General features: G+C 38.0%; 4 protein-coding genes across 4 annotated transcripts; 2 read left to right on the forward strand and 2 right to left on the reverse strand.

Moving 5' to 3' along the window:
* Positions 1,012-1,577, reverse strand: LOC109224570 (ethylene-responsive transcription factor ERF021). The gene has a single exon (XM_019389128.1). It carries the CDS (start codon positions 1,575-1,577, stop codon positions 1,035-1,037), a length of 543 nt encoding a protein of 180 aa, XP_019244673.1. The 3' UTR covers positions 1,012-1,034.
* LOC109223444 (40S ribosomal protein S5) lies at positions 45,067-47,836 on the forward strand. The gene is made up of 4 exons (XM_019387755.1): positions 45,067-45,278; positions 46,711-46,982; positions 47,199-47,402; positions 47,496-47,836. The coding sequence occupies exons 1-4, from the start codon at positions 45,180-45,182 to the stop codon at positions 47,548-47,550; spliced, it is 630 nt and encodes a 209-aa protein (XP_019243300.1). The 5' UTR covers positions 45,067-45,179; the 3' UTR covers positions 47,551-47,836.
* LOC109223445 lies at positions 48,927-54,019 on the forward strand. Its single transcript, XM_019387756.1, has 5 exons — positions 48,927-49,429; positions 51,966-52,080; positions 52,182-52,263; positions 53,124-53,175; positions 53,743-54,019. Exons 1-5 carry the CDS (start codon positions 49,082-49,084, stop codon positions 53,803-53,805), a joined length of 660 nt encoding a protein of 219 aa, XP_019243301.1. The 5' UTR covers positions 48,927-49,081; the 3' UTR covers positions 53,806-54,019.
* On the reverse strand, positions 56,062-60,424 carry LOC109223446 (protein SRG1-like). Its single transcript, XM_019387757.1, has 4 exons — positions 60,136-60,424; positions 59,803-60,059; positions 57,238-57,565; positions 56,062-56,467 (listed from the first exon to the last, which is right to left on the reverse strand). Exons 1-4 carry the CDS (start codon positions 60,352-60,354, stop codon positions 56,198-56,200), a joined length of 1,074 nt encoding a protein of 357 aa, XP_019243302.1. The 5' UTR covers positions 60,355-60,424; the 3' UTR covers positions 56,062-56,197.

A 68,486-nucleotide genomic window follows, 5' to 3' on the forward strand; every position in this document is an offset into this window, starting at 1 on the left:
TAACACAAATTTTAGAATGGTAAAATTCAAATTAAACGGGACAAGAGTAACTATATGATACAGTAGGAAGTGACCGAAGTATGAGTTTATACACTTGCGAACTAAGATGAGATAATCAAATTACAAAATTACTTAAGACATTTTTACCTCTCCTAAGGGTTTCGCCTAAGGCTCAAGTGTGAGGACTATTCTCGTGCAACTTTCAATTTGATTCTCCGTGAATTTGACTAAAACATTTTTTTAATACTAAAACGTTTAACTTTACTAATTTGAGATATATGCACAATTCTTTTCTCCATTTAATGATCGAGACCACGAATTAGCAACATAATAAGTTGCTGCTCTTAATAATTCCAAGTAAATTTAATAAATCTTGTCAGTACTAAGTGTTGGTATTAGTATAGCCCGAAAGAGCCTAATTGGACTAAGCTCTTAACTAAATGCGAAAAGAAAAAGAAAAATTGCAAATTAAAGGAGAAAACAGAGTAAAACCAAAGGTTAGAATATTCTCCTTTACAGGTTCTTAGATACTTGTCAATGTTGTATTAAAATATATAGCAAATGAATCTTGTGTCCTTTATCCGAGAATCTTGTTTTAGTCAGAAATTCTTTTTATAAATAGAATGGTCCTGTAGTGGATACTGAAATAAATAAATAAAAGATAATCATACAAAAAATATACATCACACAAATAATATCCAGTTAATATTTTATTAGGGCAAATCAAGTATGTATTACAGTACAGTAGAAGAAGCTTCCTTCACTCACTACAATATTTGTGAAGCAACACAAAAAGAGATGTCAAAAAACCAACCCATTTTGATGCTCCGCGACGACCTTAAAGAACAAAGCCAATTAAGCATTTGTTCATCTCTATTGACACCAGTCAATAAGAAAGTTAATTAAGTGGCACACCATGGAAATTAATTAGTACAAACATCACACTCTCAATGTTTGTTAAATAAAATAGCACACGTTATATTAAGATAAAACGTAATCCTCATTGGCGAATTCAGAATCTATAATCAGTTTGTTCAGGAATCCCATAGGCAATCATCCATTTCTTCATAATCACTCATTTCATAATCGTTGCAAGTAAACATTGTCTCTTCTCCAACATATTCTCTAGTGACATCACTCCACATTTTTGGTGAATCCATAGGGAAGTCATTAATAGCTTGAATTTGACTTGGAGATAGTCCTATGGTTACTGGTGCTAAATTATTAGTTGCACTAGAACTTGCCATCTCCTGAGAATTTCTCTTGACTTTTAATGCAGCTTCTTGAGCTGCAAAACGTATATCGTCAGGGCTACAACTTGTTGGTTTAGGGAGAAACTCGACCAACTCTGGAAAATTTAGCTTTGCTGCATGCCCTTTGAGGTGCAATGCAGCTGAATCATAGGCAGCGGCCGCCATCTCTGGTGTGTCAAAACTCCCTAGCCATATTCTTGTTTTCTTCCCTGGCTCACGAATTTCGGACACCCATTTTCCCCATTTCCTTTTTCTAACACCTCTATAAGGTGATGTAACACCAGCCCTTCTACTAGGCTTGCTAGTATTATTGTTCTCTTCCATACAGCTAAATTAAATGTGTTAATAATGCTAATAGATTTAGCTTGTCTTAAGTGTGATCAAGTTAAGTGTATATATAGACATGTATTGGAGTAATTAAAAGTCAGAACAAGCATCATTTCTAATGTGTTATAGAACTATAAGTTGGAGGGAGCTTCCATGCTGTTTCAGAGGGTTTGAAATGAAATATTTGGGTGTAGGACAAAGTAGATAAAAATTAGTGTTCGGATAAAAGTTTATTTTGTTATTTTATATTTTTATCATCAAGTGTAATGCATCAAGCTAGCAGCAACCACTGGGGATTCAGCACGTTTGGACGTTCATGTGGTATAAATTAATGTATTCAACTGTCGGTTTGTAAAGTGTGAAATTTTTTGAGTCGTAGGTCTAAGAGATATTGTCGCAAACTTAGTAACAGAAGAGGACAGTGGATGATGTTGTTGTTAGGTGATATTTCCTGTTGTACCACGCGGTTTGTACGTACTGAGGTGCCAAGTTTTCAGTCTAAAGTTTAAGAAATGTTAATTAAAATTATAAGGCACATCCCCCTTAAACAACAGATTTGAAAACCAGGGGCAGATATAGCCTTTCAGACAGAGGCGGGACCAGGATTTGAAGTTTTTGTGTTCGAGATTCTAGTTCATTTATATTAGTGCGCTCTAAATTAAGAATTTATACATATTCAATGAAATTTTTTAAGACAAATATAGGGTTTAGACCAAAGTTACTGTGTTCGGCCGAATCTGCAAGTCCTATGCTAGCTCCGCCCCTGCTTTCAGCTACGAGCTGAACCTATAATTTTTGACATAGAGTATGGATTTATACGTAAAAGAAAACTATTAAAATCTTGACAAATATTAAATTTTAACAGCACAATAAATTTAATACTAAAATTTTAAAAGTTGAACTCATTAATTTAAATCTTGAATCCGCCTCCAAAGACCACACACCTGAATGTTAAAAAACTTTGGTGTTTCTTTTTTTGTCAACAAGAGAACTTTAAGACTACTCTTTTCAAGTGTTGACTATTGAGTATTGAATAATGGGCTTAAACATCTTTGGAATTTGGTCGCTTCAACCTTTTAAAAAATTCTTTTCGTATTTTTGAACATCTTTTATCTTAATATACGTAGTTTCCTTTCCTTATTTTTCGAGGAACACTCTGTCTCTGTTTAGAGAAAAGCCTGGTAAGAATTATATTGGAAATCCTGTGACAGAATATTGAGTTATTATGAGCTCATTTAGCTTAGTTGCTTAAAAGTATATCTGATAAATATTTTCAGCACTTTTAATTATTAAAGTTGGCTTGATAAATAATCAATAACTCCTACGGGCTTGGATAGATCATAGAAGTGATGAGTTAGTAATAACCAGTTGATATTTTTGGTAAAAAAAGAGCTAATAATCACCTTTTTATTAGAATGATTTATGTGCCCTTTTAGATATATATATTACAAAAAAAGTACAATTTTAAAAGTATTTTTACATAAAGGATATTCCAGATATTACAAAAAGAAAGTTAAGAATAACCTAAAAAGATTCTTGTGAAACCAAAACTTATAAGCTCATGAGTGGCCAACTTATATATGGCTTTTGTTTATTTCTCCTTAACTAGAATTAGAACTAGAATCTAATAGGATTTGACGTCACATTATTATTTATAACGTACTTTTTAATGTAGATATTTTCTACTTAATAATCGTCCAATGAGTTCAAATATATTCATCTTACCATTATAGAAGGCAATAGCACTGTTTCATCAAAGATCCAAATTTCAACCGTGTTTACCTCGAAAAATATAAGTAACAATTAAATGTGATTTGTGGTTTCAAAGATATGTGATTTATTCTAATATTAGTGAATATGCAAGTTATATTAAGTTAAAATAGGAAGAATTGACGAAGCAAACCAAGGTTGTTAGAGCAATGGGGACCTCGAGCTCGGTTATCTCGGGGACCTCGAGGTGAGCTAAAAGCCAATGAAGTATGAACAATAAAGTAAAAAACAATAAAGCCGAAGAATAATTTTTTGGAGCACAGTAAACGAGAAAAGCATAGTAAAATATTCTATTGCAGTGAATCATCTGTCTTTTACAAAGATTGGGGGTCCCCTTTATATAGAAGGGGAAAACCCTAATATGGTACGTTTCCAATTATGGCAAAGAATTCTATTGGTACAGCTCTATAACAACCTAGTACGGACTTGTACTATTTCGTACAAATCTTATCCCTTATTTCATACTCTGACCCACATGTCCTTGAGAAATTTCCGCTCTTTCTTGAGTGTCATCGAAATTGTACTGCCCTCGAGGAAAATGACGCTGGGTCCTCGATTCTCTCGAGGTACGCATTTTCCAGTCAGCTCTGGTCTTTACTTCGTGCTGCCCGAGCTCGAGTCCCGGGGTTCCATTGAGTCTTCGAAATCGAGTTCTCCGATTTCAACCGCATACAGATAGTCCCCGCGTTTCTTAGAATGAAATGATTTGAAACGGTTTGAATTCCCGAAGTCCTTTATGATGTCATCATTTTTATGACGTAAGCGTTGAAATGACCGAAGCGTCCCGTCGGTTCTCTTCCCCAAAAGCATTAAATACGCGTCAGAGCCGGTTGGCCATCAATATTAATGAAATGTCGTCACCTTCCTCTATATATACTCGTTTTCTCTTCTCATTAAGGACTTTTCCGTCTTGTAGCACCTAATCTCTTCTATACGTTTCCTTTTCTACTTCCCGTTCCTCCTCCGCATCGGCTCAAAACCTCGCCATCTTATTCATTTCTATCTTCTTCTTCTAAAGAACCGATGGCAAAAACTTTCAAATCCATTCCTCAGACAGAGGGAAACCCCACTTCCACTTCCCGTCCGGCCGGTGGTAAGTCGTGGGCGCTTCACGAGCTCGTACCGAGCAGATTTTCTTTACAAAAGGACTTATAGTTGAGAACCCTCCCGACGTCCCCGGCCGTCGAGAGCATGCATCGAGTTACATAATGTCAATTGAGGAAGGACACCTCGATGCTGTGAGGAAAGAGTGTAATTGGGAAGCGAAGGTCGTTCTGCAAATACCTTCTCGTGGGGAGGACATCACGACTTACGTAGAGGGGTTCCTGAGTGTGTATACATACCCCTTTACGTTGGGTCCCCTCGACCCCCTCGTGCTTGAATTTTTTCGAAGATATAAAGTGACCCTGGGCCAGATTCATCCGTCCTTTTGGCACATCGTAATAATGATGAGGTTCTTCGCCGAAAAAGGCGGGCTCGAGTTCACCCTCAGGCACCTCATCCGATTATATCGGCCTCAACATTTCCGGGGTTTAATCAAACTTCAACGCCGATCGATCTAGTCCTTCTTCGCCAGTAACGACGAAGGGAAGGATCGAGGTTGGATGAGCCGGTTCATCCGGGTGAGGACCGTCGATATTATTCCCGATTAGTTCCTGCCGTTCCCCGAGGAATGGAATTTCGAACGTGAGTGGGATTCTTTTAGTTCTTTTCCATAGATTTTTGCTAATCTTCGCGTACTTACTCCTTTCCCTTCTCTGCAGTGGTTCCGTGGATGCCTAATGCGATCCTCGACCTTGAGTACTGGGTTCGCAAACTAGCTGCTACTTCTCCATATGGCAAACGCAAATGGCGGGAATTGTCGAAGGGCAAGTGGGAAGCGAAACACCACGGTACGTGTCATAATGTTTCTTTCTTTATTAGGAATGTCTTTCTTCATGTGACGCGATTCCTTTGTTGCAGGTATTGGTGAGTTCTTCGAAAGGAGGCCGCCCCCTTCCGGGGAGGAAGCAGGGCCTTCGGCTTCAAAGCCAAAGGACGATAACAAGAGAAAGAGGTCCTCGAAGAGAGAGGACACTAAAAGCCAAACAGAGCCCGCTCGGAGGTGTGCGAAAAACATCGTTATCAATGTGGATGTTGACTCGGCCTACCAGTTCACGGACGATGACAGTAACGAGATGGATGGCTCGACACTGGTAACTCGAACTAGAAAATCTTCCGAGGCTGTCAAGCCTGCTGAGATCGGGGCCCCTAGCCCCGAAGAAGGAACCTTAAAAGAAAAGGGGGATGAAGGCCCCGCATCATCTGACGTGGCCACTGCTTCTCAAACTTCTGGAAATGCTCCAACGGGAGCGAGCTTCGAAGCTCCTCTGCCTGAATAGAGCGCCTCGGGTGATCTCCCCGAGGCCATGACAGTAGGTCTGCCTTCGTCGTTTCCGGTCTTTTCCAAGGGTACCATCAGGGATGCTCAGAATGTGAAGGCGTCCGAGCTCGGCGGAGTCCCGAGTGAAAACGACCCCTTCCAGGGTTACTTTGTCGGGGTTGATGAGGCCGACCCCGTGGATACGAGCTCAATATTCGAGGAGGCTCAGTGTCTCTGCTTAATTGTAAGTCTTTAGTGGCACTAATATTTCTCCAATGCCATACTTTTCTTCCTTTGTCTAATTGATTATTCTTTTCCTTTGTGTAGTCCTTCGACAAATTGAAGACCGAATTGCGTCACTATGAAGTTGAATTACGTAGGGCTTCAAATGAGGAGAAGACCCTTAAGCTTCTTCTTGACAAAAAGGAGGAAGAACTGAAGCATCTTCGATCAGAGTTGACCGAAGCTCGGGAATACGAGAGCGAGTTAGAAAAGTAGGTAACCTCTGTTCTGAAAAAATACAGGATACCTCTCCCGTCTTCGGAGGCTAATACTTTAATGTCTCAGCTGCAGCAAAAGCTAGACATAATTGGGCAGCTCCGGGGTGAGGTCGATCAAGTACGAGCCGAGTGCAATGAATGGAAGGCGAAGATGGACGCCCTCATTACGGAAAAAGATGATGCACTGGCGAAGGTATCAGCCCTTGAGGTTCAACTTCGGAATGCTCAAGGGAGCAACTTGGTTCAAGTTGGCAGAATAGCCGAGCTCGAGGCTGGTTTTGCGAAGGCCAAGGCCGAAGTTGTGGAAGTCAGGGCCGAGGCCAGCGTAATACAAGCCAAGGCCGACAGGATGGTGGCCATCTATTTGAAGGATGCTGCCGATGCTCAGATGGAGTTGAGGGAGGCTTCTGATCTAGAGAAAAGAAGCAATGAATATGTCCGACACCGATCCCAAAGGGAGACCCTCAAAGAGATTCATGCTAAGGGCTTTGATCTTTCCGAGGAGATAAAGAAGGCTAAGGCAGATGAGGCCGATGCCAAATTTGTCCTTTCCTCTAACGATGATGATGACGCCGAAGGTGATGAAGAGGAGGGGGCTGCCGAAGAAGTTACTCCCGGGGAAGAGGCTGGTTCCGGGGAAGCGACAGTTCGGGGNATGCCCATCTGGAGTAGGTAGAATTTTTTCTATCTTTTTGTAATTTTTGTTCTGTAGGACTCCCATGTAATATATTTTTGCATATATAAAAAGGAGTTTCTTTGATCGTTTTCCCTCAATTTTTCTTCCGCGTTTGTTTAATTTTTGATGTTCTATCCTCTGAGCGTTGAATCAAATTCGGGGTAGAGTAGACCCTCAAATTTTGTATTTTGATCGACGATCGAAAATAAGTTACCACTTAAAGTTCGATCTTCGAGCTAAGTTTTAGCTCGGGACTTTTGAGTCTGAGCTGGGTAAGGTCTTTGAGCATGGTGTGCTTCAGCCTTAAAGCTCTTTAAATATTGGCCCTTAGTCTCTTTTAGCTTGGACCTTAGGCTCTTTAGGTGGGGCCAACTCGGCCACTGAAATGGCTATAAACTTTTCCCTATTTTCGGCTAAAAGACTTAGTGAAATTTTTTTATGCCTTAGCATGTGTTTTTTGTACCCGTTTGGTTTTTTCGAAGGTTCGATTGATTGGAACCTCATTTGTAATTTGGTATGCAACGTTAATTGAATAACTCTTGAGGTTTTTTCGAAGGCTGATGTTAACGAAGCCTTCGCATTATTCGAGGGCTGATTATATCGAAGCCCCTTATAATTTGCTTTTGCCGAGGGTAGCCTGATTTAACCGGTTTTTTCGAAGTATATGAAGGCCTTTTAGTTTTATAGTGGAAGTCGGATGTCTCCGAGTCGCATTATTTCGGCCTTAGCCTTTTGTATGACCATAGTCTTTTATATGGCCGTAGCCTTTTATATGGCCGTAGCCTTTAATTCCCGAGTGTGATGGCCTTGGCCTTAATATCGGGTGGATGCCTCTTTGAGGTCTTGTGAGCTCGAATGTGCCTCTTTGAGGTCTTATAAGTTCGAGTGTTTTATAACTCGATGTGTCTATTGTCGATAACAGTCCCCGACTATTCGGGTGCATTCGGGGTTATGGCCCTTGAGCCATTAAATGTGAAAACAGTAGACTTCTTTGAGGCACAAAGTGTTTTGATATATTTCAAATACTTGATACACGTGTACATGTTTTTCCACAGGGGGATCGACTATTCTATATGGACACGGTTCATTTGACCGTTTGGCCCATTACAACATTCCCCTATCGGGGCCTCCCTTGGCATGAATTGTTTTTTTCGAAAATGCGTCCTCCGAGGGTGATGCCCCCCAGTGTTCGAGGTTGATTGAAAAGAAACCTTGAATACTTGTTGAATATTCCTTAGGTAGCATATAGGTGTTGCCTCGTTATAAACCTTGCCGGTAAAACCCATTTGGGATAAAACCCGATCTAAGGGAAAAAGAGTACAACACATGCTTTGAAACCCAAGATCTTCGAGTTGAAAGGTTCCTCGATGTTTCCAATCGAATGCCTTAGCAGTAATAGTGTTTGAGCGACGATACATTCCAATTGTTTGGTAGTTGCTCGACTTCCATTGTGCTAAGTTTGTAGGATCCTTTCCCTACGACTCCGAGGACACGGTACGGTCCTTCCCAATTAGGGCCTAGTTTCCCTTCGTTTGGATCTCGAGTGTTGAGAGTGACTTTCCTCAAGACTAAGTCCCCGACTCTAAAATGTCGAAGGTTCGTCCTTCTGTTATAATAACTTTCGATCCTTTGTATTTGTGCGGCCATTCGAATTAATGCGGCCTTACGTTTTTCATCTAGTAATTCGAGAGAAGTGTTTATGGCTTCGTGATTTGAGTCTTCGGTGGCATGCCGAAACCTGACGCTAGGTTCCCCAACTTCGACTAGGATCAACGCTTCGAACCCGTACACCAAAGAAAATGGTGTCTCCCCCGTGCTCGACTTTGACGTCGTTCGATATGCCTGTATGTGGTAAAATCGGAGGGTCCAATTTTTGGCCATTACAAACGCCCCGTAAGCAAACTTCCCAGAGGCTCGAGACTACCGTCGAGATTTATCCCGATGGTCATCGGTGTCCAACCTCGAGGCATCACAAATCGACGGTTACGGTTATGGTAGAAAAGTGGGAAGTTCCCTAGGCGCACGATTTGGGCTGACAAAGTCTAGAGGTCTAGCTCTGACCCGTATCAGGGCATTAGGTGGCTATACATGCCCCATATCTTTGTAATTAATGCATTTTGTACTATCTTCCCCCTCATATAGAAAGGGGGAATCCTTGTCATTTGAGGGGATCTGATGCTCAATACTAAATACACAAGAACATTCTCTCTGATCTCTAACATATTCTCTTAAGCTTTTACTTCTATTTATTGCTCACATTCATTGTGTTCTATTTATTGTTCTTCATTTACTGCTTATCATTCGTCATAAAGAGTCATCATCATAGCTCTCGTAAGGTGTTAACCCTCCTTCAATCGCCCTAAGTCGATCGTCCAGCTCGACCTCAAGGCCCCAAATAATCAAGCTCGAGGCCCCGATCCCCAACTGTTCGGTTCAATTATCATACCGCATCTAAGCTGCAATCTTGATTTCTAATCTTTTACTTAGCATCCACCGCTTAACAACCATCATAAAAATAGATCACGTATTTTTAGAACCACAAAATCAAATTTAATTGTAATTACCATTTTCACGGTAAACAGTTTGGCGCCCACCATGGGGCTAAAAATAATTCTTGCTGGTTTAACTACGTAACGCAAGTTATCTTTCGCACTCTTTCTTGTCCAAGATCTTTGATTTCAGGTCAAAATGTCTAACTCAGTAAACACACGTGAAAACATCAATCTTGAAGACCATGGAGAAAATGGTGTTGACGTCCTAGGTGTTGGTATACCACCACGAAACCCTGAGAATGTACCGGAACCAATTCCCCTGGACGCGGTTTCACACGACGCTCAACACGTCGAAATAAGCTCCCACACCAACAGGAGCATACACCAAGGAGAACAACAAGAAGCTCAGAAAACCCCAGCTAGGGAAGAACGGGAGGTTAGCCTTCACGTTATTTTTGAAATGTTACAGGCACAACAGCTGGCGATCGCTCAGCTGCAAAGTCATCAGAAAACTCCAGCACGGTAGCACCGGGGACGGCTCCCCTAGCCGAGCAGGTACCTGAGAGGTCAAGCAACATTGGGTCGGCAGTCGACCCCACCATCGTAAAGATGCTCGAGGACCTAACAAAGAGGATCGAGTCGTGCGAGAAGAAGATAGAAGCCAACGACAAAAAGGTCGAGACCTACAATTCCAGGGTTGATCAGATCCCGGGCGCATCCCCGATCCTGAAAGGTGTGGATTCAAAGAAGTTCGTGCAAAAGCCGTACCCACAGGAAGCAGCTTTGAAACCCATTCCGAAGAAGTTCAGAATGCCAGACCTTCCGAAGCACAACGGAACCTCAGACCTCAATGAGCATGTTACTGCTTACACTTGTGCAGTGAAGGGCAACGACCTAAAGGACGACGAGATCGAGTCCGTCCTACTGAAGAAGTTCAGAGAAACGCTTTCTAAAGGGGCAATGATGTGGTATCATAACCTGGCCCCAAACACGATAGATTCGTTTGCCATGCTGGCGGATTCTTTCATAAAGGCACATGCTGGTGCCATCAAAGTAGCAACAAGGAAATCTGACGTCTTCAAGATCAAGCAGAGTGAGAATTAAATGCTGCGAGAGTTCGTATCTCGCTTTCAAATGGAATGGATGGAACTACCACCGGTCTCCGACGACTGGGCAGTGCAGGCCTTCACTCAAGGTCTGAATGAATGAAGTTCGGTAGCGTCAAAACAGCAGAAATAGAACCTAGTCGAATACCCGGCCGTGACTTGGTCGGACGTCCACAACCGATACCAATCAAAGATCAGGGTCGAAGACGACCAACTAGGAGCCCCCTCGGGCTCGGTATATCAAAGCAGGCTTCTGGCGAAGGAGCCAAAGCCAAACAATGAAAGGTACCAGCCATATACCGAAGACAGGAGAAACGCCCCGAGGCGCGACATACCTCAGAATGATCAAAGAACGGGCCGAGGGCAGAACCCTCGGGGACTCATCAATAGAGCCGGGTTCGATAGGCGCACAGGGCCGGCGGACGCACCCCGCTTATCAGAATACAACTTCAACGTCGATGTTTCAGACATCGTATTCGCCATCAGTAAAATCAGAGACACCAGGTGGCCAAGGCCTGTGCAATCAGATCCTTCACAAAGCAATCGTAACTTAGTGTGTGAATTTCACAACATGCAGGGCTACAAGACTGAGGATTGCCATCAGATCTGAGAAGAAGTAGCCCGGCTACTCAGCAAAGGTCACCTCCGAGAATTCCTCAGCGACCGGGCCAAAAATCAGTTTCTGGAAAGAGAGGCGACCAAGAAGAACGAAACAAGCGAGCCACAGCATGTCATCCACATGATCCTAGGAGGCATCGATAAACCGCAGGAACCCATGGTCAGAAGAACAAAAATATCCATCACCAGAGAAAAGCGCACTCGGGGTTACATACCCGAGGATGCTCTCACATTCAGCGACGAGGACACCGAGACCCTGTCTCAACCTCATAAAGACGCACTGGTAATCTCTTTCCTTGTAAATAAATTTCAAAATAAACGTGTACTTGTGGATCCAGGTACCTCGGCCAACATTATCAGATCAAGGGTGGTGGAGCAGCTCGGGATGCTTGGCCTAATCGTGCCCACCTCTCGAGTCCTCAACGGATTCAACATGGCGAGCGAAACAACAAAAAGGGAAATCGCCCTCCCAGTCAACGTGGTCGGCACAACCCAAAATGCCAAATTCCATGTCATCGAAGGAGACATGAGATACAACGCCTTGCTCGGAAGGCCATGGATACACTGCATGAGAGCAGTACCATCAACCCTTCATCAAATGATGAAGTTCCCGACAAAGGATGGGATAAAAACCGTCTACGGAGAACAGCATGCGGCAAGAGAAATGTTTGCGGTACACGACGTGGCGCCGATACCAGTACCTCCACCTTCGAAAGAGCCAAAGGATAAGCAAACAGTAAAATAGCAAAAACAAGCTACACCCTCGGCTAAATTCGACCGAACAAAGCAAAGGACCGTACCGCGTCCTCGTAAAAAATGATCGAAGCACATCGGGGGCCGAAGCGCCGTCAGCACTAAGGTATGATCACCTCCCTTTGTCAATTACATCTCACACTGACCTAAGTGCAGGTATCCGATCGAAACAGCTGAAGCACCTCCCAACTCGAAGGCCTTAGATTTCAAAAGCATGCGTTGCACTCTTTTCCTTCGATTGGGTTTTCATCCCAAGAAGGGTTTTACCGGCAAGGTTTTTAACGAGGCAACATCTATATGCTACCTAAGGGAAACTCAACAAGTACTCAGGGTTTCTTTGCAATCAACCTCGAATACTGGGGGCCATCCCCCTGGAAGGTCACTTACTCGGAGAAGCTAAGATGCGCTGAAGAGGGTCTCGATAGGTAAATAATGTACCGGGCCAAACGGTCGAACGAACCGTGCCCGCATAGAATTACTGAGCCCTCAACAGCAAAGACATGTATACTTGTACCTAGTAATCAAAGAATACTTTCAAAAAAGCATTTTGCACTTCAAAGAAGCTCGGTATTTTTGCAAAAAATTGCTCCAGAGCCAAAAACGTCCCGAACACTCGGGGACTGGCATCAACGGCTCGAAGCAATACAACCCCTGGGTCGGAGCTTCAAACTCGTAAGCCCTCAATGAGGCAATAACAAGATCAAAAAACAGCTCCAGAGCCAAAACGTCCCGAACACTCGGGGACTGGCGTCGAAAACTCAAGACAACATGACCTCCGGGTCGGAAACTCCGGAATCGTAAGCCCTCAATGAGGCAATACCAAGTTTACAAAAAAGGCTCCCGAGCCGAGAAATCCTCGATGACTCGGGGACTACCGTCAATCGCCATCTCCATCGACTTTATCAAAAATCCGAGGCCATAAGACCCCAAACAGGCAGACTCGGTCTCGTAAGACTTATATAAGGCAATTACAATATCTGTAAGACCTCAAGAAAGGCATGAACCATACTTGTACCAAGTAGCCAAAACTGTAAGACCTCAAAGGCACGTAAAACTTGTCAGACCTTACTAAAGGCATAAACCCGATCTTAAAGTTAAGGCTATATATCGAACTTGTAAGACCCCTAAAAAGGCATATCCTCGATATAGACGCCAAAACTACTTCACTCGGGGACTGAAAGGCTCCGGCCAAACACAATGACTACGGGCACTAGGCTGTACCAGCCAAACTAACGTGACTCGGGGACGCCTGACCGTTGCTATAAAATCACAGGCCTTCAATTACTTCGAATAAATATCGAAAAGTACCGGTTAAACAGGCTACCCTCGACATAGACAAAAGAGCTTCGACCACGTCACCTCCTAATCGTAGGCTTCGAGATAACTCAGCCACCGAGCCAAACCTCCCGAGGTGCTCGATCATCACCATATAAACGACTCACAATCGAGGTTTTTATCAAATCGTCGAAGAGTCAGGCAATCACAATTCCAAAAATTCTTAAGGAGGGAAAAATAAAGCCTATATAAAAGGTCGCATCGACCCAAAGCGTAAGAGCCACTGTCGCCAGCCCATACTAGAGGTTGCATCGACCCAAAGCGTAAGATCCACTGTCGCCAACTCACATAAAAGGTCGTACCGACCTAAAGCGTAAGAGCCATTGTCGCCAGCTTTAAATTCTAAAACTTGAGGGTCAAATGAGCTTGAGTCGAACCCGACTCGGGGACTGAACCCAAAACAATTAACTAAATATGCCTAAGGGCAAAAGCATAAGATCTCAAACGCCAGCTTATATTAAAAGGTCGTGCCGACCAAAGCGCGTAAGAGCCTACGGGCCAGCCCAATAAGCCCCAAGGCCTTACCATGGATCTAAGGATTCCTTTTAAACCAAAAAACTATTCACCCGGCCAACAACCGGCAAATATCAAGGCAAAAGAAATGGGTGAAACGCAAGAATACGAGGGTTCCTTTTATACATGTATGCGAGGGAATACCAGCTGCATTAACAAATTTCCCTGAGAACGCTACATACAAAAGCAGAAAAGGAAAGGCCTAATCTAGCCCTCTCGAGAACTACGGCCCGTCGGCTTGCTTCTCGCCATCCTCGGCATCGGACAGAAGGGACTTAGCGTCATGTTCATCCGCCTCTGCCTGTTTCACCTTTTCTGAGAGGTCAAACCCCTAACATTGATCTCCTCGAGGGTTTCCCTTCGAGATTTACATCGGGTGTACTCCAAGTTCCTGCTCTCGCGGTCGATAACCCTTCAACTCATCGTACTCACGTCTGGCTTGACCAACTTCACTCCTAACGCATTCCAGCTCTCCAGTCTTCTTCTACAGCTAAAATACACAAAACGTCAGCCCCAGGAATAGAAAAGGGAACACGCGCCCCGTCTAGAGCAGTAAGTACATGTTCCTCAAGGTAGGCTTCGTAGTTCAGGCTTCGACTCGCCTCGCACCGCAAGTGCGCCAACTCGTCTTCTCTCTCATTGCAAAGAAGCCTGAGGGACTTCTCCTCTTCCACGGCTTTTCGGAGCATGGCCTCATGACGAAGCAGCACGGACTTGAGCTTATCAAAAGCCTATGAAAGGGAAACTCGACAAGAGAATAAAAACGGCAAGGCTATAAAATCAACACGGACGGCAAAAAACTCACCTCGGAATAAAGCCGCTGAGCTTCCTCGAAAGTTAAGCGCAAATCTACTAATCCGGCTCCATCTATCCTGAAAGAATCCCACCCGATGGGTACATGATCGCTCGGCATATACGGCTGCTAGTTTTGAGCATCCCTCGAAGTGCCTTCGAGGGGGGAAGACACATTCACGCCGAGCCCCCGGCATGGACTCGTCTTGCTGGAAGCACCGTCACCCTGTGAAAGCCCCTTTTGCTTATTATTATGGCGATCCTTCTCCCCCTCCAAGAGGGCACGGTCTCCCCCCGAAGGGTTCCTCGATGCCCACGGTGATGAGGTTAGTACGCGTAAAAAGAAAGTACCCTTAAAAGAGCAAATCACGCAGCGCGTACCATGGTGTTTGGCCTCCCATCTGCCCTTTAACAAAACTCGCCACTTACGCTCGTTGTAAGTCGAGCAAGTCGCCAGCTTCTGAGCCCAGTCCGTCAGGTCGGGAACCTCGCACGGCGTCCATGAAATTGCTACAAAAGGGAAAGGAAGCATGTCTGTGCCACATGCAAAACTACAAAGACGCGAGTATACCACTTACGTGTAAGATTCCATTCCTCAGGGAATGGCAGAAACTCCACAGGGATAATGTCAACGGTCCGTGCTCGGACGAATCGGCTCATCCACCCCGATCTACATCTTCTTCATCATCAGCAACGAAAGGTGTGGTGGACTGGCATCATAAAGTTAGCAGACCTCGATGATGAAAGGGCCGGTACAGCCTGATAAGATGACTGAGCGTGAATTCAAGCCCTGCTTTCTCCGCAAAGAACCTCATAATCAATACCACCCGCCAAAACGACGGGTGAATCTACGCCAAGGTGACCCGGTATTTCTGACAGAAATCAAGCACAACTCTATCAAGGGGGCCTAGTGTGAAGCAGTACGTGTATACGTTCTAAAACCCCTCAACGTGATCCATAATGCTCTCTCTCGTGGAAAGTACCCGCAGTACTACCTTCTCCCCCCATCCATAGTCCCTACTCACTGACTCAATATGCTCCTCTCCTACTAAGGAAATAAACTTCAAAACATACTCCCGATGACCCCAAGCATTTTGGTTCAAAAAGCCTCCAAGGGTGGAACTCCCATCTCCTCGCCGAGCGGACCTTGGTGTGGCATCCATAACTGTGGTAAAACTAGAAAATCTGAGCAAAGCCTTCAAAGTTGAAATAGTGAAAGCCTTAACACGGGAAGGAAAATCTCTACAGAGGAGGATGACTACTCGGAATAGCAGAACCCAAAAAAGAAGGAATACAACCCTATGTGTGGAGAAAACGGCGACTATCCGCCTGCCTCAAAGGCCAATTAAAAACGCTAACTGAGACATTTCTCGCTTTGGGAAAATGTGCCAACGGAATCACCTCGGTCATTTCGTGACCATATCATACACTTGACGCCGCCATACGACGCCTTGGGGTCAGAAACCCCCGCATCGACCAAGCCTCGAGATGGTACCCGATCTCGAGGACCTCCGTAAAAAAGAAAATAGGCTCCAAGAAGCCATTGGCATCATTACAAGTCCCGAGATGGTGCCCGATCTCGAGGACCTCCACCAAAAAGGAGATAGGCTCCAAGAAGCCATTGGCATCATTACAAGTCCTGAGATGGTGTCGGATCTCAAGGACCTCCACCAAAAAGGAGATAGGTTTCGGAAAGCCAATGACATCACTACATGGCCCGAGATGGTACCCGATCTCGAAGATCTCCACCAATAAGGGGATATGCTCCAAGGGGCCATTAAAATCATCCTAAGCCTCGAGATGGTACCCGATCTCGAGGACCTCGCTCAAAAGAAGATAAGCTCTGAAAACCTACTCATATGGGCTTGGCCTCGGGGTACCATCTAAACCCGAGTAAGCCCCCATCCAAAATCTATCTACTACGCCTTAAGGCTATCTACACTGAGTTCAAAGCAAACTTCCAAGTGGCCCGAGCCTGAGCGAACCCCCGCTCAGGGACTGTTCACGAAGGCCCAAAGGATATCCTTATTATCAGACTCCCGAGCAAATCCCCCCGTCAAGGTCTACCGCGGGGTCTAAAGGGCTAAGTCTCGTACTAAAAATTCGGAGCCCCTACTCTCATTCAACTCGAAGCCAGGGATCCCGACGGTCCGAGTTTATCAATCCAACCCGAACCCGATCCAAGGAGCAGAAAAGTTTCTACGGGGAATTGTGTTAATCAATCAAGCGCCAGAGAATTCTTACGCCCAGGCTCGGTATTCGTACCGGTCGATAGAATCCCGCATCCAGATTCTTCACAAATGCAGATAAAAGGAAATAAAGCATAAATCAGAGACAAATCGAAGAAACATCTTTTCCATTAATAAACAACGGTTACAAAGCCCACGAGGGGTCCTTACACATGATTACAAAGCCCACGAGGGGTCCTTACACAGAAACAAAGAAGCAAAAAAGTGTGCATACAATGAAAGCCAAGAGTCTAAACTGTTCTCGGGGGTGTATTCTCGACGGCGTTATCTTCGACCACCGCCCCCTCAGGAATTATATATTCGGAAGCCTGATCTCGGACACCCGCCAACAGTGTCTCAAAGGACGAGGAAAGCAAAGGGGATGAAGTGCCACACCAGGTCGGAGTAGGGAGGTGAGCAGCGGAGTAGAGTCCGAACGCCCTCCTGAGCAGCGATGTAGAGTCCGAATATCTTCCTGAGTAGTAAAAAATCGATATCCCTATTTCATCTTCTCGAGACAACAACAACAACAACAACAACGACAGGTCAATGCGATCTCGCTCGGTAAGGGAAAGCCCTGAAAAAAGGCCATGGCGTGGCTGATGGGAACGCCACCATGTAACCTTAAGGCCGCGGGCCTCAAACATAGGGGATAATAATGGATGAGGATGAAGATAAGAAAGGAGTGGAAAGATACTGGAAGACACTTGAATGAAGAAATGATTCCAGGAGGCTTCCATTTATAAAGGGTGGTAGTGTAACTAGCGGCCCCGTCAATGTCTTTGAAAGACGTATCAGCAGGCGCAATCAATGCATTTTTTGGGAACCGAATCGACGGCGATATTATCGCCTTGGAGAATAAGAATCGGCAGTACATTGAATGACACTAAAAAGACGAACCGACAGGACGCCTCAGTTATCACAAAGGCTTACGTCGTAAGTATGACATCATCACAGAAAGCTCGAAGAGATGGATATCAAAGTCGTTTCTTATCGCTCCACTCTAAGAAATGCGGGGAGTATCTGTATGCGGTAAAATCGGAGGGTCGAATTTTCGGCTATTACAAATGCCCCGTAAGCAAACTTCCCAGAGGCTCGAGACTACCATCGAGATTTATCCCGAGGGTCGTTGGTTTCCAACCTTGAGGCATCACAAATCGATGGTTACGGTTATGGTAGAAAAGTGGGAAGTTCCCTAGGCGCACGACTAGGGCTGACAAAGTCTAGAAGTGTAGCTCTGACCCATATCAGGGCATTAGGTGGCTATACCTGCCCCATATCTTTGTAATTAATGCATTTTGAACTATGTTCCCCCTCATATAAAAAGGGGGAATCCTTGTCATTTGAGAGGATCTGATGCTCAATACTAAATACACAAGAACATTCTCTCTGCTCTCTAACATATTCTCTTAAGCCTTTACTTCCATTTATTGCTCACATTCATTGTGTTCTATTTATTGTTCTTCATTTATTGCTTATCATTGATCATAAAGAGCCATCATCATAGCTCTCATAAGGTGTTAAACCTCCTTCGATCGCCCTATGTCGATCGTCCAGCTCGACCTCAAGGCCCCGAATAATCAAGCTCGAGGCCCCAATCCCCAACTATTCGGTTCAATTATCATACCGCCTCTAAGCTGCAATCTTGATTTCTAATCGTTTACTTAGCGTCCAACGCTTAACAACCATCATAAAAATAGATCACGTATTTTTAGAACCACAAAATCAAATTTAATTGTAATTACCATTTTCACGGTAAACAATGCCCAAAGCACCTCGGGCAATACTTCTCTCCATTTCCCCTTTGCATCATCTAACCTTTTCTTTAAGTTTCGAATGATGGTTTTGTTTGTGGACTCGGCCTGACCATTCGCACTTGGGTGGTAAGGTGCTGATAGGACCCTTTTGATTTTATGATCCTCGAGGAATTTTGTTACTTTGCTGCCGATGAATTGTTTCCCATTGTCGCATGCTATCTTGGCAGGTATCCCGAACCAACATATGATGTGGTCCCATATGAAGTCGATGACTTCTTTTTCTCTTATCTTCTCGAAGGCCTGCGCTTATACCCATTTTGAGAAGTAGTCAGTCATAAACAAAATAAATTTAGCTTTACCTGGCACTGTTGGTAGGGGGCCGATGATGTCCATCCCCCATTTCATGAACAGCCACGGGGATAGGACCGAGTGGAGTTGTTCACCGGGTTGATGGATCATTGGTGCAAATCTCTGGCATTTATCACATCTTCAAACAAACTCCTTGGTGTCCTTTTCCATGCTATCCCAATAATACCCCGCTCTGATCACCTTCCGAACCAAAGAGTTGGCGCTAGAGTGGTTCCCACAAGTGCCCTCGTGGATTTCTCGTAATACATAATCGATGTCCCCAGGTCCCAAACACACCGCCAGTGGCCCATCGAAGGTTCTTCTGTACAACGTTCCATTTTCATCGAGTGAGAATCGAGCTGCTTTGGCTCGAAGTGCCCTTGACTCTTTTGAGTCTGTGGGGAGCTTCCCATGCTTCAGATAGTTGATGTACTTATTCTTCCAATCCCACGTTAAACTTGTTGAATTAATTTCTGCATGGCCTTCTTCGACCACCAACCTTGATAGTTGGACGATAGTCCCCAGGACGATATCATCCTCTTCCACCGATGACCCCAAGTTTGCTAGTGCATCGGCCTCGTTATTCTGTTCTCGAGGTACATGGTCCAGTGTCCATTCCTTGAAGAGGTGCAGTGTCACTTGAAGTTTGTTTAAGTACCTCTGCATTCGATCGTCTCGAACCTCAAAGCTCCCATTTACTTGATTTACCACCAAAAGGGAGTCACAATTTGCCTCGATGAATTCTGCTCCAGGGCCCTTGGCTAGTTCGAGACCTGCAATCATAGCCTCATACTCGGCCTCATTGTTAGTTAATTTAGAAGTTTTGATAGATTGCCTAATGACACCGCCTGTAGGTGGTTTCAAGACGATACCGAGCTCGGACCCTTTCACATTCGAAGCACCGTTTGTGAACAGAGTCCATACCCCCGATGACGTACCCATTTTTAGCAAGAGTTACTTTTCTACTTCGGGTACGAGGGTAGGTGCGAAATCGGCCATGATGTCTGCCAAAATTTGAGACTTGATAGCCGTTCGAGATTGATATTTGATATCATACCCTCCAAGTTCGATGGCCCATTTAGCCAGTCTGCCTGATAATTTGGGCTTATGCAAGACACTTCGAAGTGGATACGTGGTCAAAACACTTATAGGATGGCATTGAAAGTATGGTTTTAATTTCCTGGATGCACTTATTAATGCAAGAGCTAACTTTTCCAATTGTGGGTACCTGGTTTCAGCATCTCCTAGGGTCCGACTCACATAATAGATAGGAAATTGCATACCTTGCTCTTTTCGAACCAGCACGCCACTTACCGCCACCTCGGACACGGCTAAATACAAGTAGAGTGTTTCATTCTCCTTCGGAGTATGGAGCAGGGGTGGGCTAGAGAGATACTGTTTTAACTCTTCCAAGGCTTGTTGGCACTCCGGAGTCCATGCGAAGTTGTTCTTCATTTTGAGTAGGGAAAAGAAATGATGGCTCCGATCTGATGACCTCGAGATAAATCGGCCTAGGGCAGCTATCCGTCCGGTCAGTCGTTGTACGGCTTTCACATTGTTCACTAGGGTGATTTCCTCGATGGCTTTGATTTTATCGGGGTTGATCTCGATACCCCTGTTCGACACCATGAAGCCCAAGAACTTGCCCGAGCCGACTCCAAAAGCGCATTTCTCGGGGTTGAGCTTCATGTTGTACTTTCTTAGGATATCGAACTTCACCTGCAAATGGGTCAAATGGACCTCTACGAGCAGGGACTTAACTAGCATGTCATCAATATAAACTTCCATGGATTTGCCTATCCGATGTTCAAACATCTTATTAACTAGGCGTTGATATGTGGCTCCTGCATTTTTTAGCCCGAAGGGCATTACATTATAACAATACGTACCATACTTCGTGATGAACGAAGTCTTTTCTTGGTCCTCCGGGTTCATTTGAATTTGGTTGTACCCGGAGTAGGCATCAAGAAAAGTAAGGATCTCGTGGCCGGCCATAGCATCGATCAAACGATCGATGTTGGGCAATGGGAAGGAATCTTTAGGGCATGCTTTGTTCAAATCCTTGTAGTCTACACACATTCTAAGTTTATTCCCCTTTTTAAGGACTACCACTACGTTAGCTAGCCATTCGAGATATTTTACTTCCCTAATGGATCTTATCTTTAGAAGTTTGGTTACCTTTTCTTTGATGAATACATGCTTTACCTCGGACTGAGGTCTCCTCTTTTGCTTTACCGGTTTGAATCTGGGATCGACACTTAGTTGATGGGTAGTTATCTCTATTGGGATCCCTATCATATCTAAGTGGGACCAGGCGAAGCCATCGATGTTACTGATAAGAAATTGAATAAGTTTTTTCCTGAGTTCGGGGGTTAACCCCGTCCCCAGGTATACCTTTCGTTCTGGAAGATGCTTAATCAACATGGCCTGCTCGAGTTCTTTGACCATGGACTTCGTCGCATCCGATTCCTCAGGGGAAATGAAGGCTCGGGGGGTGAGGAGATCTTCTTCTCGTCCTTGATCATCTGTTCATCAATCTCCTGTCCCTCGGGCTCAACCGAGGGTATGGTCTATAATTGCTATTTGGCCTCGTGTTTGTCTTTTGACTTTTCTGGTGCGGATAGTGTCGATACCGGTGTCAAGTCGTGTACTGCAAACATCTCCTTAGCTGCAAGCTGTTCTCCATATATTGTTTTCACACCCTCCTTTATTGGGAACTTCATGATTTGATGAAGGGTTGATGGTACCGCCCTCATGCTATGGATCCACGGCCTTCCAAGTAAAGCATTATACCTCATGTCACCTTCGATGACATGAAATTTGGTCTCCTATATGGTTCCGGCCACGTTGACTGGGAGGATGATTTCCCCTTTCATCGTTTCTCTAGCCATGCTGAAGCCGTTCAAGACTCGAGGTGCTGGTATGATCTGACCGAGCTGCTCCACGACCCTTGACCTGATTATATTTGCAGAGCTACCTGGATCCACGAGAACACGTTTAACTTGAACTTTATTTAAAAGGATAGAAATTACCAGAGCATCGTTGTGAGGCTGAGATAAGGCCTCGATGGCTTCTTCAATGAAAGTGAGGGTGTCCTCGGGCATGCAGTCCCGAGTCCGTTTCTCCCTTGTGATGGACACTTTGGTACGTTTGAATATTGGTCCCTGTGGGACGTCGGCTCCACCTATGATCATGTGAATGAAATGTTGAGGTTCTTCTGGTTCATTCTTCCTGTTTGTATCTCTTTCTCGGAAATGGTTCTTGGCCCGGTCGCTGAGAAATTCACAAAGATGCCCCTCATTGAACAACCGGGCTACCTCCTCCCTAAGCTGCCTGCAATCCTCGGTCCGGTGCCTATGAGTACCATGGTATTTGCATATCAAGTTAGGGTTCCTCTAGGAAGGATCAGTCTGTATAGGCTTGGGCCATCTAGTATCTCTAATTTTGCCAATGGCTGAGACACCCGAAGCATCGACGTTGAAGTTGTACTCCGATAGTCGGGGTGCTTCTGCCGGTCCCAAGTGCCTATCAGACCCAGTTTTGCTCATGAGTCCCCAAGAACTTTGACCTCGATTTGCTCTTCGATCATTCTGAGTTATGTCACGCCTTGAAATGTTCCTTCCATCTTTGATGTTTGGCTGATATCTTTCCCTATTCGACCTTGACCTCCTGTATGTATTTCCTGACTCCTTTGCTAGTAACCTGCTTGGATAAACTGAGCCCGAGGGGGCTCCCAACTGGTCATCCTCGACCCTAATTTTTGACCGGTACCTATTATGCACATCTGCCCAAGTTACAACGGGATATTCGATCAAGTTCTGCTTCAGCTGCTTCAAAGCTATCGAACTTCATTCATTTAGCCCCTATGTGAAGGCTTGTATGGCCTAGTCATCGGAGACTGGTGGTAACTCCATTCGTTCTGACTGGAAGCGAGAATCAAATCCCTCAGCATTTCGTGATCCCTTTGCTTATTTTGAATACATCGGACTTCCTCGTTGCGACTTTTATGGCACCAGCATGTGCCTTTACAAATGAGTCTGCCAACTTGGCAAACGAATCAATAGAGTTCGGGGGTAAGTTATGATACCAAATCATGGCACCCTTAGACAGAGTTTCCCCAAACTTTTTTAGCAAAACGGACTCAATCTCATCGTCTTCCGAATATTTCCTTTGATGCCACAAGTATAAGTGGTGATGTACTCGTTGGGATCAGTGGTCACATTGTATTTTGGGATGTCTGGCATCCGAAACTTCTTCGGGATGGGCTTCGGTGCCGGACTTTGGGGGAATGGTTTTTGCACGAACTTTTTTGAGTCCAATCCTTTCAAAATCGGAGGTGCTCCTGGTATTTGGTGACCCTCGAGTTGCATGTTTCCACCTTTTTGTCATTGTCCTCAATCCTTTTTTCTCCTCACTCGATCATCTTCGTGAGTTCCTTGAGTATTTTCATGACGGCGGGGTCAGTTCCTGAGCTTTCCGGGGTTGGCCTAACACGATGAGCGATTTCTGGCCCAGCCACACTCGGAGTCTTTTGCTGACTTTGCAACTGAGCGATAGCAACATCTCAAAAATCACTTGTAGACTAACTTCTCTTTCTCCTTGAACCTGTGTCCTTTGAGCGTCAGGTTGATCCCCACCGCGTACACTTCCTTTGACATCAGTGTCCAAATCGACGTTCACGGCAATGTGTGAACCAACATCAACGAGGTTTGGCGCTGGTGCTACCCCAGGGTTTAGCGGTGGCACACCGGTCCCTACAGCTGTGGCATTGTTTTCTCCATGAGATCCGAGATCGTCGTTTCCATGCACGGGTGCGTTTGCTGAGCTAGACATATCTTAGCCTGAAATAAAAGAATCTTTGACAAGAAAAAGTATGAAGAATATCGTGTGTTATCACAAAACTAGCACTAAAATAATCACTATTATCTTTAGCCCCACGGTGGGCGCCAAACAGTTTACCTCAAAAAATGTAAGCAATAATTAAAGGTGATTTGTGGTTTTAAAGATATGTGATTTATTCTAATACTACTGAATATGCAAGTTATATTAAGTTAAAATAGGAAGAAATGACAAAGCAAACCAAGGTTGTTAGAGCAATGGGGACCTCGAGCTCGGTTATCTCGGGGACCTCGAGGTGAGCTAGAAGCCAATGAAGTATGAACAATAAAGTAAAAACAATAAAGCTGAAGAACCATTTTTTGGAGCACGGTAAACGAGAAAAGCATAGTAGAATATTCTATTGCAGTGAATCATCTGTCTTTTACAAAGATTGGAGCTCCCCTTTATATAGAAGGGAAAAACCCTAATATGTTACATTTCCAATTATGGCAAAGAATTCTATTGGTACAACTGTATAACAACCTAGTACGGACTTGTACTATTTTGTACAAATCTTATCCGTTATTTCATACTCTGACCCACGTGTCCTTGAGAAATTCCTGCTCTTTCTTGAGTGTCATCAAAATTGTACCGCCCTCAAGGAAGATGACGACGGGTCCTCGATTCTCTCGAGGTACGCATTTTCCAGTCAGCTCTGGTCTTTACTTCGTGCTGCCCTAACTCGAGTCCCGGTGTTCCGTTAAGTCTTCGAAATCGAGCTCTCTGATTTCGACTGTATACAAACCATCTTCAATATACACTTCTACCTTTACTATTTTTAAATCTCTTATTACCTTGGAAACGTGTAAGACATCCCAATATTGTTTGATGATATATACATAACACACTATCTATTAAATTCATATCATTTGGTTCTCTGTAGACCACTAGAGCTTCTGATCCGCTTGTGTTTCAGGAAATCAAATATAATTCGTTTAACAATGCTGGGTCTCGCTTGAAAGGTCCTTCGAGGCTTGTCAATGGCTTGGCTTCAGGTCGCGAATGGAAGTGCAGATTAGCAGGTGCCCGCTTGACTCAGTCATAATCTTGCTTGGTATGCACTCGAAACCTATGTTCACTAGACAAATTGAAAAAGGTATGGTAGTAACCTTATTCCACGCATTACACACTTTGTTCATCCAAACTGGGCAGAGCTAGGTAATGTTAATTATAAGTTTCAATGATGAAAAATAATATATCACATTTGGTGCAGGATCACAAGGAATCAATTAAAGGATTCAATAAGCAATACCAGTTAGGAATAGATTAAGGAAATAATCTAGCAACGCAAGGAAAAAAATCAATGATTAGCTATGAGAAAGGAAGAAGCAGCGGAGATCCGGAAGAAAAATCAATCAGTGATTGACGGAAGCTATTACTGGAAGGTCCCAAATCAAAGGGAAACGAGATCGCAAAAGGATGCACTGAAAATCGATGAGGCCAGAAATCAAGAGATGCAGCGGATATGCCTCAAGTGACAAAAAGATATGCCTAGCGGATGGAAAGCCCGTCAAGACTATAAATCAAGGAAGATCAACGAAAACTTGACTTTAATCTTGATTCCTTTCAAGGATCAACTCACTTGAGTTTGCAATCTCTCAAGATTCACAAATCAAGAAGACCTCATGGTATGTATATATACATATGTTCCGAACATGAAGAGAACATACTTTGAATGAACCATTTTTACTCCTTTTACTCGAAACAAGCATTGTAGTTCTTATAGATCTGCTGTGTAATTAGTGAGAGAAGAAAAAGAGATAAACACTGGTGAGGCATTGTATCAAGAAGAGAAAAGAGACATAGAGATTAAGTTGTTGGTGTAAAGCTACATCAACCATTATGTACTCAAGAAACTTCGATCAATGAAAGAGAACACCCTTGCAACCCAAGGGGACTGGAATAGGATTCACATTGAATCTGAACCAATATAAAATTCTGGTGTCTTTATTTCCTATATTTTATTTCTGCATTTACTATTATCCTGCTCTTATTTCTAGTCGACTAATGGGTAAACTAGTCAACTACTTATAATAAGTTTTTAAATAGGCAATTCATCCTCCCCCCCCCCCCCCCCCTCTTATACTTTCAATTGGTATCAAAGCTAGTCTCGCATTTTTTGCTTAACAACTTGTGAGATAAGATCATGGCAAATCAAGTCATTATTGGAGCACTCTTTCAAGAAGGAACATCGCAAGTTAGGCCACCATATTTCAATGGACAACACTTTTCTCACTGGAAAGTGATGGAAATATATGCAAAATCCTATGATGTCAAACTATGGCGAGTTATCAAAAAGGGAAACTATCCACTACCAGCAACTGCTCAACCACCTGTTGATGCAGAAGATATAGATGAGTACACAGACGAGCAAATGACAGTTGTTCAAGTCAATGCTAAAGCACAAAACTTACTCTATAATTCTATAAGTGGAGAGGAATGAGACAATTTCAAGTTGTGATACAACCAAAGAAATGTGCGATAAACTGGAAGTTACTTATGAAGGAACCAACAAAGTGAAAGAAACTCACATCAACATGTTGGTTCATGACTATGAACTCTTTGAGATGAAAGAAGGAGAATCCATTGAAGAAATATTTGCAAGGTTCAGCAAAGTCATTAGCAATCTAAAAGCTTTTGACAAACCATATTCGAGTGGTGATCAAGTTCCGAAAATTCTGAGGAGCCTACCTACCACTAGGCGGAGAAAATTAGTTGCACTCGAACCACATGATCTAAACAAACTTGCTTATGATGAGCTTCGAGGAGATCTTATAGCATTCAAGAAAACTCACCTCAAGAAAACAAGCCAGGAAGAAAAGAAGAAAACAATCGCTTTCAAAGCTACAACTGAAAGGACAGAAAATGATATTGATGACGACCCTGAAGCTCTTGAAGAAGAGATTGCCATGGTATCAAGGAACATGGATGGTTTAATGAGAAGATACAGAAACACAAGAAGAGGTAGGATGCCACCCATGCGAACCAGGCAATATAATGAACAAGACAAGAATGATGGAAAGTGTTATGAGTGTGGAAGATATGGGCATGTTCAAGCTAAATGCCCAAATCTTAAAAGAAAGGTTTCCAGAGGATTCAATAAAAATAAATCTTTTGGAAGCTAGAGTGATGAAGACAGTTCGTAACACGAAGAGATAGCAAATACTTCATGACAATCCTGGAAAACGACATGAACAAACTCTCCGGCTGTTGGACCGATGAAGATGCATCAGACGACGAATGCAAAGATGATAATGAAAATTGTTTTATGGCATGAGGTGAAACAAGCGAGGTAAGATCTTATAATTGTGATAGATGTAATGAATTTCAGGATATTCTTGACCTTACTCTAAAAGAGTCTCAAAAAATGATGAATGAACTAAGGAGACTCAATAGGGAAAAGAAAGACTGGAACTCAAGCTTGAAGTATGTGAAATTGAAAAGGAGGTACTTCAAGATAAAGTTCAGGAATCACAAATGCAACTTAATGGCATGTGCAAGTCCACCAGTCACAGTTCTGTCAAGTCTAACCAGGCGACTTATATGTCCACTGGAAAAGGACCAGCTAGAACTGAGTCCACAAGTACTAACACGAGTGGAAGATCAAAAAATGGATCAGCCCCTATGTGCCACTACTGTAATAAAAGTGGACATAAATATTCTTTCTGTCGATTTCGTAAATCTAACATTTCAGGATGGACTTGGAAACCCAAAAACAACCCTGATATTAGTAGAACTAACCATAAGGAACCAAGCAAGCTTGGGTACCTAAAAGAAAGTGATAGTTCTGTTTTGCAGTAACACCACAGGAAAACCCGCAAAGGAAAATGGTACTTAGATAGTGCGTGTTCCAGTCACATGACAGGTGACAAAAACCCGTTCAAAGAGGCTACAAAGATGAAGGATAGTTGGCACTGGCACAGTTCCATTCAATAACAATTGTGATATTACTGAAGTGTATCTTGTAGATGGACTCAACTACAATCTCCTGAGTATAAGCCAGCTATGTGATTCTTGATACGGAGTTAAATTCAAGAAAACAGGTTGTGCCATTGAAGATGAGACAGATAAAATAATCCTCCCAGGAAAAAGGTATGGAAATGTTTATATTCTTGATGGTTTTGAAAAATCTAGATAGTAACATCTGCTTAAAATCTATATCTGATGATCCATGGTTGCGGCATAAGAAACTTGGTCATGCAAGCATGCATCTTATTGAGAAACTCTCCAAGTATGATTTAGTTATTGGTCTCCCTAAACTCAATTTTTCTAGAAATCATGTATATGATACATGTCAGATTGGTAAACAAACTAGAAGCTCTTTCAAAAACGAAGACATTGTGTCTGCCTCAAAGCCTTTACAATTGCTTCATATGGATTTGTTTGGACCCACTAGAACTTCTAGCATAGGAGGAAAACGATATGCTTTAGTTATTGCTGATGACTACTCACGTTTTACATGGGTGATTTTTCTATCTCACAAAGATGAAGCTTTGAAAAACTTTGAGATTTTCTATAAGAGAGTTGAAAGAGAAAAGGGGTATCTTATTACAACTATTCAAAGTGATCATGGAGGAGAATTTGAAAGCAGAGCATTTGAAGATTTCTGCAATGATCAAGGATACACTCATAACTTCTCAGCTCCAAGATCACCTCAACAGAATGGGGTAGTTGAGTGGAAAAGCAAAACTCTACAAGATATGACCAGAACAATGATATTAGAATATTCCTTGCCAAACCACTTTTGAGCAGAAGTAGTAAGAACAACCTGCCACATTCTCAACAGATGTCTTATAAGACCTATCTTGAAGAAGACTCCATATGAACTATGGAAAGGTAAACGGCCCAATATAGGTTATTTCCATCCTTTTGGCAGCAAATGTTTCATCTACAACAATGGTAAGGACAATCTTGGAAAATTTGATCCAAGAAGTGATGAAGGTATTTTTCTAGGTTATTCCATTAACAGTAGATCTTTTAGAGTTTATAATAAATGCACTTTATTAGTAGAAGAATCAGTACATGTCATATTCGATGAAAATAACACTACGGCTGAGAAAGGAATTATTGCAGGTGATAAAGATATCAGTCAAGAAACACCACAGTCAAGCAAACCTCAAAAGTCGATTGATAGGCTAGATAGTGTCACAGAGTCAACTAATGAGCTTGTCAACAGTCAACCAGAATCACAGAAGGAGTCAACTACTCATACGAGTGCAACACGTCCAAATGAGTGGAGAAGTGAACTAGAATATCCTCAAAAGTTTATCATAGGAGATCCAAGTGAAGGAATGAAAACTAGGGGAGCTCTCAAGAAGAAGGCAAATGTAGCACTGATCTCCCAGATGGAACCATCTTAGATTGAACCAAAGAAGGTTGAGGAAGCCCTAAAAGACTCCAGCTGGGTACAAGCAATGCAGGAAGAACTAGATCAATTTGATAAAAACCAAATTTGGAAATTGCTGCCTAAGCATGTAGATGCTATTGTAATTGGAACAAAATGAGTTTACAGAAATAAGCTCAATGAAGATGGAAAGGTTGTGAGAAACAAAGCCAGATTAGTAGCTCAATGGTACTCACAGCAGGAAGGAGTTGACGACGATGAAACCTTTGCACCAGTATCTCGACTAGAGTCAATACGAATTCTTCATGCATACACATCTTTCAAAAGATTTAGACTTTTTCAGATGGACGTCAAAAGTGCCTTCTTAAATGGTTTTATTGATGAAGAGGTATATGTAAAACATTCTCCTAGTTTTGAAGATTAAAAATTCCCTTACCATGTGTATAAGTTACAGCTTTCAAGAAAAGAAAATCAATCATCAAGACCCTTCACTGACACCATTTCCTTTCCTGCGCTCAACCTTCAAAATTCCGTCCTTTTAATCCTCTGAACCACTCTTCTATGTCTTCATTGTTCCTATCGCTCAGAAACCCTCCTCAAAAATCCTTCAAACTCTTTCTCAAAAGTTTTCCGTGGCTAAACACTCCAAGAATCCGTCTGCCTACACTAGAAAAAGTACTCGTTCCAAGGGTAAACCCTCTTCTTAGTCCCCAGAACTAGTAGACCTAGGGTCTGACCACTCAGAAGGGTTTTCCTCTTCTCAGGCAGAACTATCAGACCACTCTCACCAAATAGGAGAAAAAGCCCTAGTAAAAAGGCCTATGGAAGACCCCCATGAATCTCTTACCCCCAAGAAATCCAAAATAGACCTCTCTAGTTCTCTAGAATCCGGCCTCAATTTCTGGGATACCCCAAATAGGGATTTGTTTGTTGCTCTTAAAGACAAGCCCATTTTTCATGGTAGAGTATTCGACCTTGACGATATGAAGGCCCTCAATTGTAAGGTAAAGGATCTGTTTGTTTTTTAAGAATGGTCGAAATTCCTCTCTGTACCCCCTCCCAAAGTCTATGAACCTTTAGTGAGAATGTTTTATGAAAATCTTTGCTCTAGCAAGCCTGATAAGTTGGAATCCTTAGTTTTACATAAACGCATTGTCCTTGATTGTGCCATGTTTGACTCAATTTTTTAGTATAAGTGCTCCGACTTTCCTATGCTTTTCAAGAATACTTGGCCTGATGATTTTGAAATTTCTTTTGATCAAGCAAAATGCTGTATTGCTGACTGTCCGTCTGATTTCCTTCCTAACCAGTTAGGTCCCAATGATGTTAGTTATGAAACCCGTGTTCTGGCCCACATTATTGCAACCACTCTTCTTCCTCGTACTGGATCATTATGCACTTTCTCTCAACGAGATACCTTTCTTGTTTATTGTCATGTGACCAAACTCAAGGTTAAACTATTCTCTTGGGTCATAAATTTCATGATTGAAAGTGCTGATAATACCACCAGTTTGCCCTATTGTATGGCTATCACTCACATTTTGGAAGCCCACAACATCTTTATCTCAGAATACCCTTTTGTCTCTATTTCAAAATCCTACAATTCTAGAGCTTTTGCCAGTATGGGTAGTGTGTCTGCAAAGGGTTCCTGGGTGAAGAAACGGGAAGGTGAAGTCAAGAACGTTCAGCATGATCCCAAGACCAAAGCCTCTATTTCCCATCATAGCATAAGTGATCGTGATCTTATTGAGAAACTGACTGACATTGACAACAAGTTGACCATCATCAAGGACCTTCTTGCTGCAACTCAATCTACTGTTGGGGACATCCGTGCGACCTCCAAGGAGACTGGGTCCGAAGTTTCAAAGATGAGGGTTAAAATTCTCAAACTTGGAGAAAATGCAGTTAAATCATTCAAGGAAGTACTGACAAGATTAATGGGGTGATAGTTTCAGCCAATGCCAGCTTTGAACGTCTGAAGGAGGCGATTTGCAACACTCTTACTTACTTTTTGCGTCGCTAGTTGTGGAAATTTCACACACTTTTTTTTGCTGTTTTGCGATTTTAGACTGGGTAACCAGTCGCTGGATACTTTTCTTTATTTTTGCAAAACTCTGCATGCCTATAGTGTTTAAAATATTTGCCTAGGATGTGACTGCCTTTACATTGTTTGCTTTAGCTACTATAAATGTGTATCCCCTCTTTTCTGATGTCAAAAAGGGGGAGACAGAAGTTTACATTGCAGGAGTCGACTGAAGTATATTACAGTTCTTGTTGAGGGGGAGTCGACTAACTATGCAGATGCAGAGTCAACTAAAGTATATGCAACACTTGATGAGGGGGAGTCGACTGAAGTATGCAGCACCCATTGAGGGGGAGTCGACTACAGGGAAGTCTACTATTGTTTATATATATTATTATTGTCATCATAAAAAGGGGGAGATTGTTAATTATAAATTTCAATGATGAAAAATAATATATCACATTTGGTGCAGGATCACGAGGAATCAAATAAAGGATTCAAGAAGCAATACCAGTCAGGAATAGATTAAGGAAATAATCTAGCAACGCAAGGCAAAGAATCAATGATTGGCAATGAGAAAGGAAGAAACAACAGAGATCCGGAAGAAGAATCAATTAGTGATTGACGGAAGCTATTACTAGTAGGTCCCAAATCAAAGGGAAACGAGATCGCAAAACGATGCACTGAAAATCAATGAAGCCAGAAATCAAAGGATCCAGTGGATATGTCTCAAGTAACAAAAAGATATGCCTAGAGGATGGAAAGCTCATAAAGACCATAAATCAAGGAAGATCAACGGAAACTTGACTTTATTCTTGGAAACAATCAAGCTATGATTCCTTTCAAGGATCAACTCACTTGGATTTACAATCTCTCAAGATTCACAAATCAAGAAGGCCTCATGGAATGTATATATACATATGTTCCGGACATGAAGAGAACATACTTTGAATGGACTATTTTTACTCCTTTTGTTCTACTCCAAACAAGCATTGTACTTCTTATAGATCTACTATGTAATTAGTGGGAGAAAAAAACGAGATAAACACTGGTGAGGCATTATATCAAGAAGAGAAAAGAGACATAGAGATTAAGTTGTTGGTGTGTAAAGCTACATCAACCATTCTATACTCAAGAAACTTTGATCACTGAAAGAGAACACCCTTGCAATTCAAGGGGACTGGAGTAGGATTCACATTGAATCGAACCAGTATAAAATTCTGGTGTCTTTATTTTCTGCATTTTATTTATGCATTTACTATTATCCTGCTCTTATTTCTAGTCGCCTAATTGGTAAACTAATCAACTACTTATAATAAGTTTTTAAATAGGCAATTCACCCCCCCCCCCTTGTACTTTCAAGTAACCTTACCTACTTCTTTTTGTCCAGTTAAGAATAATTTAGTGAATTTAAGCGAGGTGCGTGCATGTTATCCCGGGCTTTTTCACCATTATAAAGAAAATTTATCACCTACTAACTTATATAAAAAAAGAAAGAAAGTAAAACAATCATTCGAATGTCTCAGGCCCTTAATTTATAACTCGTATTAAATTTGCATCTATACCCGCTTTTTGGGTCACGTTTTAACTTGTGCCCGCTTTGCAAAAAAAATTGCAAGCGTACCCGCTTTTTCGCGTAACTTCAGCATACGGGGCTGAAGCATCAAAGGCAATCACGCAAAACTTCAGCATTCTAGTAGACGGGCCTAAAGTAGCAAGTGTGCTGAACCAAGTGGGCTGAAGTTTTTGTTTGTAATTGATGAACTTAAGCATAGTAGCTGAAGATTTGTTCTCTATTTGTTGAAGTTTTTATTTGTAATTGCTGAACTTAAGCATAGTAGCTGAAGTTTTATTCTCTATTTGCTGAAGTTTTTGTTTGTAATTGCACTAAATAAGCTGAAATTTTTTTGTCCTGGATTCATTAGTTTTGTCATTAAGCTTTTTCAAAAACTTCAGCAGAAGATGTTGAAGTTATTTAGTTCATTAATAAAAACTTCAGCACTAAATAAGCTGAAGTTTTTTTTGTCCTGGATAAGCTTTTTCAAAAACTTCAGCAGAAGATGCTGAAGTTATTTAGTTCATTTGTAAAAACTTCTGCACTATATAAGCTGAAGTTTTTGAAAAGGCTTTCTAACATACTAGATAAACAATCAGATTGTAAACAGTATCTAAGTCATAAATTTTGGAAACAATAAACGTGAAAAGAACATAATTATCATTGTATACTAACTCACGTACGTGAAAATATTCACGAATTATTGTCTACTAACTTACGTAATTATTTATAATTTGTTTTTAAATAATCTGATAAATATATTTATGTCAATCATCCCATGATCTGAAGTTTCATAGCAGCACCAACAGCAGCATAATAAAGAAGAAGAAGAAGAAGAAGAAGAAGAAGAAGAATAAGAAGAAAGAAGAAAACGAAGGAGGAGAAGGAGGAGGAGAAAGGGGGCTGAAGTTGTTTAAAAAGTGGGTACAAGTTAAACTTTTTAAAAAATGGATATAGGTTAAATGGGGCGACCAAATAGGGCGCCCCATGCAATTTTTACAAAATATTCTCCAACCGAATGAATAAAATAAGTAGGCCAAAATTTCACGGTATAGCCAGTTTTCGGACTGGTCAATCAAAAATAGCCAGCGTTTGCCAAGTTAATAAAAAATAGCCACCATTTTGCTGCAATACAGACCGGTCCAACATAATATACTGGAGTTCGGTGCACTTGTGTATGAACTCCAGCATATTATGCTGGACCGGTATACTTTGCTGGCTCCAGTATAATATACTGGAGACTGGAGACTGGAGCACTGGTGCTCCAAACTCCAGTATATTATACTGGACCATTATACTTGCTGGAACTCCAGTATATTATGCTGGAGTTCTAGTGTATTTATGCTGGAACTCCATCATATTATGCTGGAGTTCCAGCATACTATCCTGGAACTCCAGTATAATATGCTGGAGTTCAAGTATACTTATGCTGGAACTAAAGCATAATATACTGAAGTATTTTTCGGGTTTTGAACAGTGTTTTCGCTCAGATTTATCTTTACATAAAAAGTGGCTAAATTTCGATTACTTTTGAAATTGGGCTATTTTTGAACGACCAGTTATAAATCTGGCTATTTTTAAAAATCACCCAATAAGTAGGCATCTGCGATACACCAAGACCCAATAAAAACACACGCACATAATAATAATATAATGGCAATGTATTTTGAAGTATTACATTAACATGGATCCATTAACAAAGCAACTTTGCCAAAATAATCATTGGATTCCGAGTAAGCCCAATTACATATATTCATATAATATGTCAAATTCTAATATCATGCCCATTAGGAGACTCAATTCAAGAATATAATAAGTGCAGTTTAATAAGCAAAACAGCTGGATCCTGCAAAATCCCCATAATCCCAAACATTGAACATGTAAGTAGTAGTAGTAAGTACTAAAACAAGTAGTACTAGAGAAGACCTTTTAATTGCGTCTTTCCCACTTTCCATAACCTATTTTTTAAAGTTTAGACTTCAGTTTCTTCTGTAACCGCGTCTTACTGTTTGGGCGACTCTTTTTCTTTGAATTCTTTTTGGTTTTTGGTCCCCTCCAAACAAAAAGAAAACTTGTACATGACGGAATATTTTTGAGAAAATTACTTATTTTCTGAAAAACTATCTATATCAACTGTTTTCCATTGTTTGCAGGTTAAAGTGGATATACTTCCTCGAATATGTTAGCAAATTAGATAGTATTTTGATGAAACTTTTGAATATTAAATATTAATTAATAACATTAATAATAATAGACAACAACAACAACAGCAGCATACCCAGTATTATCCCACATCGTAGAGTCTGGGGATGGTAGGGTGTACGCAAACTTTTTATATCAAGTGTTTTCCTAACGTTAATAGTAATTATAATATTTAAATATTGATTCTGATGTGAAGTTAACAGTTGTGATAGAAGTCATTTTCTTTCATTTCATGGAATAATACTTTCCTTGAAAATTATTTTGTGACATTTGACTAGAAAATGACTTACGTCTTTTTTTCCGTCATACAATATACAACTAGTAAATAAGAAGATACTTAAAAAAAAAAGAAAAAAGATATAGCCTGACACTAGAGTAATTCATGTAATACTGTGCCATCTAACATTATTAATTGCTACGACAATAGCAACAACATACCTCGAACATCATTAATTATTAGCTTTATTATTTTTATCATTAATTATCATTAAGATATTAAATATTTTTGTTATTTGTAGACGCAGAACATTTGTGCGTATGGTATTGTTTACTCTCAACGAGAGCTGACGGATATTTAAGATTGCATTGTAACTATGAATAACTATAGTTAGAGGAATTATTTTGACGATAAGTTGGTATTGCAATTTGTAAGTACGAATGTAGCTGTTATAGGAAGAAATATTTCGTTGGTGGATGAAATGTAACTATTATTAGGCGCTCTATCACTCATGTTTTTTTTTCCTGTGGATCAAAGACTATTGATTGGACTAATTCGAATGAGCACATTAAATGAGTAAAATGCTTCCTATAAAAAAGTTCTCCATTTTCAATGCTAAAACTAGAATGGTGGAACTTGATTCATCCTTATTATTAGAGTAAGGTAAAAATTTACTCGCAATATTTACAACAAACCAGTAATTGCATAACATTTATTTTGCACATAAACGTATACTTCCTCCGGTCCACAATAAGTGGTTTTTTGACTTTTTTTTGTGGTCCAAAATAAGTGATTTTTCCAGATTTCAAGACTGAATTAATTATTTTTTCCCTACATTGCCCTTGGAGTAAATAATGTTGAAGTATGTGTTAGGAGTATTTATGTGAAGAGCTAGTAAAGGTTAATATGGTCAATTTTATTGCTAATTAATGTTAAAAGGTGAGTTTCTTAATATGTGCGAAAACAACCAAAAAATCACTTATTTTGGACCGGAGGAAGTATTACTTAATTATAATTAATTAATATATATTATTTTTTCTTCAAATCACTTAACCATGGTAAGCCACATGTCTCACTTACTTTCTTAACTTTTTGGGTATATTGAATTATCTAATAAAGTTCAAGTGTTATACTTTAGTCTTTTTAAATTTTTTTCTTGTTGAACAACAAATCGTGTCAAGGGCATCAAGTCAAGGCCAACACGAAGCAAGGTTTTTGACTAATCAATTGAATTAATAGCATCGATAATAGTGTTGTTAATTACATTTTATCTCTTTCTTTGGACTTCAATTCTTGTATTAAGGAATCATAGATTCATAATCCAATATTTTTGGAATTAAAAAGAAAAGACAAAAGAAACGTTTATTCTATTTTGGGTGTAAATTGAAAGTGAGGAAGACAGCTGACATCCATACCTGTTAAGTATTGTCTTTTTTTACTTTTCAAATATTTATATTTTATTATTAAGCATGACCAAGGCAAAGAAGTCAAATTAATTTACTGAAAATGAAAGGTGATAATTATGACTAAAGAACTAGATATTTCTTATACTTTTGAGCTAAACTTGTTATTGGCAAATGGCTTTTTCTAAGTGCAGCATAAATTTCACAATCTCTAGGATTTTGTTTGACTCGTACTTCTTTATATGCCGGTGCCACCTTCCCCCTTAATCTTTTACGGAGTAATAATTAATTACACGTGCTTTAACACTTGACTATTTCCCCGCCCCGTTTGGCCAAAAATTTTGTTTATTTTTTTCAACAAAAAAATTAAAAACATTTTTGGAAAAAATTCTAAAAAATTTTCAAGTTCCCAAAACTTGTTTTAGGGCAGTATTTGGGTAATTTATTTCACTCACAAAAAAACTTTAATTTTTTTCAAATAAAATGCATGTCCAACACAATTTCAACTTTCAAAAATTATTTTTCACCACGACTTCAAATTTTTTTTTTTTTTCAAATTTCAACCAAATCTATATCCAAACGCTATCTTAATCTCTGGGCTTTGTTTCCAATGACCCAATTGGGTCAACCTCCTTTCATATTAGACTAGTATTCACCCGCGCGGATGCGCGGACACTAATCATGTCAAATATTTACGTTATTTGGATTGTATGTAAACAATTTTAAAATTTACACACTTTCTCAATAAATATAGACAATCATTGGATATTAACTACATGAAAAAAAATTAACCATTTCTTCTATTTTTCTTTTTTGATACCATTCTTGCTGGTGTTATTGGATCCTAAAAATAGTCAAGAAGCAAAATAATAACTCATATTTATGGCAAAACAATCAAATGTTGAGACAATGAATGAATCTTTGGATAAGACTTAACTCTTTTATTACTACTTGAATTGTTATTTGGTGTGTTGATATCTCTTAAAAAATATTTCTTTCTTAAAATTTCAGTTTCTAAACATTATTTTTTAATAATAATTATTTTTATAATAATGTAACTGAAAATATTATTCTTAATTCAAAACTCATTATAGTTGGCTATCTAAAAATATAAAAAAATTCTTTAGCTAGTGAATTTTTTTTACTCTATTTTGATATTTGACACTAACCATGTTAAATATCTGAGTTATTTGAGTTATATGTAAATAACCTTAACATTTAAACCTTCTAAATAATTATAGATAATCGTCAGATATTGATTAAGAAACACTACATGAAAAAAGATTAACATTTTCTCAATTCTCGTAGTGATAATTTTATTTTTGCGCTATTCTCATAAGTGTCTTTGAAACCTAAAAATAGCCACAAAGTGAAATAATAACTCATATTTTATGGCAAGCACAAAGGTTGGCACAATATAAATGATTCTTTAATTACGCCGTGACTCTTATACTACGACTTGAACTCTTACTTGGTATGATATTATCTTAAAAAAATATTTCTATTTTGAAATTTCAATTTCTAAAACTTTATATATGTTATAATAATGATTATCTTTATAATGATGCAAGTGAAGATATTATCCTTAGTTTAAAATTCACAGTAGTTTGCTATCTAAAAATTGAAATGATTCTTTGGCCGGAATTATTTCAGTATGACTCCACTTTAAGTTTACCGATATCTCTATCTCCAGAATTTGAATTTTTAATACCCTATATATACAAAAAAATTGTTCTTTGAATCATTAAATGTTAAATTAGCTGATTATTATTATAAAATATTGCATATATTGTCTTAAAATTGTCAAGTAGTTTATTTTTCGATACCATACTTGGCTTAACCTCAATGCAAACTACTCAAATTGCATTCTAATTCAAATTCGAACATCATATCAGTTTGTTAGTAATAGGAATTTTTTAAAATCGACACATAATGTAAATTAAAAAACTATTTTAAGATATCCTTATTTTATAATCTATGTATTTGAGTTGAAAAAAAATATTTGAAATCGATGAGATTAACTTTCAAACTTTTTATACTCAACAAAGATGAAACATAAGAAGAAATTTATTGTCATCTTTTATTTCTGATTTTTAGATCTTTCTAACATTTTTTTCAATATTTATTTTCTTTTATCTTATTTGTTATATCATTATTTCTTTTGTTACAAAAAAAATAATTTATTTCTCTATAAAAGGATGAGTTTTAATAAAAATTGTCTACATATGAACTTTAATTATATTTTTAGCCTTTAGTTGAAATTATTTCATATTTTTCTTTTGGCTATATCTAATTAATCAGCCTAAATAGGTGCTGACCCGACCACTTAAATTAAAAAATTGAATGATGTGTAATTTATATATAATTGATATATAATATGTGTATAATCGTGTGTTGTCGGTATATCATTATATTAGCTATAAAAAGTAAACAATAAATATGGCCGGATAGTATGCAAATATTCTATAAGATTTTGGTTTTTTGAGTTTATCCATGATATAACTTCTATTATAATAATTTTAAAACTCTCTGCTAATGTTAAAAAATATCTTATCTTTTTTTTATCTTTGAATTAAATAAAGTAAAGAGTTTTCTCGAAATAATTTGTTTACATTTAAAAAAAAATCACGTCATACCAAATTTTTCTTTATATATACTCTTTTTTACACTTAAAAGTCACTATAGAAACTATCAATTAGAAACCAATTTCTCTCTTGTTGAGTTTGGAAAAAAAAAACCCTTTCACATAATCTAATGATTCAAAACTAATATTCTTTAACGAAAAAAATATTATACCCTTGCAATATTGGCTTAACTACAGCTAAATGAAGGGGTTTCAACTTATACCCTTCAATTCCTTGAATGTGCTAAATTAAAATTAATGATAGCAATTGTATAGCCAAAGTTTTGTTATTTGTTTGATGTCCATTTATGCAAATTGATTCTTCAAACAAATATTCTTCAAGAAGAAAAAAGAAACAACTTTTTTTTTTTTAATATTGACCGCTTTTGTGATGTTTCTTTCTCCAGCATGTATGTTTACTTTATTAAATATGTAAGCAAACTTTTATTTGGTTTTTAAACTTTTTTTTGTTATTTGTATAACATAGACGTGTACCCTATATATTACATCTATTTTAAAAGAATTTCGTTTTATTCAAATCTAGCTACAGTGTTTCAAAGAACTATACTTACAGGATTTTAAATGTGAAAGAGTTTTATAGCTATATGGAGTAGTCTTTTTTTTTTTTTTCTAGAGGCAAAGTAGTATTTAAATAATTAGAAAAAATAACAAAAGTTCCTAACATGATTGCATATGATCATTAACCGAATTAAGTATGATAACATGATAAAAAAAGATAAATTTATTTTTAATTTAAATTCGAATTTTAGAACTTTATCTATAAATTCAAATATATATATATATATATATATANATATATATATATATATATATATATATATATATATATATATATATATATATATATATATATATTTGTATTTGACTAATATAGTCAAATATAGAATAAAGTTACTATATGTTATTGACATTTATTAGCTTGCCACTTGGCTTAACCACAATGCCGAGCATATATGATAACTTTATTCCTTTAATATATATATATATATAGATAAGTTATACTCCTAAAATTTTGCTACAAAATAAGGCAAAATATTTAAGTTATCCTCTGAACTATAGACTAAATTCATGTTACACATTTTTCTCGGACGAAAATTATATTATACACTAATCCTTTTTCTTGAGCAATTTTCTAAAACATGTGTAATTTCATGCTCGAATGAGATGGTGACACGTGTCATTAGCTTATTAAAAAAGAAAAACATAAAAAATAATTAGACCCCATCTTCTTCATCAAATCCACCACCATGAAAGTCATCTCTTCGATTGGCCACCATCTTTGGATACTCTCAAATGTTGCCTTCTATATCCGACCGCCATTCTTCAACCAAGAATCAGCCAACATAGCATCTTTCCTAACCGATCATCTCCATTAGAATTAATTTTCTTTAACTTTAAAAAAAATCCCAAAATAGTGATATGGATTAACTTCTTTAAATCAGAAAGCAAACACATTTACTATCCGAATTGTTATCTCTCTGCTACAATCTTTAAATCTCATATTATTCTTTAAAAATCAAGGATGGCAAGAACTACAGTAGAGGGTAGAGCAACACTACTGCTGGCGGCCAAGACAACGACTGAACTAAAAAGGAGTTGTAGCAGTGAAGGCTGTAATTGAAGATGACATCGATCATAGATTCACCTTCTCATCAACCAACCTTCATTAATTTGGACAAACCCAAAAAATCCCTCTTCGAAACCACTATCTCTCTTCACCTTTAAAATTTCATAGGCCATCAAGCTTCATTATTGGACTCTTGTTAATATCTATGGAGGAGTTTCATAAAGAAAAATAAACAGGGGGTCTGGGGACATGGGGGACTGTGGAAGACAAACATGGGAGGAGTTTTTGTTTCGTTGAAGAAAGAGCAAAAGAAAGTAATACACACACTATACATGCAAAGGAAAACACTAGTAGGACACACAAAAAATTATAGACAACTATATATATATATGGATTATGCAGGTGGTTTTTTTCTGTATTTTTTGAATATTAATTTCAAATTGGGTTGAAAAATAAACTGTTTAGCCTTCTGAAAGAATTTACTAACATTTAATCTTGTATCTCTGACATTCAATCGAATGATTTTTTTTCTTAAAAAGAATGGCTTTTCCATTGTAAATTTGCAAGTTCCTCTTCGTGCCTCCTCCCCAAATGGTTTATTTATGTGTTATACTGTTGAATCCATTAGGTTGAGTTTTTCGCCCATTTTCCCGCTGAAGAGTATCTATCCGAATTTCCCAAACTGATATGGCTAGTAAATTTAGTAAAAATAGGACGGGCTAGTCAGATTGGTCATTCAAAAATAGACAGCGTATGCAAAGTCATTGAAAAATATCCACTATTTTGCTGCAACATAGAAAGTTCCAGCATAATATACTGGAGATCGGTGCACTTGTGTATGAACTTCCAGCATATATGCTGGAACTCCACTACGCGGAAAGTTCCAGCATAATATACTGGAGATTGGAGCACTTCTGTATGAACTTCCAGCATATCATGATGGACCGGTATATTATACTAGAACTCTAGTATATTATAATGGAATTCCAGTATACTATGCTGAAAGTATTTTCCGGATTTTGAACAGTGTTTTCGTTCAAATTTATCTTTACATGAAAAGTGGCTAAATTTTAATTACTTTTGAAATTGTGGCTGTTTTTGAATGAACACTTATAATCTAGCTATTTTTGAATTTCTCCCATAAATTTAGGGCTATTTACTATAAACCAACTTTATGCCAGCAACTATTATAAGAAAAAATAGTATGGTATGATAACACATAAGGAGAACTCGCAATTTTTGGCCTTGTATTAGGTTTTGCAATAGAAGCCTAAAAAAAATGGCGCCAAACGACCAAACCCATTTTCCTTAAAAATAGCAACAAAAAAAATTAGAACCGCTCTCTCTCTTCTCTCCAATTCTTCGTTGGCATCACGTAAATAAAGCAACTGTATTCCGACTTCTACGTTTCATATCTTCTTTCAAAATGCACTTAGTACTCTTATCTCCCCTTTCCATAAATGGTGCCTTATTCATTTATTCTCTTTAGTTTTTTTTTAATTTTATTAAAGAATATCTCTCTCTCTTCTCTTTTCTCTCTTGTAATGGGTTGCACCCATCTTCCTAAAAATTGTATTTTCTTTTCTTTTAAAAGTATCCGTAAATTTCTCCAAACCTCTTTGCATCCCTTTTCTGATTTTTTTTATATCTTCCACTATAGCAATGTGTATAAGCTTAGAGAAAGTTCTAAGACATAAAAATAATAAATATAATTGTAGGAGTAAATAAATTTTTAATATACATTTTCATATACAAAAATGAAAAATAATTTTGATATACACAAAGAAGGAAAATAAATTTATGATATATAGGTAAACACATTATTTAACATGTTATACACTGCGATATACAAATAATATAATTATTTTTATTATGATATACATTGGTATAGAGATAACAATAAATTTTGGATAACTATTTTTATAAATTCATAATTTAGATATATAAATAATGAAAATAAAATTTTAATAATCATTTTGGTATACACAAAGAACGAAAACAAAATTGTGATATACATTTTGCAAATAATCACCAATACGTGTTTTGGCTGTTATATATCAATTTGTATATCATACAAGATTTTTATTGATATACATAGACATACATTCATATCGTATGCCAGTGTATATCACACAATATTTTCATTGATATACATAGATATGTATATAAATATGAATGATATACATGAAATAAATGTAGGTGATATACAATACATACATACAGACATACATACATACAGACATATATATATATATATATATATATATATATATATATATATATATATATATATATATATATATATATATATAATATTGACTTATGTGGGTTTGAGATGGTGTACATCTATATATATATATCACCATGTGTATTTGTGTATATTATATTATATATCGTGATATAAATTATCAGATTTGGCACTATAAGGTTAAATGGGAATCAAATCGTCCAATTTGATTTTAAGAGGGCAAAATTCATTCTTAATAAACTTACTTCAATTTTTTTCTTGATCAAAGAAGGAAAATAAATTTTAATATAATATCTTTTCAGAGCAATTTGTGGGAGTAAATAATTTTTTATATATATTTTTTGATATACAAAGAAGGATTTAAATTTTTGATATATACAAAGAAGGTTATTAAACTTGTGATATCCATTTTGATATACACTTATTCGATGTGTTATACACTACCATATATAAATTGTACAATTATTTTTATTATGATATATATTGATATAGAGATGACAATAAATTTAAATAACTATATTTATAATTTTATATTTTAGATAAACAAATAATAAAAATAAAATTTTAATATACATTTTGATATACACAAAGAAATAAAAATAAAGTTTTGATATACACGTTTTTGTAGTGATATACATTATCGGCTACTTGGTGCCAATATTTATAAGTATGGCTTTTTTCTACTAATTATGTTGGTACATTGTCATACCATGCCAAAACCCCCTGTTATAAACTCTAATGGGCTGGCAATTTATGTTTTTTTGGGGGCTTTTGCATCTATACCCGGTTTTGGGATCACAATTGTACCTATAACCACTTTGCAAAAACGTTAGCAAGCGTACCCACTTTACGATCAACTTACTTATCGGGTCTGAAGTTAAAAAAAATGAGTTTGAAGTAAAAAAAATGGTACTTCAAATGCACTTAAGGCCAAATAGGTTTGAGGTGCGACCAATGGTTTCATGCACTTAAGGCTAATAAGTCTGGAGTGAAAAATTGCACTTCAGATGCAGTTAAGGCCAATAAGTCTGAAGTAAAAATTTGCACTTTAGATGCACTTAAGGCCAAAAAGTCTGAAGTGCAACAAACGTTTTCATTCACTTAAGACCAATAAGCCTGAAGTGAAAATTTGCACTTCAGATGCACTTAATGCCAAATAGATCTAAAGTGTAACCAATGGTTTCATGCACTTAAGGCCAATAAGTCAGAAGTGAAAATTTGCACTTCAGATGCACTTAATGCCAAATAGGTCTGAAGTGTAACCAATAGTTTCATGCACTTAAGGCCAATATGTCAGAAGTGAAAAATTGCACTTCAGATGCACCTAAGGCCAAAAGGTCTGAAGTGCAACAAACGTTTTGCTACACTTAAGGCCAATAAGTCTAAAGCGAAAAAATGCACTTCAGATGCACTTAACGCCAAAAGATCTGAAGTGAAACAAATGTTTTGCTACACTTAAGGCCAATAAATTCGAAGTGAAAAATTACACTTCGGATGCACTTAAGGCCAAAAGGTCTGAAGTGCAACCAACGTTTTTATGCACTTAAGGCCAAATAGGCCTGAAGTGCAAATTTCCCAGAAACAGAAAATTGTTCTTCAAATTATAACAGTCCAATATACGATTTAATACCTAAATCTACTCCACATGAGCTCAAATTTGAAACATAACCTCTCCAATCATCAATTTGTCAAAATAGCAATAAATCTAATGAACTTATTTTGCAATTAAGAAAAAGAAGAAGAAGAACTAAACAATAGTAAAAAATATAGCATCATAACAGCTCACCATTGTTAAACATCATAAAAAATATTAAAATATGTTCACAACCACCATATAAATCATTGTCACCCCAAGAAGAAGAAGAAGAAGAAGAAGAAGAAGGAGAAAACAAAGGAGGAGAAAAGGAGAAAGATGACTGAAGTTATTTAAAAAGTGGGTACAAGTTAAAATTTTTTTAAAAAAAAGGTATAAAACGTGCAATTTTTATGTGTTTTTTTCCCATTGTGTATTGGACCTTGGTGGGTCATTTGGTAGAAAAACACAACACACATAACGTAACGAGAGAGAGCTTTCGCCGCCTTGTAAAACTGGCCCAAAAAGGCCTTAGCCCAATTTAAGAAGGAACACGCGTGTAAAATGAAGGCCACCTTGGACAATATAACTTTGTTTTTTCTCGCTTTAGGGTTTTTCCTCTTCGTCTTCTTGTTCGCTCGCAAGCTTCTGTAAGTCCCTTAAACCATCCTCGAGAAAAGAAAAGAAGAGTAAAAATGGAAGCAGCTGCAGTTGTAGTAGAAAGCCAAAATCAGCAAGAAAAGGCTCACACTGATGTTATGCTATTCAATCGTTGGTCCTACGACGACGTTCAGGTTTCAATTTTGCCTCATTCCCCTTAATTCTATTCCTTTTGAATTGATTACTTCCTTTTTTTTTGCATTATTTTGTTCGCTTTGTTTTATATTTTTGTTATTTGCTTAAGATTTATGTTGGAGAGAGCTTTTTCGTTTTTTATTATTAGTGTGCCTTTTGAATCGTAACCGTTTAATAATAATCTCATTTTCTCATATAGGAAAAGATCTCTGCTTGATTTGTCGAATTTGGGTTAGTAAGTTGAAGGAACTTATGGATGTTATAGTAGCTTAGGTACTAATACTGTGCTGTGAACATCAAAACTATATTTTTGAATCATAATATCATTTTTATGATATTTGTTTTGTTCTTTAGAAAGTGCCATTAGTGTTAGATGATTTTTCTTCTAATTAGAAAAATCTCAGCTTGTCGTCAGGGGCATAGCTAGGTGTTGGTGAAGGGGATCAATTGGATCTCCTTTACCAGAATAATACACTTCATAAATAGGGCAAACTGATGTTTTTTTTGGTTAGTTGAATCCCCTTGACACAATGAAAAATTCTAGTGCTGTGGGAAATTGTGTTCAAGAATTGCTTTATGTCACAGGTTCAAATTTTAGTATTCTTTTAATACTCTTATATGTATTCTTGGCTCCGCCACTGCTTGTCGTCCAGTTTGTTTTGAAATTAAGGAAAATATTTTTTTGGTTTGGTGTTGAGGAAAATATTGCTGAAGTATTCCATCTTTCTGTTTTATCTTCTTTAACTGTGGGTCTTTACGAGAACCAAGGACGATCTCGTCCTAGAAGATGGTAAAACGAATCTATTTTTCCTAACTCTAGTGATTGTGTACAGTTTTTACCTACTATTATGTTCAAAAGAAAGTGCTAGATACTTATTGTGTACAGTTTTTACCTCCTATTATTTTCATAGAATTGGGTGAAACTTGGCCTTTTTCTGAATCTGAAGGGTAAATAAAGAATAGAAATTGTTGGTTGCAGCTTAAGAAAAAATTTCCAATAGTTAAATGCTAATGGTTGCATAAGAGAGATAATTTATAGGTCCCCAAGTTCAATATGTTGATTAAGAAACTTGAAACACTATGAAATATAACTTCTTAGGTGTATCTGACATATATATTTCCTGCTTCCTTGATCTTTTCTAGTTAAAGAGATTGCCCGCTAAACACACTGCTCAAATTGGGCAGAATATTGTTGGTTCCACCAATCAGTAACAGGCTGACAGCGTTACACATGGTGTACTTATTTATTGTTGTAACCTGTTATACGATGGATATATATTACTGAAATTACTTGCTGCAAGTCCAAACTCCAAAGCAATGTTTGTTTGTTAGGTTGGTAATGTAATTCTAGATGGATTCTTCATGAATACATTACTGAGAACTTCAATCAGTGTTCTCTTAAGTTCCTTCTTAGTGTTACTACTCATGCAGATTAGTGATATTTCTGTTGAGGATTACATTACTGCCACTGCTGCCAAGCATCCTACTTATACGCCGCACACGGCTGGGAGGTACCAAGCCAAGCGGTTCAGAAAGGCTCAATGCCCAATTGTAGAGAGGTTGACCAACTCACTGATGATGCACGGAAGGAACAACGGGAAGAAGTTGATGGCTGTTCGTATTGTCAAACATGCTATGGAAATTATCCATCTGTTGACTGACCTTAACCCAATCCAAGTGATTGTTGATGCTGTTATCAACAGGTTTAGAGTTTATTTTTATTATTTCATATTTATCAGCTTGACACTTTCTTGCTGAGGTTTCTAGTTTGTTAGAATATTTTCATACCATCTCGTCTTTGTTCTATTTGAATGTGCACTTAAAAAGAAATGGTTTGAGCATTATCATGTTGCAGCATGCTTCAGATATTAAAGTCTTTCTAATTTTTCCTTTTCCATTTTACAACCTGTGCAATGCAGTGGACCAAGAGAAGATGCAACTCGTATTGGTTCTGCCGGAGTTGTGAGGCGTCAGGCTGTTGATATTTCTCCACTCCGTCGTGTTAACCAGGCAATATATCTCCTCACAACTGGTGCACGTGAGAGTGCTTTCAGAAACATTAAGACCATTGCAGAATGCCTTGCAGATGAACTCATCAATGCTGCCAAGGGATCTTCCAACAGGTAATCCTCCTACTGCCATCGTTTTTAGTCATCCGCTCCTTTTTGAATGCAACTACTCTTCTATGCCTGCTTACTGTTGCTGTGTACATGCAGCTACGCTATCAAGAAGAAGGATGAGATTGAGAGGGTTGCCAAGGCCAATCGTTAAGGGTTCTTTCCGTGCAGTATGGATAATTCCTGTTGGCTGGAGAGTTTCATTTTGAGGCGTCTTTTGTTCTTTACTTTTTGTTGTTATTATTAGGAAGGCAATTTGGAACTAATGGATGAGTTTTCCTTTTGTGAAAAACTTGAATAACATTGGTATATGGCTGAAGTAGTGATGTGAAGTTGGATTTTTGCAATTGCAGCTATGCCTAGTCGAAATCTCTGGTTTTTCCATTTGTATTTTGTTCTTTGTCAGTTTTTTGTTCACTCATTGGTCGGCTGTTGAGAAATGTTGTGTGGGCAGTTTTCTCAAATTTAAATTTTACAGTATCTTGCATATGATAGACGGAATCAAGGGAAGTACAATGTGTAATTTTTCCTCTGAAATAAAGTTAGGTAATAGGTATTGTGGAATCTGAAACTGACTGTACCTACGTCAAGTTGAACAGCTAACTGGAATCTGATCTTGTTGTAAATGATATTGAAATTAAGCCCTTTAACTTTCTCATTTTTCACCGTCTTAATCTTTTAATTCTTAAGATATATGTCTTGTTCGTAAAAATGTTTAATTGTGGCCAACTGCTATGATGTTTTTCCTGTCTGTAAGTCCGAATTATAAAGTTAGAGAAGTAAAATCTGGAAACAAGATCTTAGTACTGTTTGGACGTTAAGTATTTTTGCAGAACTTGCAAAATTGTGAAACTGTACATAAATATGATTTATTTTGTCAAACCAGTGTAGCAGAATCCTGTTTGAGCCTCCTAGTCCTAGTGTTTACAAATCTTTTCCAAAAAGAAAACATTGTAATACAGCATCAAAAGCATAAGAATTGTAAGATAAAGCAGACACGTCTATTATAGACAAGGTGGTGAACAGTGGCGGAGCCACCTTATAGGAAGGGGTGTCAATAACCCCCTTTGCGAGAAAAATGCACTGTGTAGGTAGGTAAAAAAATAAATTATATGTACATATACTATGCAATGGTAGATCTACATAGAGTTATGGGTGCTCAAGCACCCATTGTCTTTATTCGGATTTAGTATATTTGCATAGGCAATTAGCAAAAAATTTAGATAAATAATGAGTGAGCACCCATAGCTTAATTCGTTTACTGTCTTTTTTCGAAACTCTTTTCGACGAGCAGCCATGACTTTAAAATCTTAGATTCGCCACTGATACTATGTATTGACTTTTCTTAATTTCCTAATATATTTACTTTTATATATTTTGACACCTCTTAATAAAAATTTTGGCTCCGCCACCGGTGGTGAACAACCCTTTGGCAACCAATGCAGCAAATTACCTTGAGCAATCAATTTAAACTTTTAAGTGGGTGCCAAAGGAGCTCTCCTTCTTCTTTTTCTTTTATTTAATAATTTCGAAAAAGAAAAAAGAAGCTCCTTATTCCTCATGTTTAAGAATTAGTATCAGATGATGTCTTCTCTAATTTTTCATTACAAATCAGTGGCAGTTATTTACCCGCGCCTCAGAAACACAACACTGACAGTAGCATCAAACTGCAAGTGCGTGCAGCAATGGTGATGCTGATGAGCAGCATCTCATCCTTCTCTCTCCTCCCTCTCAACCCAAACCTCTCCCCCATTTTCTCTCCGGCCAAACTCAACCGCTCTATTGATTATCAATTTAGGATCATTTCTGGCCGTGGGATAAGACACGTAGTTGTACGGGACAGCAATCAGACGGCGGAGGTTACTTCATCTCCTTCTTCTGATTCTGTTACTGATTTGGAATCGGCGTCGAGTGTAGTGAGGAAGTTCTATGGCGGAATAAATAGCCGCGATTTGGACTCGGTTGAACAACTTATCGCTGAGAATTGTGTGTATGAGGACCTTGTATTTCCTCAACCTTTTGTTGGCCGTAAGGTTAGTTATCAAACTGTATTAGTAGTTTTAAGTTTGATGATAATTATTCTCTCCATTCTAACTTATGTGACTCTATTTCCTTCTTAATCCGCTCTAAATTGGAAACAATATAACTTAAGCTTCACATTTTCACTTATTGAGAATCTTTTATAGCCATACAAATTTTATAGCATATTTCAGACCACAAGTTTACACTGTATATTCAGAGGTTTTATTAAACAGTAATGCAGGTTAAGTATATTTATTTATGTCTCATTCAAAGTTAATTGGACTTCTGGGTTCAAAGGACTTATTGACTTTGATGATACAACGGAGAAGCTTTTTGGGTGATTTTAACATTTGTTTTGATTTTCAGTGCTGTTACTATATGGGTTTGTTCCCTTGATGTGTTTGGACTTACATTCAGGTGTGAAATTTGGGATTTTGGCACCTTATGATTAACTAGCTGGACTTGGGATGACGGGAAATAACATAAGTTGTGTCATATATGTGCTGTGTAGTTCTTTAGATCTCCACGTATATCATATTGCGGACATATATATATTTTTAAAATAAATCCAACACCTCAAGTCATGCTCAGCCGAGAGTCTATCAGAAACAGCCTCTCTGCCCGTTCAGAGGTAGGAGTAAGGCTGCGTACATCTTACCCACCCCAGACCCCACTTGTGGGAAACTACTGGGTTTGTTGTTGTTGTTGTAACACCTCAACTCATGCTCACTTGTGGTGATGCAGGGTTTAGCATTGACCGCTACCTGTATATTAATACCAAAAAAAAAAAAAAACACACATTGGAGGGGCACATAAACATTACCTTCCAATCCTTAATGAAGATTGTACGTACTCAACCTTTTTAACAAATGGTGGTGGGTTAGGAAAACTAACTACCATATTACTAAGATGGAAGGACCCCTTCCATCTACAATTGATCCTACATAAGTAGATTGTGAGCAACTTCATAAATGAAAAAAACATAAGTAGATCGTGAGCATATTCAGTTTCAATGAAGATGCATATATGTTTGATAGTTAGTTGTACAGACCTTTCGGTCATGTTCAATAAGAGAAGACTGAAGTTAAAACTGTTTCTACATTGTTCAAGCTTGAGCATGCCATTGAACCTGAATCTGCTTAACTATACACTGTACACCACCTCCATAATTCATCTTATCCCTTCAACTCCTTAACTGTGACCTTTGTCATTCAATTAATTTCAGCTTATTTATTATCATGATGGTGCTGGATTTTAAGGTTCACCAAAACGCAGCTCTAACTTCCCCTTAGTCTTGATGTGTACTATTGTCTTACCTAAAATGGGTTCAGTGTGTTGAGGACAGGATATTATGGGGATGCCAGATCAAAGCTGCAGGGAGCCATGCCTTTCCAATAGTCCCTCTCCCCCAAATTAAGAGACAAAGAGAGATCTACACAACTAAAGATAAAAGACTTATTTCCCGTGCATACACCCTTAAACATAAACATGCATTCGGATATATGAAAATTTGTCCCTATTCTAGCTAAAAATTTCACTTCACTTATGCTGTTGTAACAATTCCCAAAGACCCTTCAGCTGACAGGTTTGTGCCTCTTAAGGTTCTCTTTCTAGATTTTGAAAGTGAAAATTTTTATTCTTTTAATTCTTTCATGTACTAATTTTATTGATTAATTAATGAACTGATCCTTAATTCCAAACTAGTTGGGTCTTCCAGATAAATCCTATGAATCCACTCCACTGGGCCATTTCTTTCTAGTATTGAATAAGTTATCTTTTGATACGAATTAGAGATTCTCTAAAACTAGAGGTTCTCCAAGGCGAGATCTCATCTTTATCCTATACGTGTGTTACTTACATGCTCTATTCATCATTTTTAAGCTAGAAATTTGTAAAATTTCAAATATGTTTCGAATGATGAAGTTATCCATGTTCAAGTTCACTCAAAAATAGGTCAAACTTACCATATGCAAATTTTACAATGGAGACTGTACGTAATTTAACTCGCATCCAAGCCTGTTTTTGTTCTTGTTCGTACCCCTGGAATATTAACTGCTTTTCTTGAAAGGACATGAAATACGGTTGGCTTCTCTATTTAGCATGAAGAATGCTGTGGTAATAAAAAGATGATTACTGGAACTGCTTTTCCTCTCGCCTTTATCCTTTTGCTTTTTATAAGCGAAGACTTTGCCTTGTTAGTTAATTATCGTTGTAAATAGATTTCTATGTGTTGGTGTGTCCATATCAGCTAAAAGCTTAAATTTTTAGATGAGGTGATCATACACTTTATTATGGTATGGAGCCAAATTCATCCCTGATGTCGGGTTACCTGATGATGGTCACTCATGTTATGTTACTCCACACTCCAAATGTCCAATTCTTGACGTGTGCGGGCATGTCTAAATCCCATGAGTCTATAGGCTATAGTTTTCTTATATAGTCCTGGATAATGTTCACTAATTGAACGAGCTTTAGGGTTGAGTTAGACCAAGGTTCAATTTTTTTTTTAACACTATGCTTACGTTTGATCACCAATTGTCACTGCAGGCGATTCTAAACTTTTTCAAGAAGTTCACTGACTCGGTTGGATCTGATCTGCAATTTGTTATTGATGATATATCTCAGGAGGATTCTTCAGCTGTTGGCGTCACTTGGCACTTAGGTGTGGAAAGAGCTTACCATGCTTTGATTTGTTTTCCATATTGTTTACCAGGAAGTTGGATCTTCATTCTTCAGTTTAATTGATTTTGAATGTGAAAACAGAATGGAGGGGAAGACCGTTTCCTTTTAGCAAAGGATGCAGCTTTTATCGATTGGAAGTGGTGAACGGCCAGAGGCAAATACTGTGCGTAAAACAAAATCCTTACCAGTATAAAATGTTGGATGTGTTTTTATGCGTTATCATTCTTTTGGCTACTTTGATTTTATGTAATCTGTAGATAGAATAACTTCATTCATGAAAATATAAGAGCATAGTTATATGTCCACTTTAGTCAGAATACAACAACAACAACAACTCAGTAGAATCCCACTAGTAGGGTCTGGGGAGGGTAGAGTATACGCAGACCTTGCCCCTACCCCAGAGGGGTAGAGAGGCTGTTCCCGGGCGACTCTCGGCTCAGAGACAAAAGATCCGTAACGTCCACTTTAGTCAGAATAGTGGTTTATTATCAATAAAATCAACCAACTATTCTTCAATCTCAAATAAGTTGGATTCTGCTTTATAAATCTTTCATATCTATTTTGCTCCGGTCAGATGCCTACCAAAGCGAACATGTTCCAACAAATTCACTATTCAAAGTTCACTATAGTCAGGCTATTTTTAACTGGTGGTCAACCTACTGCAACTCTTTGCTTTTATTCGGGCTTGGAACTGACTATATGTTGCAACACATAGATGGAGTATAATTTTTCAAATTCATAGTGACGAAAACTCTCTTGGTAGAAATGCCATCTCCTCATGCTCTAAAGTTAATGTTCTTTTCTTTCAGCATGTGATGTATATGGACGTAGGAATGACTTCTCGATTTCATATTTACTCTTGACAGCTCCTGGCATATTTTTTTATGTTTCTGTATTTGATTAACAGCTATGTAGTCAAAATGTCTAAATATCTCTTCCAACAAAAACAAGAAAATCACTGTCTTAGGGTTATTAGGAGAACGAAATCTCATGTCTGGACTAAATGTTGATTTTCTTAAGCAGTTACGGCAGAGACAGTGTGGAACCTGCAGTCAAGCCTGGGGAGACAGCATTGGTATGTATGTTTCCACATAAATGGAAGTGTCTAAACTGGCAAAAATCATTTATCTATTGTCTTGATGTTTGTGTATTTGCATCGACAGCACAGTTCAAATTAACGTCCCACATACATAAGTCTACTCTTAACTTTTTGTGCTTTGCCATAAATAAGTCCCGGAAATCATTCAAGGGGCTGAGATGGCTAATAGAGTGGTCAATATATGGCTAAGGGACGAGCGTTTCATCTCTATTATTTGTCATCTGAATCTCAAATCTCTCCAAGTAGAAAAAATATTTCCTTTCATAAGTTTGAGCTTTGATTACATGTTCTATTGGCATACACATGGTTATCCTTAAACCCTGTTGCCTCTCCCCAAAGCAATGGAGCACAATATTGCTCTCACATCTATAACTTCGCATTGATAAATCAAAAGAGGTAAGTTGCTGTGTATTCCTTCAATGGTGCTTGCTGTGCCAAAGACCCTCTGGCCGGGATGATTTATGCAGTGATGTATATTTCTCTGCTCTTTTGTAGTTCATTTTTTAATTATTTTCCCTTTTACATCTCTACGAATCTTATCAGGTTGCCATCAGAGGCGTGGCATGGCTGCTGCAACAATTTCCACAATTGGCAGATCGGTTCTGATTGAAGTATGATTGGTCTTAGAAGATTGGAGTAAATTTATGAAAAAAGATAACGTCATTTCTTGTAACGTACTTGTAAACCTGAAAGGCCTTATTAGTATGTACATAATGAATTTGTTCATAGTTAAAATTTCCATCTTGTATACAACTAAAGAATAAATTGATCTTACATTGCGAGGACACAAAGTTGAAAAAAGATGGCAAAATGCAAATCAGAAGATGTGTTGCAACTTTTCTTCTCTGCCTCTTGTCAAGAACTATAAATAGCTAAAAATTGTGAAAAGACCAATCCCCTGCTAGAAAACAGAAAAGGAACGAAAACAAAAATCTTTTTGGTTTTGCTTGAGTAATCCTAAATGGGTAGAGTAAACCTCATATCACTAGTTTTCCATTTCATTGACGTGAATATCTTAACCAAAGAAAATAATCACCACCAAGAAAAAATGGTGTTAGGTTTATAATTCAACGGCCGCGGGCTGTCATTTTTCTTTAACTATTTGTACCCACTAGGAACTGTAATTTTTCGCTCCTTAATCAATTCATATTAAGAAAGGAAAATTTATTTCCTTTTTACCTATTTTAGTGATGCAAAATCGAGAGAAAGCGGGGATGGGGGATGGTCCCATTTTGTGAAGAAAAAAACATATACACACTAATATAAATTGAAGGGCCAATCTGTTCTAGCTTGTGGTTCGCTTAGGATTGGGCTGCAGAGCCTGTTCTCGCTTGTATTTTGAAGGTCCTTTAATGAAAATGTCAAGCCCATCCTAGCCCATTTAAGTTTACGCCCGCTAAGGTTTGACGTACCCTATTTGGTCGCTCCATTTATGTTGTACCCACTTTTTCTTCGTGCTGCTACTACTACTCGGTGTTTGCTTCTTGCTGCTGCTACTTCTTTGTGGTTGCTTCTTCTATTCTTCTTTTTTGTCTTAAAACTGAGATTCAAACTTTGAGTTGGTACTTGTAGACTATAGTGAAAAAATAGAAAGCCACCGTTATTAGAGAAAACTTGCTCGATGGTGACCTCACTGAGACCGGTGAAACGGACCTCTTGAGAGATAGAAGAACTTCAAATCCCGATTCTGAAGTTGCATCGAAGAGATAAAAGAACTTCTTATTTGATTCTGAAGTTGCACTTTGAAGCGATAGAAAAACTTCAAATCCGATTCCAAAACCCTAAAATTGTAACTTTAGATGCGACTTCGATGCGAGTGTTTTTCAGAATGGGTAAATTTTTGTGCATGGTAGCCTTAAAATCGGGTATGTCTACACCTCCCCCGTTTTGACACCTCTCTAGTTAAAACCCTCTAGTACTGGTTTCCAACCCTCAATTGGTAAGAGTAAATTATTAACTCTTACATTCAATTCTTACGAAGAATCTTGATGGAACGTTAGCTCCTTCGAGCCCTCCCCCAAAATTGTCTAAAGTGTTAGAAATGAAGTAGGGTTGAGCATTACGTATCTCAAGTCTAATACTTAGAAAAATCCCCAAAAACCATTGGTTTTCCGCGCAAAGTGACAATGCGTCGTGCACTTAGTACACCCCAAGTTTCTACGCATCATACTGACTTTGTGAAATTGTGTGACTTTGATATATTAATGACAAAAATGTGACAAACCGTTTGATCGATTGAATACTAGATTTCTTTGTTACTGACTTTACTTCATATGGCATAACGAAATGCTTTCTAGAATAAGAGCGGTGCATCTTTGAAGTTGCCGCATGTTTCATATTTCTTTCCCTTTTCTTAATTTTTCAATTCTTCTTAGTGCTATCCTCAAGTCACTATAATTAAGAGCGAAATATAAGAATTTTCTTTGGATAGTTTTTAACATGTCTTTTTAGTGTGATAAATGTTCAACCGGTCCTTTTCTTAATTTTTCAATTCTTCTTAGTGCTATCCTCAAGTCACTATAATTAAGAGCGAAATATAAGAATTTTCTTTGGATAGTTTTTAACATGTCTTTTTAGTGTGATAAATGTTCAACCGGTCTTACACTGTAATATCCTATCAAAGTTTTAGTTGTTTAAAATCCTCATCCAATTCAAACGTGCAACTTTCCCAAATAACACTTGCTTAGAATTCTTACAACGAGTAGTGCCAAAAGCTTACATTTGCTTCCTTTTTTAACATTAATTAGGAATGGTGATCCTTCTTCTCATTTCGATTTTATTTTCAATCTAGAGGATTTACAAGACTGATATTGAAATTCATCAAACCCTGTCTGCAATTTGCTATTAACATGCACGAGCCAATGAAACATCACACAAAATCAGGCAATTGTTTATTGGAGTTTGAGTTGTGTACTTACAATGTAAAATACGTTTACGTTTAAATTCCACCGTATTGCAAATAATTTTACAATATAAATCCTTATTGAAAATGTGATGATCAATTGTTCTCTTGGTCCTTAGTTACTATTCTCATAGTATCAAGATATGATCCCTGACCAAGTTGTCGACTAAAAAATCCCTTGGCGTAATCAGTAACAGTACCAATGTGCTTGAATTTTGCTGGATTTTGAGGAGTGATGAGGCTTTCTGCTGGACTTAAATTAACGTCGCTTCTCGGTTCGAAAAATGTTGCAACAGAGAGTCTCTCCTTATTTGGATTGAAGACTGGTCGATGTTCAACACTTTTATAAATTCCATTTGTCAAAATCTATATATTCAACAGCACTGAGAAAATTAGAATACTAGCTACGCCTACGAGTAGAGAGCTTAACTTCTCTACACCGAAAGCATATAATTATTTTATTCTACTATCAAGTTAAGTAACTTATTAACATACCAAGTAATTGTTGTTCATAGTTAGTCTAATATGATAACCTGAAAGATATAATTAAAAACCTGCTACAGCAATAGATTAAAACACACCTATAAAATCCAACAAAGAGTTTAACTTATCATCACAGTATACAATTATTGTACACTATTAGGTTATTAAATTACTTACAACATTGTAAGTCAAATATGATAACTTGAAAAATATAATAAATGAAGTATAATATGTTAAAATACAATGATACTTTGCATTTTCAATGTGTAAATGTTAAATCCAATTGAAAAGCGTTTAACTTTTTTGCACTAACAATGTACAATTAAGTTAACTTCTAACATAATATGTAATGTAACTAATCATAGTAAATCTTATATGATAATCTAGAAAATACATTGGTAATACAAAAAAATTCTACTAATCTCAATGTATAAACGTTAAATCCAATTGAAAATAATGCTAAAATTTTCAAAAAGAATTAACCTAATTAAATAGTTGTCCACCCAACTACTTAAACTAAAATTAATCGCTGAATGTATAATATATAGATAAATCATGTATAATATATGTATATCGGCTAAGAAAAATAAACAATAGATTCGGATGGTTAATTGAGTAAAGATCCCAATGTTAATATTCTTTTGTAAAATTACCTCTAACATGTCTGCAATGTTGACAACAAAGGCATTAGGGAGAGGTGTAATTGGAATCCAAGCACCATCTTTCTTAATTTGGAGACCTTCCACTTCATTGAGTTGAAGAAGTATGGTCAAGCCAGCACCATCACTGTGGGGGTTTAGTCCCATAACAACACCTGGTTGGGGACATTTTGGATAGTAATTCATTCTCATTGATTGTTTTCCTCCTTCAAAAAGAGCACTCAGATCTTCTTCTGCCTTCATTCCTAGTGCTTTGGCCATTATGTTAAACATTTTCATGGCAAGCTCCTTCAGTTGTGTTGAGTATTCTTCTAGGGCATCCCTTCATGAAATTATAAGAGGATGAATGTCAATGGCAGAGAAGTTTTAGAAATATCGAGTACCGGAGAGGCAGATTCAGGATTTGAAAGCTTATGGATTCCTTCATTGACTTCAAGTAAATTTACAATAATAATTGGGCTCACGATCAAATATTTATAGATAATGAGTGGACTTCTTAATGCATTTTCAAATATACCCACTTTTGGGGCCACCATTGAAGTTATACCCGCATTGCAATTTTTTTTTTGCAAAGTGTACCCACTCGGATCTGAAGTAGTTCAATCTCTCCAATGCAAGTTCAGAAATCAAATTTGAAGTTCTTATATCTTTCAAATGCAACTTCAGAAATTCGAATATGAAGTTCTTCTATCTTTCAGATGCAACTTCAGAAATTCGAATCTTAAGTAGTTAATCTATTGAAAGCAACTTCAGATTTCGAATCTTAATTTTTGAAACATAAACTTGTTATTCGAATTTCAACTATCCAATACACAATTCAATGCACAAATCTAATCCAAATAAGCTCAAATTTGAAACATAAATTTCAAATATCATAAAGAACAAATCTCCATCATCAAATTGTCAAAACAACAACAAATTTAACAAACTCATTCTGCAACTAAGAAGAAGAAGAAGAAACTCTAAGCACAAAGAAGAAGAAAATATCATAAAAGAATAAGAGAAAAGTATATGTATATAAAGTTATCCAAAAATTGGGTATCAATTAAACTTTTTTTAATAAAAGTAGTACAAATTCAATGGGTGACGCAAATTTCGAGGCCACGTGAAAAATTTACAAAGCTACTGAATTGTCGTGAGCCCGCATGTTGAACTCTAGATTCGCCCCGGAGGTATGAATTTTCTTTAAACTAATTGAGGGCAAGGGTGAAATTTTTTAGTAGAAATATCATACTTCATGCATTTTATATAAAAGTGTTTGGCTGGACATAATATTTAAAAATGGAAGGGAAGATTAACTTTTGACAGATAAGGTAAATATGTATAATATACTAAAAATGTTCTAAAAATTTATGCTCCTAAACATATGATATATTTATCTATATCTATACTATACTATATTAAAAATACGAAGGCCTTTAATAAAATGCCGTCGTCTATTTATCCTTTAAAAATAGTATTTACATTGGACAAACTTATTATTTAATTATTTCTCAATTATTTAGGAATAGCCATTTAATTAATTCCTTAATATCTAAGGAATGGTCATTTAATTAATTTCATAGTATCTAGAAATAGTCATTTAATTATCTTCCTAATATTTATAAACTTAATTTTTCAATTCTTTTAGTTCTAAAAGTCCTGCATTTTCAGCTCTTATAGTACACATTCCATATTACTATTTGTTGTTTTGTTCGCTTCAGTTTTCTTATTATTATATTATTGTTACTGTTTATTGCTACTGCTTCATTTTTTCCCCTTTTCTTGAGCTGTTGGTCTATCGAAAATAGCCTCTTTACCTTCACCAAATAGGGGTAAAGTCTGTGTATACACTATCCTGCCCAGATCCTGCTTGTGGGACTACATTGGATTTTGTTGTTGTTGTTGTTGTATAACTTAAACACATTGTTTTATAATATTTATGTAATTTATAAAAGTTATGTACTTACTAGTATAGAGTACACGCGTAAGATGTGTACTAAAGACTAAGAATATAACTATAAAGATTACTACTATAGGTAGCATTAGGATGCTAGATTTATGTAGTTTGAAATATAGAAGAGTACCATTTTTTAGATAAACTAAAAAGAAAAACAATATCATACATAGTGAAATAAAAAATAAAAAAAGAAGAGGATATTTTAAAAAGAGGGAATCCCATGATTATATAAAAGCTAAAGTCAGAAGACTGCAACCAGACAAGGATACTATTAAATCATAATTTCCGATAAACAAAGTTGTCATTGTCTAGACGTGATGAATTTGATGGATACGTAATTATTTACTTTTTCAAACCCAACTTGTCACTTCTCGTTTTTCAAGAGTTAATTAATCTTTGAAAATAAATGAATTAAATTTATACAGTAGTTTAAAATTAAAATTTAAAAACTGTATGAAAAGTATTACAATTCGCAATTCTTCATATATCAATATAGCGAAAAATACATATTAAAATGTTATTCAAAATTCAATTATTTTGAATATCGATAAGCAAGAATTGGTAAGTATTTTGAGAACAAAGGGAGTATATAAAAGTAAAGAGAGAAATATGTGATGTACCTTAATGAGAGTGGAAATTTAGGAAGCAAATGAGGTTGTCTCAAATGGGTAGGCTGAGTAACGAGGTAAAACATGCCAACCAAACTCTCTATTTTTTGATCATCAGATTCAGATGAGACTAACATTTCCCCATATCCTTCCAGATTCCCTACTTGTCTCTCAAATTGCTTCTTCTCTTCTATCGGTAAATTCAAAAATCCTTGAATTTCTGACCTCACTTTCTCCAATAGTGAACTACTCACTCCATGATTTATCATCTGAAATTTATTAATAAGTAATTAAAAAATGTGTTTTCCGCAATGATCTCAACCAAATTTTCTGATAATTGAATACCTGAAAGAATCCCCAATCTTTGCAAGCAAGATGCAGCTTCTGAAGCTCTGTATCATCATCTCCATAATCAGAAAACAACTTTTCCATATCAATAACTGGGACTTGAGACAACAACGATACGTTGGAGACTATTGGTTTCTCTAGATCATTGCATACATATGATGCCACTACTACATCTTCTACCTTCTCCTTTTCCTGCTCTTCAGTGTATGGCGGCATTTTTTCCCTATTTGTTTTTGAGAGCAAATTAAATGAGGTTAAGTGTTGAAGTAGTACGTGTTTTATTGGCTATACATACTTCTATATATATATGTATGTTAAAAGGTCAAAGAATGTTTTATAATTACTATCATTCTAGTTGCACCTAACACATTATGATTACACAAACTTTTGCGTTTAGAATAATTGCGGACAATAATTATGTCGCTCGCACGCCATGGCTTGGAAATTAAGAAACTTAAAGAAGCACGAAAAAAAAATTAAAATAAAAATATTCTTAAGACAGTATTAATGTATTACTAGTTTTAGTGTATGTATCAATAAGTAAGATAAGGTATTAAAAATAATATATTTTTGTGCGTGTATCTCATATTATTGGTTACACAACTATATTTTATACTTCAATACCACACCAGAAGGGGGTGATTTGTGTGGTACCCAATTTTTCGCTTAACTTTATTATAGAAGGACCTGATTCTTCTATGTGTTCCAACCACTACTGTTGCGGAATAATAAGTACAGAAATTAAAGAACACAAAGATATTACGTGGAAAACACCTGGCTCAAAAGGTGAAAAAACCACGACATACTTTCCAGTAGGATTTTCCCAAACTCTCCACTAAAATCACTGAGCCAAAAACTGCATTTACAATAACTCTTTTGTAAATCTAGGATTAACTCTAATCCCGTTGTAGCACACAACCTCAACTGTTGCGACAACTTCAAGTTAACTCTAACTTGAAAACTCTGAGTACCTAATACAATTGCTTCTAGATAAGCTGAAAGGTACAATATGAAAACACCTACTACAATTGAACTAAAAATAAAGAAAGACACATAAAACCCTTTATGGAGCTGATTCTTCAATCTGGTTCATGTAGCTTCAGGTTTGCACACTTGACACAAACACGAACTGCTTGCAAAAAGCCTTGCTATTTTGCTCTCAATTCACGTTTAACTTCTGCGTTTTTGTGTAACCTCTAAAAGAGAACAACACTGATATTTATGGAGTTAGTAATTAGAGATTCACTAGAATTCTGATGCTACTCTTCCATGGTGGAAGAGTTCTAGTTGAACTCATCTCTTCTAACTCTATCCGTCTCTTAAGCAGTGTTCTTTTTGTGTATGGAGTCTTTCTCCTTATCCAATATGCAACCTTTTCGATCATGATCAGGAGATATCACTTCTGGAAGTTAGGTTTATCTCCTTCACGTGCATCTCACATGCTTGAGTTGACCATATTTGTGCCTCACTAGGATGGACCTGGTCCATGTTTGAGTTCCTTTGTCAGTCTTCAAAACTTACCTTAACTTGAGCCAACAAATTCCCCCTTTTTGATGATGACAAACTTTGTGCGTTCCACTCACTTAGGCCTTGACAGAACTCATCTTATTCATCAATACAAAGTTAAATTTTTTTTACTTACATCAAGGACCAGGTTCATTAGGTTATAAACATCACTTATTCAGAATATAAAGCACAATATCTCTTCCCCCTTTTGGCATCATCGAAAAGTTGCATAAACACAGTGTGATTCCTAGAATTTTAACAATTACTCATGGCTACTGGGGCAATTGCAAGTGCAATCATGGATTAATCATCAGTAATCACCAAGCATATTCAAACTATCAAGGAAATATAAACAGTCAACAAGAGCAAAAACAATAAACTTCATTGATAGGGAATATGATTCTACCACAATCCACAAAAAGAAACAAAAATAGTCAAAACATGAGCAAAACAAGAAAAATCCCTAATCTGGGTCACTGAAAGGACTAGGTTCAGAAAATGAAGGCTAAAGATCTTAAGGCTTGGAAGAGCTGGAGGGTTGGGTTTTGGCTTGGAGAAGGTGCAACATATTTTGAAGAATGTCATCATTCTTCTCCTTTTCCTTTGTGAGCTCAGTTCTGAGAGCATCTCTCTCGGATTCCACCTCTGCTAAACGACCCTTCAGCCTAGCTATCTCAGCATCCTTTGCCCTACTCTCCTGCACCAGAGCTTTATAGGTGTCTTCTTAGATGAACCAGTTTCATTGAGAATGGCAGTGACCTCATAGTCACAACCAATCAAGTGTTGATTCCAAAATGGTCTTTGCTTGTAGCCATCTCCCACTTCTTTAGTGTCACCTTACAATGATCCAGAACAATAGTCAGAATAAACCCATAAGGGGTGGCATGGGCCTTAGAGCCATTGATAACCCTGTCCAGTAGCTTGATAATAAATGCAGGCCAGTTGATCTGCCTTCCACTTTCAAGAAACTCCATCAAAACCAAGTCCATATAGTTAGCAATGTGGCTTCTTTCCTGCCTAAGCAGTAAGCACTTATTGACAAATTCAAACAGGACTTTGTGGCAGGGCTTCATTTTACTCTTATGCACAACCTTGGCCTCATTCACTTCTGTGACATCACAGAATTTCCTAGTGATTGCCTTGTGTAGTCATCATACCCTTCAGAAGGAATGTCAAGGATCTCACCCAGCTCCTTTGCATCAAAGGTCACTTGAACCCCTTTCACCTGGCCGGTAACTCTGCCATCCTTGACCTCTGCATTTGCTATGAATTCAATGATCTCATTCCTTGCTAGACTACCATCCAACTGAAGGACCATGTCCTTCCAGCCCTGAGCAGCTAGAGCATCAACCAATTGAACCATCCCTAGTTCCACCAAATCCTTCAAAAGTCTACCTTTCAAGATTTTTCTTTTGCCAAACTTGGCCAACTTATCTTGTTCATGGTCAGATTCACCCTCTTCTTCATCACTCCAATCTTTATCTTCAGTAATCTTCACTTGCTTGGCTTTCACAGCAGACCTTGTTCTTTTAGCCAAGGAAGAAGTTTCAGCAGCCTTGGAAATAGATAAAGACTTCTTGGAAGAAGTCTTGGTTTTCTTTGGCTTAGGGGTCTAAACCTCCACATTCACAGTCACATGTTCATCTTGATGGACCTGTTCCATCTCAGCCACATCAACAGCCTCAGTAGGTTCTGGAACCTTAGCTTTTCCTTTGTCTATTCTCTTCTTTTTGCTTTCAGCTATAGCTTTTTGTAACTCCTCCCCACTCTGCTTCAACTTACTTCTTGTGGCCCTTCCTTTTGGTAGAGAAATCTCAGCAGTTGTTGGATAAGAAGCCTTTCTTTTCTTGGTAGTTTTTGCAGTGCTTGGGGCTTTTGGTGTAGGGTTTCTCCTTTTCTTTGGATTATAGCTTGCACCCACTTTATTCAGAAGGTCTGCTAGGGTCTCCTCAATAGATGAACCGGGTTCATCTGTATGTGAAATTAGATTAACCAGCCCTTCAGCAGCCTCCTCTGATCCACTTCCCCTTATTTTCTTACTATTTTTTTCCACAGTTTCATGGTCAGCCCCACAGGTGCCGGTCTAACCATTTCAAAAGTGGGTGAGGAATCAACCACTTCTATCCCTCTTCCCCTTACATCACAACTCACACCCTCACTCTCCTTTTCTTTTTTACTTTTATTTTTACCTCCTCTCTTTCTTGACTCAGGTGTTTCGACATTCATAACAGACCCAACCAAACAAATCTATTATCCAAATTTTCAACCAAAATGGAGCGTACCTCAGAAGGGGGATTTTGAACCTTCTCAGAATCAGAAGACCCAATTCCTTCCCCCTCACTCGTAGATTTGAAGAAATAATCTGAGTTTTCAGAGTATTGGGCTTGGCTAGCCTTCAATTGTGCATTCAGTTTCTTTGAAAGCGCACCTGTAGCCACAGTTTTACGAGCAAGCATCTTTACTCGCTTTCTCCTAGGTTGGGGAGTAGTGCTGGGTTGAGGAGGTGTGGAGGAATCAGAGGGGGTAGGTTGTGGAGGAGTACCTGGGTTATCTTGAGGGTTAGACATCTTGCTAATTCTAGAAAAGGATTTTTAAATTGGGGTTTTGGAAGAGAGAAGAATAGAGAGCAGAAGAAATTCGATGGTTTTAGAATTATGAGAGTGGCAGTGATGGTGATGATGGTTTTTAAAGAGAGAAGATTAATTAATGACTAACGGTAGCTTTTTGCAGTCAATTAGAAGTCCAATAAACCTGCAATTTCAGGTTGAATGTGCGGTTAAGCTTCCCTGGATTTTAGGCATTTTGTGTGGTGAGAATTCTAGTAGAAACGGAACTGGTTCAAATTTAAAAGGATAGGTTTTTATGAGGTTTTTGATCATAGGTAGGACTCTGCTCATGAATTAAATATTAATATTTCTAATTGTGCAGAGTGTAGAAAACATACCTCGTTATTCAGATGAACCAGGTTCTTCACTAAGAATCCTCTTGATCATGCCTCAATTTGCCAAAATAGAGAAAAATTTGTTAGAGATCAGTGAGTCATATCAACACATGGCATAGGAGTATACTATTTACAATATGAAGCTGAGCAAAAATCAATCTAGATATTTACACAAGTTCCAGATTTCCTAACCAAAATTTTTTATTTTTATTTTTTTTCATTGTGCATTCTGAACTAGTCCCATTAGGTGATCTTAATCATCCCTAATTCTAACCTATTCCTTTTAAAGTGCTCTCTACTTAGTGCTTTAGTGAAGATGTCAACAATCTGTTTATTAGTAGCACAAAATTCTATGGTAATCAGTCCTTTCTCATCGTTGTCCCTCAAAAAAAATGGTGTCTAACATCTATGTGCTTAGTTCTCTTATGATGAACTGGGTTCTTAGTCATACTAATAGCACTAAAGTTATCACAAAAAATAGGGATGCAACCAACTTTAATACCAAAATCCATCAACTACTGTTTGATCCACAACAATTGAGCACAACAAGAGGCAACAATAACATACTTAGCTTCAGCAGTAGATAAGGCCACTGGGTTTTATTTTTTAGTGGCCTATGATACCAGACATGAACCAAGAAAGTGAGCCATACCTGAGATGCTCTTCCTGTCCACAAGGAAACCTGCATAGTCAGCATCAACATATCCCACTAAATTAAAGTTGCTACCTTTTGGATACCAAAGGCAAAGGTCAGTGGTGCCTTTCAAGTATCTCAATATCCCCTTGATAGTAGTCAAGTGGGATTCCTTAGGATTTACTTGAAATCGAGCACAAAGCCCTACACTGAAGACAATGTCAGGTCTGCTAACAGTAAGATACAAAAGTGAACCAATCATACCCCTATTCAACTTCTGATCAACAGATGAACCAGGTTCATCTATGTCTAATTTAGTAGCTGTTGCAATAGGAGTGTCTATTTCCTTTGATTCGTCCATTTTAAACTTCTTAATCAACTCTTTTGCATATTTCTGCTGATGGATCATGGTTCCATTTGAGTTTTGTTTGATCTGTAAGCCTAAGAAGAAGTTAAGCTCACCCATCATACTCATTTCAAATTCACTCCCCATTAATTTAGCAAATTCCTTACTAAGTTTTTCAGTGGTTGCCCCAAAAATTATGTCATCAACATATATTTGTACCACTAGTAGATCCTTACCTTTTTCCCTCAAGAATAGAGTACTATCAATCTTACCTCTCTTGTAGCCATGTTCAAGCAGGAATTTGGATAGTCGTTCATACCATGCTCTAGGGGCCTGCTTGAGTCCATAGAGTGCCTTGTCCAGTTTATATACATGATCTGGACACTCCTTGCTTTCAAACCCTGGAGGTTGTTTGACAAATACTTCTTCCTTTAAGTAGCCATTTAGGAAAGCACTCTTCACATCCATCTGGTGAAGAGTAAATTCCATGTGTGCTGCAAAAGCTATGAGGAGTCTTATTGCTTCCAATCTTGCAACTGGAGCAAAGGTCTCATCATAGTCTATGCCCTCCTCTTGGCTATAACCTTGAACCACCAACCTTGCCTTGTTCCTTGTAACAGTTCCATCTTCATCAAGTTTGTTTCTGAAGACCCATTTAGTGCCAATTACTGATCAGTCCTTGGGTCTTGTAACCAGATGCCAAACTTGACTCCTTTCAAACTGATTGAGTTCATCTTGCATTGCATTTACCCAGTCTGCATCCTGCAAAGCCTCAGCAACATTTTTAGGTTCAATAAGAGATAAGAAAGCATCAAAAGCACACAAATTCTTTAATTGAGATCTAGTTTTAATTCCAGAGGTTGGATCAGTAATTATGTTCTCAATGGGATGAGAACTTTGATACTTGTAAGGTTTCACAACCAACTGGTTTCTGTTTAATGTTTCTCCCATGTTCTGTTGCTGGGGAACAGGCTCATGGACAGGTTCGATTTGGGAATTATATTCAGTTCTTCTTTGTTCAGTTCCCCCTGTTAGGTTGCCCTGGATGGAAGAACCTGTTCCATCACCTGTTCCTGCTTCTAGTGCAGCTTCAGCTTGGGCTGTGACTTCACTTAATTCTTTTACCAGCCCAACAACTTCATCTTCATGTTCCTGTCTCTCAGAAAGAATGTTAGTTTCATCAAAAACTACATGTACACTTTCTTCCACATACATAGTTCTTTTGTTGTACACTTTATAAGATTTGCTATGTGAAGAATATCCCAAGAATACCCCCTCATCACTTCTGGGATCAAACTTACCTAGGGTATCCTTTCCATTGTTGTGCACAAAGCACTTGCATCCAAATGCCCTAAGATGGGATATATTTAGTTTTCTCCCTTTAAGTAACTCATAGGGAGTCTTCTCTACAAGAGGTCTAGTCATGCACCTATTAATGATGTAACATGCAGTGTTTACAGCTTCTGCCTAGAAGCTATGGGGCAGTTTACTAGAAAGAAGCATAGTCCTAGCCATATCTTCAAGAGTCCTATTCTTTCTTTCAACTACTCCATTTTGTTGAGGAGTCCTAGGGGCAGAAAATTTATGATCTATACCATGCTCATCACAAAATTCAGCAAACTTAGCATTTTCAAATTCAGTTCCATGATCAGACCTAATTGATGCAAGTTGATTACCTAGTTGTTTCTGAGTTTTTCTAACAAAGGCACTAAACATGTCAAATGCTTCATCCTTAGATGTTAAAAACAATGTCCAAGTAAACCTAGAATAATCATCAACAAGCACCATCACATATTTTTTACCACCTCTGCTTAATACTCTCATTAGACCACAGAGATCCATATGAACCAGTTCCATCGATCTGGTCATGCTTACCACTTTCTTGCTTTTAAAAGAGGATCTTACCTGCTTCCCCCTTGCACAAGCCTCACAAACTTTGTCTTCCTTAAACTTGATGTTAGGCAGCCCTATCACCAGATCCTTGGAGACTAATTTGTTGAGTTGACTTAGACTTTCATGTCCAAGTCTTTGTGCCACAGGAGGGGATCACATTTCCAAAGGAGACATTACCTCCTTTGATGTCCTCAAGTGAAAGGAACTGGTTCTTGCTTCCAGTCCTATGCTTTGAGCAGCCACTATCCATGTACCATATTTGGCTGCTCCCCTTCACTTTGACCTGCAAGAGAAAATCAGGAATTAGTCTTAGGAACCCAAACTAGTTTGGGTCCCTTTCTATAGGCAAAAGGGTGAATTAAATTCTTTTTAGCCCATCCTAGTAGCCTATTTTTCCCTTGAAAAAAGGTTTTGTTCTTTTGACTGGCCTTTTATTTTGCATTACATTCACTTTTAAAGTGACTAGTCTTACCACAGTGTGCGCAGATTTTATTCTCAGGAAGTGTGATGTACTTGCTTTTGGGATCCCATTTAGGTGCAGGGGTCCCATAGCCAAGTCCTCTCTTATTGCTACTGTGATGTTCTTGTAGCCAGGATAATGCATCCGAGGACTTATTCCATTTGCAAGTTCTGTCTAGTTCATGCTTAACCTTCCCTAGATCTTCTTTTAGGACTCTTATCTGCTCATCCTTTTTGTACAACTCATCTTTCATTTTTCCTAAATTTTCTTCTAAGGTGAGGTGTATGTGATCAACTTTCTTTTTACCTGTTCCTAATTTCAGTTTTAAATTTTTAGATCTAAGCTCTAACACAGTGGTGTCAAGTTTAAGAACCTGGTTCTTCAACTCAGTATTTTTACTGTCACTTTCACTAGCCCTGAGTTCCAGATTCTTGCACTTAGCTTTCAAGATTACACATTCCTTAGACAGCTGTTCCTTTTTCATTGTTTATGACCTCAGACTCATCAATGAAATCTAGCAGTAACTCAAATAGCCTTTCTTTAGGCAAAAATTTAATCTTGTCTTTGA

The sequence above is a fragment of the Nicotiana attenuata genome, chromosome 3 (genome assembly GCF_001879085.1).
Source record: "Nicotiana attenuata strain UT chromosome 3, NIATTr2, whole genome shotgun sequence".
Classification (NCBI taxonomy): Eukaryota; Viridiplantae; Streptophyta; class Magnoliopsida; order Solanales; family Solanaceae; genus Nicotiana; species Nicotiana attenuata.

Bases quoted from the DNA above. Each gene is read 5' to 3' on its own strand.
- LOC109224570 (XM_019389128.1), bottom strand. From the start codon at position 1,577: ATGGAAGAGAACAATAATACTAGCAAGCCTAGTAGAAGGGCTGGTGTT.
- LOC109223444 (XM_019387755.1), top strand. From the start codon at position 45,180: ATGGAAGCAGCTGCAGTTGTAGTAGAAAGCCAAAATCAGCAAGAAAAG. The intron at 46,983-47,198 runs GTTTAGAGTTTA...TGTGCAATGCAG, and splicing joins GTTGATGCTGTTATCAACAG to TGGACCAAGAGAAGATGCAA. The intron at 47,403-47,495 runs GTAATCCTCCTA...GTGTACATGCAG, and splicing joins GCCAAGGGATCTTCCAACAG to CTACGCTATCAAGAAGAAGG.
- LOC109223445 (XM_019387756.1), top strand. From the start codon at position 49,082: ATGGTGATGCTGATGAGCAGCATCTCATCCTTCTCTCTCCTCCCTCTC. The intron at 52,264-53,123 runs GTGCGTAAAACA...TTTCTTAAGCAG, and splicing joins AACGGCCAGAGGCAAATACT to TTACGGCAGAGACAGTGTGG. The intron at 53,176-53,742 runs GTATGTATGTTT...GAATCTTATCAG, and splicing joins AGCCTGGGGAGACAGCATTG to GTTGCCATCAGAGGCGTGGC.
- LOC109223446 (XM_019387757.1), bottom strand. From the start codon at position 60,354: ATGCCGCCATACACTGAAGAGCAGGAAAAGGAGAAGGTAGAAGATGTA. The intron at 60,060-60,135 runs GTATTCAATTAT...AATAAATTTCAG, and splicing joins AAGATTGGGGATTCTTTCAG to ATGATAAATCATGGAGTGAG. The intron at 57,566-59,802 runs GTACATCACATA...AATTTCATGAAG, and splicing joins AAATTTCCACTCTCATTAAG to GGATGCCCTAGAAGAATACT.